At 40.9% G+C, this 72,089-nt stretch overlaps 1 protein-coding gene across 1 annotated transcript; it reads left to right on the forward strand.

Annotated features, from left to right (window-relative positions):
* Window positions 1–27,426: 27,426 nt before the first annotated feature.
* On the forward strand, window positions 27,427–32,884 carry Ppp1r3c (protein phosphatase 1 regulatory subunit 3C). Its single transcript, XM_042689370.1, has 2 exons — window positions 27,427–27,512; window positions 30,426–32,884. Exons 1-2 carry the CDS (start codon window positions 27,499–27,501, stop codon window positions 31,363–31,365), a joined length of 954 nt encoding a protein of 317 aa, XP_042545304.1. The 5' UTR covers window positions 27,427–27,498; the 3' UTR covers window positions 31,366–32,884.
* Window positions 32,885–72,089: the final 39,205 nt, after the last annotated feature.

The following is a 72,089-nucleotide window of genomic DNA, read 5'->3' on the forward strand; positions in this document are numbered from 1 at the left end:
TCTTTCCCTAAATATAGTTGTGGCTGTCACCATCCAACCTGTGGGTGGTGTGCAGTTGCCACCTGAATACCTTACAGGATTCACATGTCTTCCTGCTGCTGTCCCAGCCGGAGATTGGTATGTAAGCATGATATAAAAGTGCTAAGGAAGCTGAGCACAGGCAGAGAGCATCCTGAACTCTGAGGTCACACTGAACTTTGCAGTGACCTTGACTCCTACCTCCCCATCAGAAATCAGATGCTAGATGTCAGAGCCTGTTCTGCATCCTGCCCAATCTTGGCTGCAGTCCAGCACCACCAATTATCTCTTGCCTAGCAGCAGCGAGGTGACAGTCAAAATGAAGAGGTGTGGGGGTGGATGTTCTGTGCTTCTGGGCTTGGATTGTTCTGGAGTATGACTGCAAAATCTTTGCCACCATCAACCTAGAAACAGTGGAAGTGGCACCTTGTGGCTTAGAGGCATGAAGTGCAACAAGAAGAAGGAGTTTATTTTCAGCAAAACATTCCAAATTATGACGATAGTGGTGGGGAGACTTCTTAAAAGCCCTCTGGGCCCCTGGTGCGTGTCATTAGCTGCTAGCAAGCATACCATTACTGTACACTTAGAAGACGTGGGCAACTGGTGACATTGAATGTAGCATGCCTATTGATTATTTCTAGGCCATTTATTTTCCTAGTTTCTCTTCCAGTGGGAAGAGGCTAACCACATCAGTAGTTTGTTTGAATGACCTACATTTCTAATGCATTTTGCCTAGAGCAAACCACCAGGTGTGGAGAAAAAGGTGGACAACGGCATGAATATATGGAACTCCCTGAGATTCTAGCCTGGTGCAGACAGGGCATTTGCTTGACCTTGAACTTCTCTAAGGTCTGCCTGGAAATGGGCAACACTTATTGTGAATAATGAGAAAGACCTAATGAACTAGGTCTTTCTAAATAACCTAGTACTTACCCTCTGTACATCATGAGGAATAATTTTCTAAAGAAGTGGTTTCACTGGGTGTCCGTGGCTCATGCCTGTAATCCTACCTACTCAGGAGGCTGAGATCTGAGGATTGCAATTCAAAGCTAGCCTGGGCACAGTCTGTGAGACTTTTATCTACAGTTAACCATCAGAAAACCAGAAGTGGTGCTGTGGCTCAAGTGGTAGAGCGATTACCTTGAGCTGAATAGCTCAGGGACAGTGCCCAGGCCCAGAGTTCAAGCCCCATAACTGACCCCCTCCCCCCCAAAAAAGTGTTTTCTAAACTATGCTTTTGAAGTTAGAGGAACTTATTGTTATCTCATGCCTCAAACCAGCATGTAACATCAATAACAACCCCAGTTGGGGCAGGAAGCTCTCTATTGTTGATATGTTGGGCTGACATGAGCTCCTTGTCTCCAAATATCTTGGAAGTAAGTTGGCAGATTTCCAGTGTCCTTGATGCTATTAAGTTCACTCTTCAGTTTCATTTCAATTATCTGCCTCTTGTCCAAAGATCAATTTTGTCTCTTCATTTTGCAAGGGGGCTTTGTCTTTGGTGTAATGGGATGTTATCAGTGAGTCTTTGACCTAAAAGTCAAGAGCCAGAGCACTTTATTCTGCTTGGTTTAGGTATTAAGTTGCATAGGTGCATGGGAATCTGGACTCTTCTCATTGGCTAGTCCTTGGCAAAGATGAGTAACTGGTTGAATCAGTTATCATTTAATAATATGAACTACATACCTTTTATATGCTGTCAACATCCATAATGGAACTCATGACTACTGAGAAGATGAAATAAACAAACATACATGGCATGGAGACAATATAAACCCTCTAAGATGACACTCAAAGAACTAGATTTTGGCACCATACTTGGAAGTACTGAGGGATGTGGTCTGTGTATCTTGTCTTTAACATACTTGTCAGATGGGTAGGTTGCAATGTTATCATATTCTTGAAGCATCTAAGTGAACTCCACGGGATAGGATGACTTTCATTCAGCAAACCAGCTAGGATTCCATTTTAGGACCATCGGTAGTAGTATTTCTATGAATGTAATTTTTCATTCTATGAATGAAAAACTGACTAGTGATCTAAGTGATCTGCCTAGGAGTGGTGCTAGTAATAAGAAATGCATTTGCTACCTTAAAGTCTGCACGTCTCTTTCTGTCAAGGATCTCTGATTGCCAAATCGATCTTCACTTCCGTGAAGTGTATCCAGTAGGCTTTTTTAACATTGAAAAAGGACACCTTTATTTAATGCTATAATCATGAAAGGGAAAGCATGCAGGAACTGTTATTCAGCTTGTAAATAACATGATGTCACATTTCCTGCTAGCTTCTTGGCAAACAAAATTTGGCAAGAAAATTAGAGCTTTGGGAAAAAATTACAAATGTAAGGGTCTGGAAGAGTCCTCTTGGCTCATTTCTTTTGAATCTCACCATTGAGCCCACTCCTTGGCTCAGTGGAGTTCCATTGCCAGAAGTAACTAATCTGCCCAAGCTCTACTTGCTGGCTCTAGTGATGACCTGGTTTTCCTGCTGCTCCATCCATCTTCTACTTGCTGACTTGCCCCTTCCCTCTGATTCTTCTTTCTGGGTGGCATGCTTTTCTGACCCAGAGAGCTGTTCTGTCTTCCCTAACGTTAGTGAATATGAGCAGTTTCATATTGTAAGGCCTTTCCCCCATTGCTAATCCCTGAAATTGGTGCTCCCTGCCACAGATATTCAAGCCCAGTTCTACCAAGGCAGCCTTACTTCTGAAATCTGATGCATAATGACAGGTTCAGCCAGAGGCAGTGGGAGAGTATTTGGCTTCATCCTTCATTAAAGGAATACTTGGGAACTTGCAAGGATACCCAGCTGACAATGGGTTAATTTCCAAGCTTGCTGGCCAGTTCTTCTTCAACCCAACAGGAGATCATCCTTCACCCTGAAATGAAGCTCTCTCTTGAGCTCCTTTTTATATTCTGGCTAAGACAACAGAATTGTATTTTCTCACAGTTCTGGAGGCTGGAAGTTCAAGGTACACATGCCATCAGGATTGGTTTCTGATGATTTCCCACCTTCTAGGCTGTTTCTACAGAGCCTCTTCTTTATGCATACTTGGGGAGGGGAACACTTGCATTCTGATGACTTTTACTTAACTTTTGTACTTATTCTTATTTATTTATTTGTGTGCTGATATTGGAGCTTGAACTCAAGGCTTGGGTGTTGTATCCTAGTTTTTTAGCTCAAGGCTGGCACTTTATCCTTTGACCCACAGCTCCACTTCTGGCTTTTTTGCTGGTTAAAGATCAGAGTCTTATGGACTTTTCTACCCAGGCTGGAATTAAACAGTGATCCTCAGATCTCAGCCTCCTGAATAGCTAGGATTAGAGGTGTGAGTCACTGATGCTCGGTTAAATTATTTATTTTCAAATTGAGAAAAAGTGCATGTCATTTATAACATAATTTGAATAATATTTATAAACTATGAAATGGATGCATGGAACTTGTTAATAAGTGTTATCTTATGTGCTTATAGTTTTTTTTTTTTTTTTGTCGGTCGTGGGGCTTGAACTCTGGGCCTGGGCACTGTCCCTCAGCTCTTCAGCTCAAGGCGAGCACTCTACCACTTGAGCTACAGCGCCACTTCCGGTTTTCTGATGGTTTATTGGAGATAGGAGTCTCACGGTCTCTGCTGCCCGGGCTGGCTTTGAACCGTGATCCTCAGATCTCAGCCTCCTGAGTAGCTAGGATTACAGGCGTGAGCCACCAGCGCCCGGCTTTGTGCTTATAGTTTTTGTGGTGAGAATACCAGAAATTTATTCTTGTGTTTTTCAAGAATACAATACCTTGTTATTAACTGTAGTCACCCCTATTGTACAATAGATCTCTGAACTTATTCTGCTTGTCTCATTGCATTTCTGTATTTGTTCATCAATATCTCCCCCATGCTGCCCTTGAGTGTTTGAGCTGCTGACTGAAAGTCATATCTCCCATCCTGGCCTCCTGTCAGCAGGTCTTCTTGTTCTTTGGAGCGAGGATTAGCTGGGGGTAGGGATGTGATATTCGTGGATCTGAAAACTGATTCCTGCCCTTTCTGGCTTTTTCATGGACAGGCATCAACAATGTGAATGGCATCATATAGTTTACAAAACAGCTTCAGATATAATTACTGACAAAGCACTACCACAACTGTGAGAGAGGACAGGGAGTGACTAGTATTATTTGTGTATGAAATAACTGAGATTAGGAAGGTTGTCCTCTTTCCACCGTTGGCTTGATGAAAGGTAAACTTGGACTTATATCCATCTGGGTTTTTATGTCAACTTGACCTTTACCAATGAAGTGTATAAAAATCTTCCACTGATAGAAGCCAAAGATATCTTCATGGCTTTGTTAAATGAAGATGTGACATGGCAAATGCATTTATAGAAATCCTGTTTGTTTGAGTTTATGAGCAAAAAACTGCACCCATTCCTTTTGTCACTTTCTACAAGAAATTGGAAGTGTTTAGCATTTTTGTTTTATAGATAGAAAACTTACACCCAAGTAGGATGTGTCACTTGCTCAAGGTTACATGAGTGTCATAGTGGATTGTGACTTGATTCTTTTCCCGAGAGAACCTCTGTTCAGTATCTGTAGCTTTTTGGCTATAAATAGAAAGATGAACTTAATAGGCAGGGTTTCTCAACCCTTTTCTATTTAGAAATATAGCTAGGGCTGTATTCCAGTGGCTCACGTCTGTAATCCTAACTATTCAGGAGGCTGAGATTGCAGTTTGAACCTAGCCCAGGCAGAAAAGTCCGTGAGAGTCTGATCTCCAATTAATCACCACAAAGCTGGAGGTGGAGCTGTGGCTCAAGTGGTGGAGTGTCAGCCTTGAGTAAAAAAACTAAGGGCCATGCCCAGGCTCTGAGTCCAATGCTGCCAAAATATAAGTAAGAAAACAAATAAACAAAATGTTCCTTTATGCCAGGTGTGGTAACTCAAGCATAATATAGATGCTTGGGAGATGGAGATTGGGGTATTTTATCTGAAGTCTAGCCCAAGTGTTTTTTTAAGTTCAACAGACTCCTTCTCACTCAGTGGTTGGCTGCAGTGGCACATACCTGTTATCTCCAGCAACACAGAGAAGCACAAGGAGGAGGATCACAGCCCAGGCTGACCTGGGCTGTGACTCTTCCTTGAGAATCACCAATGCAAAAAAAGACTGGAGGCATGACTCAAGTGATTGAGCACCTGGCTAGTAAGCTCAGGCTTGAAGTTTATTTCCTAGCACTACTAAAAAAAGTTGGAATACTGGATATAAAAAAGAAATTCTTTTTTTTTTTTTTTTTTTGGTCAGTCGTGGGGCCTGAACTCAGGGCCTGGGCGCTATCCCTCAGCTCTTCAGCTCAAGGCTAGTGCTCTACCACTTGAGCCACAGCACCACTTCCGGCTTTTTTCTTTTTGTTTATATGGTGCTGAGGAATCAAACCCAGGTCCTCATGCATGCAAGGCAAGCACTCTACCACTGAGCCACCTCCCCAGCCCAAAAAAGAAATTCTTAAAAGGCTTGAGATATAAGGTCTGTGGAAGAGCAATTACTTAGCAGGTACAAATCCCCAGTGCTGCAAAAGCAAACAATCAAACAAACAAATAACAGCACAAAAAGTCTTATAAATATTACAAGAAAAAGCCAGGCACTGGTGGCTCATACCTGTAATCCTAGGAGGCTGATATCTGAGGATTGCTTTTCAAAGCCAGCCCGGGCAGGAAAATCCATGAGACTCTTATCTCCAATTAACCACCAAAAAAACCAGAAGTGGCACTGTGGTTCAAGTGGTAGAATACTCACCTTGAGCTGAAATGCTCAGGGACAGCATCCAGGTCCAGAGTTCAAGCCCCATGATCCACACACACACACACACACACACACACACACTCAATTACAAGAAAATCATAACAAAAGCTGAAGCTACTCAAATGCCCATCAACAGGACAATGGAGAATAGCTTATAGTCATCCACATGGTGGACCATTATACAAAAGCATGACTGATGGCTATATATAAGGATGTACATAAATCTTAGCATTAAACTTTATGAAAATATAAGTTCTCAATGGTTATCTGCAGCATTTATATTACAAATACATGCATTTAATTATAATAATTATGCATATTTTAATCAAGTTAAAAAATTATCTTTAGGGAGGTGTACAAAGGGATGTTGATTCTCTTTTTATCAGGTTAGAAACAACTGGAAGCTTTATATCGGGCCATCACATGTAACTATTGAACTATTTATAGGAAAACATGAAATAGAAAGAGAAATTGGAGGTTAAAAATGAATTAGAACGTCTTAAAATGAAAATGTGGTATTAGAAGTGAAAAATTGGATAATTGAGATTAATAGAAGGTTAAACTCTATATAAGAAAAGGTGATGCAGGAGTGAGTGGGTTGGGAGGGATGGGGGAGAATGAGAAGGGGTGGCACTGATCAAGATACATTGCACGTATAAACTGATTTGTTTAACAGTAGCCACTTTGTACAACTACTTAAAGATACTAAAAATACAATTTAAGTAAATTTAAAAAGAACATAAAACAATGCATTGTTGATTTTCTAATATAGGTAGAAGGCAATAGAATAAAGGATGGGAAAGGTAAGTAGAAATATTCAATTGGAGCTTTCGTAACTCCAACATAGTTAATGTTATTTTAAAGTATATTATAATAAGACGAAAATGTGTGTTGTAACCCCTAGACAAACTTTTAAAACACAATAAACATGAAGTATAGATAATAAGCCATTAGTTGTGGTAAAATAAAATCCCTAAAAAGACTTATTTGACCCAAAGGAAGGCAATAAAGATGTGAAAAAGAGTTAAGAAGAGATAGACCATTAAAAATTGCAAACAAATAGCAAGAAGTTAGACAACTCTAGCCACTTTGGTAATTATATTAGACAAAATAATCTCTACATTCTTCAGTTAAAAGGAAGAAGTTGTTAGACATGATTTAAGAAAGCTAAAGCTATGTTTACATTCTGTAAAAGGAATGAGATAGAAAAAGGAATACTATGAGAAAACTGATCATAGAAAAGATTCCATAGGCTGGAGGTCCTAGCATGCACCAGGCCCTCATTTCTATCTTCAAGCCCCAAACAAAGCAAAGCAAAGCAAAAACAAAAATAAAAACAAAAAAGGAAAAAATAAATGATTATAGTAATATCAGACAAAGCAGATTACAGACAAGGACCTGGTATCTGTGAAAACACAGTAAACAGAATATATAATGATGTATAGAAACAAATAGGGCTGCTTGCTTTTGTTCCTGTTGTAAAAATAAGCACACCTCTTATTTCTCAACAGTGTTTGCAATTCTCCCTCTGTTTAAGGCTCAAAGGGTACTGTAGTTTGTATTTGTCCCTTCCATAATTCCAGTATTGAAATTTAAGAGTATGATTGGATTAAGAAGTGAGGCCTTTAAGAGATGATCAGGCCATGTAGGGTCCTCCTTTATGAATGGAAATTCGAGCTAACAGAGCACACATAGTGGACTGTGGTATGAAATAGGCTACAAGCAAATTCTCACATTCCTGGGAGAATAGTCTGTATTTACAGATTCCTAAGATAATTCACAAAAAGGAAAATGTGGAAATTTTGTTAACATGCTTCTTACCAATCAGATATGGCACAGAACCCCCAAAATGGAAACTCAGAATGTAAAATGATATCTATTAGCCTGAGTGTTTTACAAAACAAGGCTCTAAAAACCAGTAGAGACCATTTCTGTTTTTGGAACTGATCCCAAACAAGCCTTTGGCCAGTCTTACTCGCATAACCCCTAGGGTGAGGAAAGAGGCCATTAGAAGGTAATGGTGAGACCTTGATTATCTCACCTGGCCAGCCTTGAATGGGGACATGGAGATACTAGTAGGTGTTGAAGTGAAATACCAGTCTTCCTTTTCCCAAACATCAATGATCTTATTTATTAAATTAATCAATATTTATCCTACTTACCTAGATCTCCCATATATGGTCAAGAAATTATTCTTTATCAAACAGCTCTGCTATTCAATCTGGAATTTGGTTGTCTGGATTTGTTGTGTCTTCTTTTTTTTTTTTTTTGGTCGGTCGTGGGGCTTGAACTCTGGGCCTGGCGCTGTCCCTCAGCTCTTCAGCTCAAGCCAAGCGCTCTACCACTTGAGCTACAGCGCCACTTCCGGTTTTCTGGTGGTTTATTGGAGATAGGAGTCTCACGGTCTCTCCTGCCCGGGCTGGCTTTGAAAAGCAATCCTCAGATATCAGCCTCCTGAGTAGCTAGGATTACAGGCGTGAGCCACCAGCGCCCGGCTGGTTGTGTCTTCTTAATATGTTTACCAAGTCATCACAATATATCTATGGCATGAGGAATAAAGAATATAAACTTTAAGTAGGATTATGGTAATACCTGCTCATAAAGTCATTGTAAAGATTAAATGAGTTAATATATTCATGTTTAATGTTCTCTGCTCATTGCTTTCAAAGATCTGCTGTTGTCCGAAGTAGAAAATTCAAATTCCTTAACACAGCTTCAAAGATCCTTAGTAAATTTATTTCTCTGTACTCTTCTCAGCTCTCATCTTAACTGAATAACTTAATGAAGCATTGTATGATTTTCCACCTTTGTACCTTTATTTCCTCTGGTCTATCTGCCTGAAATAGCCTCTTTTCCCATCTGCCAAGTCCTTTTCCCATTGCCTCAGCCAAAGAGAGCTGTTCATTCTGTTACTTTCAGATCACTCTGTGTTGATTTTTAATAATTTCCCTACTTTCTATTGTTTTTAGCAACTTACATATACATCTCATCCCTGTGAAATTCTAAAGTACAAACCTGAGCATATTTCCCTTAAAACTTCCAACTTAGTCTGGTCTAGAGCAGGAGTTAAATAAATGTGTTATGAATAAATAAATTAAAACCAAGAGCATCACTTGGTGAAGTTTGGGGGTTTATGGGAATCACTTTAGTGCTTGTCTCTATTGTGCATCATTTTCCATTGCATACTGATGATCTACTATGGAGTGTGAAATTGCTCTTTCTAATAAAAGATATTTGTTCAGAATTAGAAGACCTCAAAAGTTCCACCAACTTTAGAGAAAACTGTGAATTGATTGTTTTGGAGAGATGCCAAGATGACAGCTCTGAATCATCTTTGTAGGTATTCAGGGTCAAGAGCCTAGCTAGATGTAGGTAGAACTGAATCACTGAAGATGATAGATTTATTTGCTAGTCTAGAATTAATAGTTGAATGTGCAGAATCGTTGAATCTTTTGTTACTCAACTTTCCATTGTGTATTTATGTGTCTGGACAATAAAAAACAGAATCTTAATACTGGAATGAAACTTCCTTGCTATTGAAGCTGTCTGCTGTTCCCTACCCTCCACATTTTGCCTTTAGCATTTCTGACACTTCTTGTAGGCTTTGCCTGAACAAGTCTAATGAGCAATATTCTCACTGGTTTTCTAGTGCCTTGTCGTCAGTCTTGTTGATAGAAAGGCTTCTCTTGTTTGAATAAATATTTGGGTTCTTATCACTTATTCATCCTGTTCACTTTTAACCTCAGAGAAATTTTCTCTCTCTTTCATATATGAACTCTGCAGATCTTAAACATGAATCTTGTATATTCTTTCAGTAGTTGTAGGCCAACTCTTTCAGTAGTTGTAGGCCAACTCTCTCAGCTTCTTTGATGGTGTATAAGCAGTGTTCTTGTCTTCTTTTAGATTTCCTGTTTGTCAATGATCCTCAAAATATGTAGTGAGTAGAATATGATACTCTTACGCTTAATTGTAAATAATATTGATTGCCATGCATCTTTCTATAGATGCTTTTCCTATATAATTTTATTTAATTCTTACAATAGTCCCATGCAAGTTGTTTTTACTACTTTTATTTTATAGACAAGGAGTTTGTAGTTTAAATAAGCAAACATACAGAGCAGGAAAACAAACAAACAAGACTGGGAAAAATAGCAATAAGCAATATTTGTGGTATTACCATTCCAAATTCAAACTACACTACAGAGCTATAGTGAAAACAAAAGTTTGTTGTGGGCACAAAACAGTCTCAAAGAACAATGGAATAGACTAGAAGACCCAGAAATAAACTCATTTGCCTATAACCACCTAATTTTTGACAAAGAAGTCAAAGAATATTTTGGGGAAAATATAAGGTCTTTTAATTAATGGTGCTGGAAAAACTGGATATCCATATTCAGAAGACTGGAACTGGATCTGTCTTTCACCTTGAACTACTATCAATTCAAAGTGGATCCAAGATCTTAACATAACTGAAACCTTGAAAATACTGCAAGAAAGGGTAAGAAAAACACTAGACTAGGTAGGAACTTCCTGGACAGGACTCCAAGGGTTCAGAAAATGGAAAGAGAATTGATAAATGGGAACCCTAATGCACTGCTTGTGGGAATATAAATTAGAGCAACTATTGTGGAACTCAGTATGGAGATTTCTCAGGTAGTTATCCAAAAGATTGCAAGTCGGGATACAATAATGAATGAATACAAGTTTATTACAGCCTTATTCACAATAACCAAGTTATAGAAATAGCTCAGATGCCCTACTGCCAACAAATTGATCAAGAAAACAAGAAAATATAGTATACACATACAATTGAATTTTATTCATCCGTCAGGAAGAATGATAGTATGTATTTTCATGAAAAAGATCATATTGAATAAAGTATGTCAGTTTCAGAAAGACAAAAGTGACATATTTTCTCACATATGTGGAAGTTAGACCTTCAATAGAAATACATATGAAAATATATACAGGGCCATAAACCTATACATGCAATCAAACTGACTAAAGTATGGTATACATAGGGATGGGTTTCTATGATATAACCTCCTTGAACAATTAACAGTTTAACAAAATGAATATGAGCAGGCTGAAACATGTCTTATTGGAGGGGTGTAAAGATTGGAAGGGTGAGTGAATAGAGAGAGGACTTGTGGGTGAATACAGTTATAATACTCAATATACATACAAAAATGTAAGTAGAAACCTTTGCGAGATGGGTACAGATGGACTAGATGGGAGATGAAGGAATGACACTGATCAAGATACTTTGTACACATAAATGGACATGTTAAATTGAAATCCCTAATACAACTATTTAAAGATAACAAAAAGTGATTATCATCTACTAATTTATTCAATTTCTATTAATTCTCTGACTTTTGAAAGCCCAAATTTGAATCTTACTCCAATAAAATCTTCACTTTTCATGATATCGTAAGATACTTTTTAAAGTACTTTTCCTTGCAGGCAAGATTAATAAACCCATGTTTCTGTCTGATACAGTCTTCAGGAAATATTTGTGAGGACTCTAATGTTAAGAAGGCAGAGGTGATATTTAAATCTATATTGATTTATCTCATTTTAATAAACCAGTATTACTAAAAGAAAAAGAAAAGAACAGAACTGGTTGGGATGAGTTTCTAAAATCTGTAATGCTCCATTACTATGATTGTTTTTTATTACCTAACCACCTCATTGTAAGAAATTGCAATGTATTCCTTTAAACAAGGTCACTGGTTGGAGTTGAATATGATTCAAAAAGTTTAGTAACTGAGAGATAACTGGCTCTGCCCTAGCTGGCGGGCTCAGCAATGTGGTCTGAGCAAATACCAAGTGACACTTTGTCACTCTTCATCACTGGTTGAGTTCCTTGATGGCATGCTACAACATTCTTATATTCATTAACGAACACATTGCAAGTGTTTACATGAATCAAGCAAATGCTAGGTAGTGCAGCCGGAGAATGATAAGCTGATGCTTTGAGGAAATGAATGGTGAGCCAGACCCAGATTGTCCTTCTAGTCTATTACAAAAAAAGACAATACAGAATAACTAGCCACACTATGAAGTACAAGGTGACAATGTGATTGGAAATACACTGCAGTGCCTCTCACTTCACAGAAGGGGGAATGTTTTCAAGAGTATGGGAAAGGCAAGGCTTTGTGGAGGAGATTGCATTAGGGCAAATCTCTTATTTTCTTTGCTTTTGTTTCGTATTCTAGAGATGATATTTAAATGGAGTATTATCTAATAGGGTTGTTATGAGGATCAATTTGAGGAAGTGTAGTCCAATGCTTGTCATTTTAGGAAGTCAGCAGTAGAGTTCATTATTTTTTGAGAAGCATTAGATCAGAATCAATTATAGAGTCCTGAAGTCATGAAGGTCTGGATTTACATCCAGTATGATATAATTATGCACTCTTGATTTTTTTGAAATCTTAGATTTCTCACCTATAAAATAGAGTAAATGAAAATACTACTTAATAGATAGATGGATTACATGAGCTAATTCTGGTGACATAGCGCTTGAAAATCATCACTTCTTAGAAATTGTTAGTTGTGGTTACTTATTTATATTTTGACGTAGGCCTTAGAGGAAAGAATATTTGAGAGAGAGGATGTAAAGTAGAAAGCACATTGGGACCAGTAAAAGGGTCACTTGAACTGGACCATCTAAGCTGTATGAGAGGCCTAGTGCCCAGGGATGGGTGATATTTAAAGCCAGAATGAGGAGTCTCTGGTCTAGTCTTTCTGATCAATGAAAGCACACATTCATGCGTACTGTGTTCAAGGTCTTATTGGCTTTCCTTGTTTCTTGATTTCTCTTAGTTTTATCATGGTCATCCTCTGTCATCTTTGTGACTGCTGTTTCATCCTAACTAGATCCCTGTCTTCCTCTTTCCCCTCTTCCTGCCAGGTCTCTACATAATAGCTGGTAGAGTGCTTAACAACAACAACAAACCAACTTGATTACCTACTTCAACTGTTTAACCTATGGCACTTAGAGTAAAAATCTAAAGTCCTTATAATTTAACACCTGCTTGATGTAGATTCTCATTTGCTGCCTTTAAAAAATATGCCTTTTGGGGCTGGGAAGGTGGCTCAGTGTTAGAGCGCTTGCCTTGCATGCATGAGGCCCTGGGTTCGATTCCTCAGCACTCCATAAGCAAAAAGAAAAAAGCCAAGAGTGGTGCTGTGGCTCAAGTGGTAGAGCGCTAGCCTTGAGCTGAAGAGCTGAGGGACAGCGTCCAGGCCCTGAGTTCAGCCCCCACGACCAGACCAAAAAAAAAATGCCTTTTATTATCTTTAATAATAAAAACATGTTTTTGAACCAGTCAGATCTGGCAGGAAAATAGCAAAATCAATTGAAATGGGTAATTATTACGTTGTGGACTAGATTTGAGACATCAAAAAAGTGAAGGTTCCTGTGATCATAGCTCAAGGAGCTGTTAGCATTTCTAGTTCTGAAGGACAATTGGAAAAGCCACCCAAGAGTCTATGGATTTGTCCATGGGGATCATCAGCTGATGGAAGCCATGGCCACAAGTAGAGCAGTGAAGGCATCATCACCACCTGTCAGGATGGATGCTGGTGAATCAATGCTTTGATTTCCTTTTCCTCTCTCCCTCTTCTAGCCTCTCAGTGTCTATCATTGACCAAACTCAAATAGAAGCCAGAGGGCATGGAAGCCTACTGAGTGACACAAAGTCTAAGACAAAAATGTGGGATGTGCATCTGGAGGGACAATTGAAAATCTCTAATAAGCCCTTGTACAGGTTTTCTAAGTCATCTTGTACTTCAAGTACATTCTGTCTCCCCAGACTAGCCCCATTCACCTAGCTAATGCTAATGCTAATGCTGCTCTCTTTTTTTTCCCCCTCCTACTTTCAGCCTGAATATCATTCATTAAGGGAAGAAGACTTCCTTGATTTCTCATGACTTAGGTCACGTCTCTTCATCAGAAGCTCTCATGACACCCTCTAGTTATCTTTTGATATGCATATGGAAATTGCTTGCTAATTAATTATGTAATTATTTGCTTAGTAATAATCTGTTAGACTATTGTGGGACAATAATAATACAGGCTACTTAAACCAATCTCTTTGAATATGTACAATGTTCTAAGTGGGTGCAATTTGATAGCAGTCCTTAGGAGTTCATAGTGTAATAGAGGAGATGATTATGCAAACAAATAAAATCACCAAGTACTACAAAATCTGTTTTATCTGTCTAAGTAAATTGACCTCTAAAGTACATGGAGAAGAACAGGGCATTCTGTCTCTGTTTCTAGACTTGGGAGAAATTTCACACTGAAGCTAGAACTTGCATGATGGGTAGGGTTTGGCCAGATGAACAACTTCTAAGCAGAGGGAAGGGAAGAGCAAGAACCAATAGGAGACCATAGTACAGCAAGGTACAGACTTAATTGACCTGTATACTTTCCAAATAAGAGGCATCCAGTAGTCAGGAGAAATTTCTAGGAGGTTTTATAGTCAGTCAATGCTGGTACCCTTACATAAGCAATAAAATGAGCGATTAAAAAATATAAAGGAGGCATTGGATGATAGAGGAGGAAAAAGTTATTTGGAAGCCATGAAGAAAAGGAGAAGTTAGGCAATAGTCAGAAGTAATAAAGAACAATCAAAGAATGATAAATACACATATACACACACAGATTCCTGATGAATTGTTGCTTAAAAGAACCCAAGTGTCCATTGGTCCTGGTCCTAGCACTCAGTTTACCTGCCAAGTCCCAGGACAACTTGTTCTTTTTCTGGGGCTCCCAGGTCTGGGGCATAAGTTGGCAGTCAGAGGAAAAGTTATTTCAAAAGCTCTGTAGTACTTTTGAAATAACTTTTCCTCCTGACTGCCAACTTAGTAGTTTACTACCTTTATTTAGGGTGGGTTTTTTTTTGTTAACAAGACTCTCTTGACTGTTTCTGAAAGCATCTTTTGACATTTTTTTGTTGTTCTTATAACCTGTCCATTTGCAGCTTTCACTTCACTTCAAATGTCATCTCAATTTCTCTATTATGTGTGCAGAATTTTTTTCTGGGAAGCCAGTAATTTGTTTTCATGACCATGTATTTAATTTATCCAACATGCTTGAGGGCCAAATATTATGCCAGATGTTAGAGTTATACAGACAATAACACATTGTCCTTGTCTTCAAGGAGTTAACACTCTACCAGAGGGCAAAACATAAAACAGGTTTTTGACAACGTCTATGCTTATGCTAAGTGAAAGAATAAGAAATAGTCCCAGGATCTTATGGAAAACACAAAGGGATCCTCTGAGGTGGGAAGGTGGCAGGTTTCTTGGGGAAATAACATCTAAGAGGAATCTAGAAAAAGGACTAGGTATTAGTCATGAAAGAATGAATGGTTGAGTGCTGAGAGAGCTCTATAGGCTGAGAGACAGTGTCTGTGTACTGGTAGGGCCAGAGAATGACAAATAGAAATGAAGTCGGTTAGACAGGTGGGGATTATGAGTAAATGTCAGCAGTTTGTTTCAGTTGTTCAGTTTGCTTTAGTAGATGAAGATGAGGGATAGCTATTTTAGGATTTTGTGGTCAGGGCCATATGCTTGTTGATTGTGATGAATTTGGATGCCACCATCTAGGGTGGGAAAAGCTGGGTAGACTATCACAACAATTCAAGGAAAAGGTGAGGAGGAGCAAGGTCGAAGATAAGAGTACATACATGAAATACGGAGAAATACACAGAGAAAAACTGTGAAGGTGAAAGCATGTAGGGCATGGAAACTGATTAAATATGGGGGTGAGGAAGAGACAGGAGTCCCAACAGAGCACAGGCTCAGATCAGTGTTGTGTCTGTGAAGGAACCAGCTTATTCCTAAGATAAAATATACACATGGGAATTGGTCTTGGTTTCAAAAGACGACTCTATCACTCAATAGCTATGACCCTTGACTTTACTGAGCCTCAGTTTCCCCATCTATGTATGAAATAATGGATGTGGTTTCATAGGGTTTTAATGAAGAGTGAGATACAGGTTGAAAAGTGTGTAAAAATGAATGGGCAAATCACATGTAAAATGTTATTACTCCAGTGCTGCCCCTGCGATCGATCCTTCCTTCCTTCCTTCTTTCTTTCTTTCCTTCCTTCCTTCCTTCCTTCCTTCTCACTCTTTCTCTTTCCTTCCTTTCTTTCCTTCCTTCCTCCTTTCTTTCTTTCTTTCTTTCTTTCTTTCTTTCTTTCTTCCTTCTTTCTTCCTTTCTTCCTTTCTTTCTTTCTCTCTTCTCTCTTCTCTCTTTCTCTCTTTCTCTCTCTCTTCTTCTCTCTTTCTCTCTCTCTTTCTCTCTCTCTTTCTCTCTCTCTTTCTCTCTCTCTTTCTCTCTCTCTTTCTCTCTCTCTTTCTCTCTCTCTTTCTCTCTCTCTTTCTCTCTCTCTTTCTCTCTCTCTTTCTCTCTCTCTTTCTCTCTCTCTTTCTCTCTCTCTTTCTCTCTCTCTTTCTTTCTTTCTTTCTTTCTTTCTTTCTTTCTTTCTTTCTTTCCTTTTGTCAGTCATGAGGCTTGATCGCAGGGCCTGGGTGCTGTACTTGAGCTATTTTGCTTGAGGCTAGCATTCTATCATTTTGAGCCACAACACCAGTTCTGTTTCTTTTTTTTTTTTTTTTTTTTTGTGGTTAATTGTAGATAAGAGTTTCATGAGGGCTTTTCAGCCCAGCCTGGCTTTGAACTGTGATCCTCAGATCTCAGCCTTCTGAGTAGCTACAATTACAGGCACAAGCCACCAGTACCTGGTGCCTGTGGTCTTTCAATACAATCTTGCATTTCCGTGTTCAGTTTTCAAAATAATAACCTCCTTCAATATCTACCATGTAGGATATTCAGTAAATGAAATCCTAATTTTAAATTGGCGGGGGGAGGGAGGAGGCAGAGGCAAGACAAATCACCTTTTGCCTCATTTTAAGCAATATTTCTTACCATCTTTTTAAACTTAATATCATCTAATTGAAAATAAGGATTATATAGTAATCATATTGTACCAGAAATGATGTTATTATATATAGAAAAGAATTGAGATACATTGTTTGTTCTTAATAATAAGAATTTTCTTCTGTCCTTTTTTTCAGGAAGAAAAACTCCTAATCAGCAAATGCTTGGGCTCTAAACTATAAAATGAAAACTCAATAATGTATTTAGGAAAGCAAGATCTAATGTTATTTTGCTCATCACCATCACTCTGCTCTTTAGATTTGTTTTTTTAGAATTAGGGAGGTAAAGGTATTTGGAAGTACTCTGTCTCTCAAATAATTTCCAATTTTGCTAAGTGACTTCAAAGTTTAACAATTTCTAGCCAGGTGCTGGTAGCTCACGCCTGTAATCCTAGCTACTCAGAAAGCTGAGATCTGAGGGTCATTGTCTGAAACCAGCCTTGGCAGCAAAGTCTGAGTCTCTTATGCCCAATTAACCACCCAAAAATGCTGGACGTGAAGTGGTAGAGTGCTAGCCTCGAACACAAAAGCTCAGAAACAGCACCTAAGCCCTCAGTTCAAGCCTCAGGACTGGCACGCGCACACACACACACACACACACACAACACACTCTGAACAATTTCTCATTTAAAATATTCAGCACTTTGCTAATAGAGAGAAGACAAGGCTTGGAGAAACTTGGCTTTGAGATGTGTTTTTTAAAGTTGTGGTTGACATTCTCGAAGAGTTATGACACCGGACAAAATATTAAAGCCCTGGTACAAATAGTTGACTCAGTGGGATCTGGAATATTGCTCATCCTCCTCTACTTCCCCAGCAGGAACTTTCCACTCCTTATTCCACATGTAGCTGCAGAATAGAAACAGGCCTCTGACATAAAGTCTTGGCCTACACCAGGTCTGCCTTTTCTCTCTGTGGCTAAGGGAGATAACACAACTTAAAAGAAAAGAATGAAGAGCTCTGAATATCTTTTGGAGCAAGTAATTATTAATGGTTTTGTCCAAAGTTACAGTGACCTGATGTGTTTGCATATATGTAGGGCATAGGAGAGGAGAAGGTTAATTTTGTCACTTGTAAAGTAAATGTTGATACTTTATAAATGGGGGATCTGTGTTTAGTTTGTAATTCTTTCTTCCAAAGATGCTTTGACTCTCTCTGCCACATAGCCAAATTTCATAGCTGATTGCAGAAGTCAGATTATGGACCATAAAGCCTACATCTAGACAAGATGAACCTAGTGGTCTGGTTAGATATAGGCAGACAGAGGACATGAAGATTTAGTAAAGAATGGGACTACACTAGAGATGTAGATGCCCATCCAAAAATAGCAATGACAATGTACATAGGACATCTGGCTCATCTAGCATGGACAAATCTAATGAGTCATGAGGTTTTTTCTAGCTTCTTAGAGGAGAGGAACTGCAGATAGAGAAGAAGAGAATTTAAGACCATACATTATGTTTGTTCTCTCTTACTAAGTGAATTTTTCTCATCACTTCCTAAGACTGGAATTAAAATGGAAATTCTCCAAGTTATCAAAAGTATAATAGTAGATTGAACCAGGCCAGCTAATTCTCTTTCAAAATTCTCTTACCATGGTTGGGATACATGTCTGCCAAAATGTCTGCCAAAATACATGGAGGGTGGTGGGACATTTAAGAGTTTAGGTCCAGTAGAAGGCGCTCAGGACCTCCTGAAGGATTTACTGCGGTTCTCTGGAAGTGGGCTAAGAGCAGGTTGTTTTAAAAGAGATCCCTTGACCCTCTCCAGTTTCTTGCTTCCTCTTGTTTGTACTTGCATCATACAACACCCTCCATTGTGTGGCCTCTTACTACATGTTCATGCCATGTTCTTGACAGCCATCAGAATCTTGAGGCAAATGATTCTTGTTTCTTTATGCCTTATCCGGAATCTGCTATTTTATTATATCAACCCAAATGCAATAAGACATCAGTCTTTAGGGGCTTTATTTGAATTTGTTGCCATGTTATCAAAACACTTAGTTCCTCTCCACAAAGGTAAGTGAAAACAATTTACTATGTACATCCTTCAGATTCCCCTGCTTCATGGCTGGCTAGATGCCCGTCTGTTGAGCAAGCCATTCTCCTCTCCCTTTACTAGCAATACCCACCTGTATCCCATATTATATTTTGATAGTAACTAGGTCTATTTATGGACTTTTTGTCTCACAAAGATCCTACACAAATGTTAGCTTATTTTTTAAAACTCTATAATACATTCTAAGTTAGTAGAGCTAATATGGTTATTACCTGCTTATTATTTTTCTACAATATTCTCATTCTGATTTTTCTTTCCCTGTTGATTTTTTTTTCAGGACAAGATATGATAATGTAGTCTGGATTGGCCTCAAATTTACAGTCCTTCTGCCTAAACCTCTTAATTCCTGAGATAATGTATGTACCATCACACCAAGCTTGATTTTCCTTTCATTGAAGTTTCTATAAACATTGATATCTCTTGGCTAGTTCTGTCCCTTTCTCTGCAAAACTCTCTCCTTCTCCTACGTCCCATAGAGTCATATTAAAAGCTTTGAAAATGTCCTTCAATCATGTTTCAATTATTTCTTCTTAATTCTTCCTTTTTCATTTCTTTCTTTCTTTTTTCTTTTTTTTTTTTGGTCAGTTGTTTTACATGAATTAGCTCAAAGATACTGCCCTACCACTTTGAGCCACAGCTCCACTTCCTGTTTTCTGGTGGTAAATTGGAGAAAAGAGTCTCATGGACTCTCCTATCTTGGTTGGCTTCAAACTGTGATTCTCAGATCTCAGTCTCTTGAGTAGGATTATAGGTATAACCAACTGGTACCTAGCTCATGTAATTTTTTTAAATTTTTAAAAATTTTAAATTTTATTGTAAAGGAGATGCAGAGGGGTTACAGTTATGCAAGACAGGTAATGAGTACATTTCCTTTTGAACAGTGTCATCTTCTCCCTCATTCTCTCTATTTTTCCTCTCCCAACTTTCTTCCCCCTAAAGTTGTATAGTTCATTTTCAACATAGTGTTTAGTGGGCTTCACTGCCCACTTAATTTTTAAAATTAGCTTACATGAGTTATACAGGAGGGGATTTTGTTGTTATATTTATACATATTGACACTTTCCAATTTACATGTTTATTTTCTATACTTTTATGATTAAACTGGAGACCCTGCATATCACCTTGACAATAAAGTTAAATTTAAAAAAAATTAAAATAAAATGGAGAAATTGTAGTAACTTGGAAATGTAACCATCAATATGAGAGAAAGATCCCCATGTATTCAGTTATTTCAGTCATTGCTTTTTCATTTTTAATCTTTAATTTTGTTCAAGATAATCCAGGAGATTTAAGAAATTTTAATGTTAGCTGGGTGGCAGTGTGTGCCTGTATCCCAGCTACCTTGGAGGTATCTCTTGAGACCAGGAGTTTGCTATGCTGATTGGGTGTCTTCACAGTGTGTCAGTGAGATAGAATCAGTGACTAGCCATGGCAATCCAGCTTGGGCAACAGGGCCAATGTAATACTATAGATTCTCTCTCCTTTGGTCCTTCCTCCAACCCTTTTTCCCTCACAATCTGGAATCTTTCCCTCTAGCTAAATTGTTCTTCCTGTAGTCAGCCAATATGTCTTGCTTTTCTTTGGCCATTCTGGCCCCCGGAGACCACTAGTTTTGCTAAAGTTGTGAGGCACATATAGCAAATGTATATGAAGTTCCCACAGCTCATTGTCACCAAGCCAGACTGATAGGATATGACTTTTTACCCCTCCATAGTTTTTTCCCAGCTGATCAAGAGGGACCAAATGTGTCTTTTTTTTTTTTGGATCCTTTTTTTTCTTTTCTTCTTCCTTACCTTATTAGATATCTTATATGTTTCAAGTGGTTTCCTTGACTTTCTGTAACTCCTTCTTTTAGCTTTTACATATGTACCTAGATTATTCTCTGCACCTATAGAGATTTTGAGAGATGGAGCATGAGGTAAAAATAAACAAAAAATTGAGGTAGTGAAAATCATACTTGAAAATATCTTCAGTACAAATTGAATGGCTCATGGGATAATCTACCCATCAACACTTTTAATTTCTTCTTCTTCTTTTTTTATCCAAGTCCAGGACTTGAACTTCATATCAGTGGCTGGTGCTCTCCTCCAACCCCTTCATGTCTTCTCTTGCCCACTGGAGTAAAATGATGGGCCACTAGCATCATTTCAATTGTGACTTCCTTTGCTCTCAATGGCTGCGTCATAAGCTCTGTTCTTCTCTAAATGCTGCAAAGATGATTCTGCACCATAACTGAGTTTTACCTATTTTGTTGGCCTTCCTGAATCTCAGTAACTTGTTGAAGCTTTCCTTTTTGAATCTCCTTAGGCCCCCTTTAGAGCTTCTCTTTGGTCTTGTTAGGTACCAGTGTGATACTTGTCCTGTTCAAATCAACTTACATACTCACCCTCTGTATTCCAGAGGGTTTTGAAATGTGGTTCTGTTTCCTACTAGTTGGATTGTCTTTGATAAGTTAGTCCACGGTGTCTATCTTATAATATTTTTATACAGAACACAGGGTTACTACATGTAAAGTGTATAAAACAGTGACTAGGCCAAAGTGAACATTATTGAAATGCTTTAAAAATGCTCTTTCATCAAATATTAGTGTTTCTATCCAATATGTCTAAAGATGCAAGAAAGAAATCATGCAAAAGATAGCTTATTCTTCACCGAGGCATGTGAACTGACACTTTTGAAAAATAGAGATCTATCCTTTTTTTAAATTATAACAAGATGTTTCAATCTCACTGATGTTGACTGTGGGAGATGAAGATCAGTTATGAGGCTCTTCCCAGTTACATCCAATCATGGTGAAAGTACTGACATTTTTATATTAATGACTGTAAAGTTGTACTTCCTTGACTGGGGCATTGAGGAAAGACTACATTGCAGAAAATGAGTTGGTGACCTGGAAAACAGCCACCAGGGTGTTGTTGTTTTAATCAAAAGTTGAAAGAGGCTTGCTTGTGTAAGCCACACAATCAGCAGCTCCTTGTACCCTGCGTATTTCATGAGGCTGGATTTCTGAAAAGAAGATTGTAACATTCTTAAAGTGAAAGGGATATGGTAATGAGTCCTAGTAACCCCTGGAACAATGTTCAAAACACAGCATAGCTCTATAACCTCAAATGGCTGTATGATTAAGATGAAGAAGACAAAATAATGTTTGGATGATGCCAGACCATAATTAGAGAAAGTCCATGAATAGTAATAAAACTCCCCAGAACTCTTAGTCTACCCCATGTTTATTGGCAAAATTCCCAACTTAGAAAACACTGGTTCCATTCCAGTTCTCTCATTCCATAACAGAGGGTAGTAAAATCCAGAGAGGAGACTGCAGAGGGCCTGGATCATCCAGAGGAGAGATTTACTGAGGGTGACTCCTCTTATTGTTTTTCCAGTCTTCCTTTTGGAGTTGAAACAGTGACTTATATGGCATTAATCAACACCAGGGGGCAGGAGAGAAAGCAGAGTGAATATAAACAACTCAGGACAGTGGGAGTAAATGGTATAAGAGGTTATAGAATCAAAATCAAATAATTAATTTTGATCATATGACTCTTCTGTCTTTGTCTGAGGCCTTCCTTCTTTAATAAAGCTTATTTCCACATATTACTAGTGGGGACCCATTACATGTGTATCCATATGCTTATTGTTTTATATTAACTTTACAAATTCCCTAGACTTTCTTTATAATAGCTTTATAATTTTACCTACATAGGTAGGCCATTTGATGATCATTTGTGAAGTTAAGCTCTGAGTGGAAATCAGGTTTTAAGCAAAATTCATTGCCTCCGCTTCATTATGTGCTCAAAATACTCAGGCATTCAAGCTGAAGTTAAGAAGATTGTTGTTTTAATCCAGTGTATTTGTTTGTAGAAAGTGTGACCAAGTGGATTTGAGTGAAAAGGAAATATTAAAATACTGTAAAATACTCTGTATTGGTTCTGTCTTGGAATTATGTTTGTAGTTTCCATAAATAAATTTTTATGGATGTATATTATATAGAAGAAGTAATATGAAGGGTTCTAATACCATTCTTAGTATTGGTATATAGGCTTATACATATCTGAATTTGGATGTTTTTAAACTCTTTAAAAATTATTATTATTATTATTTTTTGTTGGTTATGGGGCTTGAACTCTGGGCCTGAGTGCTGTCCCACAGCTCCACTTTTGGTTTTCTGGTAGCTTATTGGAGATAAGAGTTTCATGGCTTTTCCTGACAAGGCTGGCTTTGAACTGTGATCCTCAGATCTTAGCTTCCCGAGAAGCGAGGATTACAAGTGTGAGCCACCGGTACCCGACTTAAAAATGAAGGTTGGACAAATGGGATTTCATTAAACTGCAGAGTTTCTGCATGGCAAAGGACATAACTAGCAAGATCCATAGCTCACGGATTGGGAGAAGATCTTCATTAGTCATACAACGAACAAGGGCCTCATATCTAAAATATACTTAGAACTCAAAAAGTTAAACTGCCCAGAAACAAATCCTCAAAGAAAAAAACCGTCCCATTCCTAAGTGGGCTATAGACTTAAGGAAAGACTTCTCTGAAGAGGAAATAAGAATGGCCAGTAGACACATGAAGATATGCTCAACTTCTCTAGCCATAAAAGAAATGCAAATGAAAACAACATTGAGATTCTACTTCACCCCAGTTAGAATGACTATAATCAAGAAATCTAATGACATCAGATGCTGGGATTTTCCCCAAAAGGGAACCCTGCTGAATTGTTGGGTGGGAGTGTAAACTTGTTCAACCACTTTGGAAAGCAGTATGGAGGTTCCTCAAAAGACAACGCATAGAGTTCCCCTAGACCCACTTTTGGGCATTTACTCTAACGATCATAAACAAGGCCACACTAAAGCTACCAGCACTCTATGTTTATCACAGCATTATTCACCATAGCTAAGATATCAAACCAATCCAGATGCCCCTCAGTAGATGAATGGATCAAGAAAATGTGATTTTATACACACACACACACACACACACACACACACACACACACAGATGTACAAGACATTATGTTGAAAATGAACTTTAGAACTTGGGGGGTGGAGTTGGGGAGTTGAGGAGGGAAGGGATGGTGGGGAAAAACAAAGGGAGGGAAACAATGCTCGATAGGAAATATACTCATTACCTTATTCATATAACTGTAATCCCTCTGTACAGTATTTTTTTTTTTTTTTTTTAGGTCCGGTTGTGGGGCCTGAACTCTGGGCCTGGGTACTGTCCCTCAGCTCTTCAGCTCAAGGCTAGCACTCTACCACTTGAGCCACAGCGCCACTTCTGGCTTTTTCTTTTTGCTTATGTGGTGCTGAGGAATCGAACCCAGGGCCTCAGGCATGCAAGGCAAGTGCTCTACCACTGAGCCACCTTCCCAGCCCCTGTACAGTATATCTACAATAAAAATATATATTAAAAAGAAAAAAAAGAAAATGAACCTAACAAAAAAATGATTTCTTAAATACAGAAGTCTTTCATGCTCATGGTTAAAAAAAAAAAATTAAAAGCTACAGAGAAGTTAAGCAACAAAAACAGTTTTATTATATACCATCTCTATCCTCCCTCCCACAAACAAATATTAACATTTTGGTATAGAATAGTCTCTTTCTCCTTCCCCTCCCTCTCTCTCTCTCTCTCTCTTTCTCCCTCTCTCTCTCCGCTCTCCTTCTCTTCCTCTCCCTCCCCCCCCCCCCTGCTTTGCATAGGGCTTGAACTCAAGGCCTAGGCACTGTCCCTGAGCCTCTTTGTGCTCAAGGCTAGCACTCTACCACTTGAGCCACAGAGCCACTTCTGACTTTTTCTGAGTCTAGAGACTCAGTAGCTAGGATTACAGGCATGAGGCATGAACCACTGGCACCTGGTTGTATTCTCTTTTTTTATGCACGCACATTTTTCTACCATAGGTGGGATGATAACATTTCCCCTCCTATTTTTCTCTTTTAGCTCAGCTATCATTCTACCAGTTGAGCTATACCTACAGTCCTGTTCTGTTTTTGCTGGTTATTTGGGAGATGGACTCTAGTGAACTTTTTTGCCCTGCTTGGTCTCAAATTGTGCTCCTCAGATTTCACCTTCCTATGTAGCTAGAATTACAGATGTGAGCCACCAGTGCCCTGAACAGCAGTTATTGTTTTATGTTATGTTGTTACTGTAGCTGGTAGTTTATTTTTTAAGATAGTTTGTGGCTATAAGCAGATGAAAGGACTCTAGACAGGCAGAGGTTGTTTGTTTTTGCTTTTGCCTAGCACTCTCCTACTTGAGCCACAGCCCCACTTACAGTTTTTTGGTGATTAATTAGAGATGGTAATCTCCAGGACTTTCCTGCCTGGGCTCAAACTGTGATCCTCAGATCTCAGTCTTCTGAGTGAGCAACTGGTGCCTAGCAGCAGCAGCTGAACTTTAAATTTAGATGCTTCCATTACCAAAGAGTTCAGTGCCAGAAATGCACCTTCCACCTAGGCTGTTGTAACTGTTGAGGAGTACTGAAAGGAAAGCAATATGAGACCATGGTTATTGCTTTGGCATCAGCCAGTTTCTAATCCCAGGTCTACCTGCAACATCTAGAGCAGGTCTCTTGTGTCTCAGTTTCTCTTTCTCTATGATGAGATAAATGATAAAAGATACCAGGAGAGTTATGAGAATAGATCGCATACCTGAAACACTTAGACTACATGTTTGGTGCATGGTAAAGGTCCCATAGCAATAGCTGTTATCAATATGCTCAGGTTATCAATATGCTCAGGTACTGAGTTTCTTGAGGTGAGAGACAGAAGAAACCAGTACTGACCAAGAGAACTAACATGGGCTGAGCACATGGAATTGGATATTGGACTGAGTTTGCTCATTTGCACAAGCAAATGTAATCCTCAGAACAAGTAGATGACCTCCATTTTTCACATCAGGAAATTGAGGAAATAACCTGCTTAGATTCAGGTAGAAAGTGTTAAACCCAAAGACTATGCTCTTTAGCTATTTTTGGCTGAGCTAAAAGGGTACAAAACCTACCAGCAATTTTATGTTTCATTTAAAAAATAAAGCTCAATATTGAAGTCTTTTAGTAATATTCAGCATGAGTTTCTTTCTCTTCACTTAAATAATTTCATTTTAAAAAGTTTCATTTTTTTAAGACACAGGGATTTTTCTACAATTTTATTTGACTGTGGATCTCTAAGTACTACAGGACTAGAAGGTGCATTTCACAAAAATAATTTACACGTGACTTAGAAATTCAAATTTATGGCTGTAACCGAAGCTCTAAAAACATCCCTCAAGCTAAACAAAATAAGGAAACCTCAGTGAAGCTGTGGGATATTTTAATATTTTTATTTCTTCATCACTGCCAGAGGACTTCAGAACCAAACAGACGACCCAGTGAGTAAGAAAGATCATTTCTGATTTTATTTTTCTCTTTCATGGAGAAAATTGAAGAACAAACTGAAATATAAAGTGACATTCATTAAAAAAATTAATTTCACTTATTTATTTTAACAAAGGGTATAGTGTGTAGCCCAGGCTGGTCTTGAACTTATGCCCCTGTCTTCTGAATGCTCTTATAGGCTTGAGTCACAGTGCAGGCTTCAAAGTGTTCCCCCCTCCCCTTCCTTTTTCTTTCCTTTACTGGGGCTTGAATTCAGGACCTGGGCACTGTCCCTTAGCTTTTTCCTCTCTTCGCTGGCACTTTACCACTTGAGCCACAGCTCCATACCAGGCTTTTTGGTGGTTAATTGGCGTAAGACTTTTTTTTTTTTTGCGGGTCCTGGGGCTTGAACTCAAGGTCTGGGCACTGTCCCTGGGCTTCTTTTGCTCAAGGCTAGCACTGCACCATCTGAGCCACAGAGCCACTTCTGGCTGCTTCTTCTTCAGTTTATTGTAGATAAGAATCTCATGGACTTTTTTTTGGCCTGGGTTGGCTTCGAAGTGAGATCCTCAGATCGCAGCCCGAGTAGCTAGGCGTGAGCCCAGTGAGCTGGCTTTGAATCTCAGCCTCCTTAGAGACGGGGTAAGAGGCGCGAGACACAGCGTCGGCTCCGGGGTCGTCGCATTAGCTCCCGCTCGGCTTCCGGGACGTACCTACTCCCGCACCACACCTGTCAGAGGCGTCGGCGAGCTCTGTGGATTCCTTGTAACCAAAGAAGCAGCCAGGCCGTTTCTGATGGTGCAGACCCAAGGGTGCAGGGACCTACCACGCATGAGCAATACAATCACTTGAAACCTTACCCGTGTGCACGGACTCACATAGTTCTAAGCAGCGGAAGCCCCAGGCCCAGAGGAGCTGGCGCCCACTCGGGGCGGGGCGGGGTGGCGTGGGGTGGGAGGGTGGGGGACGGGGAAGCTGGCTGCGGCTGCTCCCGGCTCGCTCAGTCCGTTACGTGCCGGCACGCCGCCTGGCTCCGGGTTCGCGTTACGAGGCTCAGTCCAGCTGGCTTCGGAGTCCCCCGCGTCCCCCTGGGGCTCCCCAGGCAGCTCTCGGCACACCCGTGGTGAACACGTTCGCCGGTGGAGGCTCGCGCTCCAGCTGAGCGCTGATTGGTTGCGCCATCCGGCCCGCGGCCCGGCGATTGGCTGGAGGGATCCGTTCACGTGGTTGGGCGTTGATAAACCCGCTCTGGGGCTGGGCCTCCCGCAGTCTACTGGAGAGGTGGTGGGTCCGGGTGAGGGTGACGCTCTGTCGGTCCGCTGCTGCCTCCCAGCCTCATGAGCTGCACCAGGTAGGTTCAGGGCAACTCTCTCTCCACGAATAGAGGGGAGCTGGCAGCTGCGGAGAAGTCGGGGGGTAGGGGGAGGTTGGCATTTTTGTCACGTCACGTCTGCAAGTGAAGACTCTGGGGGCAGGGTCGGTTGAGGGGCTGCTGAGTCGAATCTGCCACCGCGGAGGCCTTTGAGGATGCACAAATTGTCGGTGTGCATTTTAATTTTTTTCTTGCACCCCCCTTTTGTTTTCTAATCAGCATCCTATATCAGAAATGGTCGTCACATGAGTCAGCTTTAGTTTGGATCCCCTCTTTGGCGCACTGTTCTCTGCACACTGTCCCAAGTACTTGGGGGAAGCTTAATGTTTGACAGCACTCTGGTATTCGTGGTTAGCTTGGGAGACAAAAATTACTAGTGAGATTTGCATTCATTTCTCTCCCACTCTATGGTTTGCAGTAGCAAACTCAGCCTCAGAGTTGGAGCAAAGTATATTTTTAACTCTTGGCCAGGGAAAGAATCCAGTACTAAAATTGTCTTTTCTATAAATGTAAAAAAAAAAGTGCATTTCCATAAAACTAAATGAAGTCACTTCCAGACATAACAAGTGGATAACTTCTCTAAAAATTCTACTTAGTAACTATCATTAGACCCTAAGTATAAGTTTAGTTTTCATTTCATTTGTTTGCCCCAAGGTTGCAGGCTCCAAGAAAAATACTGAAGCTAGTATCCCATGAACTGTTCTTCATTATCCATTTGGTGATAAGGACTACTCACCATGTGCTTTGAGCTGCTGTGGAGAGTGTTGTTATTAAAGCCAGAATGAGAAATGCTTCTTTATCTTTAAGGCTGAGAGGGGGCTTCCTATGTTTAGCAACATATAGGAGGCCCATAAGCCAGAAAACAAAACTAAAACCAAAAACCCTCCTTGATAGTGATTTTTAGTTCAACACAGTTGAACATAGGTGGATTTAGATAGGTTTAAATTTTATATAGCTTGTTCTGTCTTTCTTAAAAATGGTCATTGCCAGTGGGTGCTGGTGGCTCATGTCTGTAATCCTAGCTATTCTAGAGGCAGAGATCTGAGGATGGTGGTTAGAAGCCAGGCCAGACAGGAAACTCCAGAGACTCTTATCTCCAGTATACAACTCAAAAAAGCCGGGCGTGGCGCTGTGGCTGGATTGGTAGAGCGTTAGCCTTGAGCAAAAAGCAGCTTAGGGACAGTACCCAGGCCCAAGTAAAAGTCTGGGGACTGGCAAAAAAAAAAAAAAAAAAAAAAAGTTCATTGCATTTCCTGTAATTGTTACTCATAGATTACTTTTTAGTACATTTCCTATGAAGCTTTAAAACTATTTGTAAGTTCATATGTCTAATATATATTTAATAAACATTTCAGTTCTCTAGGAGTTAGATTTTTAAAAGGTAAATTTTATTGTATATATTTAAAACATACAAATATATATTGTATATATTTAAAACATTCAAATAGTAAAATAGTTATTATAGTGAACAAATGACTGTATCTAGCATCTTATAAAGGCAACCAGTTTTGGATGGTAGTTGGGCTTGAACTCAGGGAATTATACTTGGCCAGGCAGATACTCTATCACTTGAACTATTCCTTCAGCCCCAGTTTTTCCTTCTTTCCTTCCTCCCTCCCTTCCTCCCTTCCTCCCTTCCTCCCTCCCTCCCTCCCTCCCTCCCTTTCTCCCTTCTTTCCCCCTCCCTCCCTTCTTTCCTTCCTTCCTTCCTTCCTTCCTTCTTTCTTACTTTTTATTTTGTTGGTCGTGGGGCCTGAACTCTAGGCCTGGCCACTGTCCCTCAGCTCTTCAGCTCAACGCTAGTGCTCTACCACTTGAGCATAGCGCCACTTCCAGCCTTTTCTGCTTATGTGGTGCTGAGGAATCAAACCCAGGGCCTCATGCATGCAAGGCAAGCACTCTACCACTGAGCCACCTTCCCAGCCCCACATGTATCTTTCTATATGAAATATTGTCTGGAAAGTTTGTGTACACGCTGTTAGATTGTGTTTCCATTGGTTGTTTGAACAATGAGGAAGAACATAATAAATGGAGTACAAGATAATTCTGACCTCTACTCCCTAGTCTTTCACTCCTGGTTGCTGCTTTGGGCTTTCACTTGATCTAGAGAAATGTAATCAGTTCAATAGCAAAAAAGCAGTAAGCAGAGGGCTTGGAACTATGGTATTGGGAGAACCTATCTGGTCACTAAACTCTCTGGGGAAGCTTTAAGAATATATTCACCTCATGGGCATTATCCCCAGAGGTTCTTCTCTAATAGCTTTAGGTCTCAAGTATCAGGTTTAAGAATCTTTGGTTTAGGCCACCTCCATTTACTTTGGAGGTAGAGATAGACGGTTGAAGTTTGAAGTCAGCTGGGGCAAAATGTTAGTGAGACCTAATTTCAACTAATAATCTGAGTGGAGTGGTGTGCATTTGTTAGCCCAGCTCTGCAGGAATCACAGTACAGGCCAGCTCTGGTATATGTGTGAACCTATAAAAAAAAAAACAGAACTTGAACAAAAAAGGGCTGGGGTGTGTGGCTCAAGTGGTAGACTCCAAATGAGAGGTCCTGAGTTTGAATCCCAATTCCTCCCTATCCTCCCCAAAAGAATAGAACAGAGCAAATTGCTCTTAGAATTGTAATAGATATAATGAAATACAACCATCTCAGATGGGGAATCTGAACCCCTTCCAAGTTCAGCAGTTAGGCCACAACCCAGTCGCTAGCCGTGGGCACAGGATGGAATGCAGGTCTGATCCCCTGACACTTTTATGCTACATAGGATAGCACCTCCCTGCTACTTACTGCACTGGCCATAATTCAGTGAGTATAAAAATAGGAATATATATTTGGGACCAGGCTGAGCATTTCAGATCTAGGTCATAATCTCCTTTCTTTTTGCAATCCAGAATGATCCAGGTTTTGGACCCACGTCCTCTGACGAGTTCAGTCATGCCAATGGATATGGCCATGAGGTTTTGCCTGGCTCATTCGCCACCTCTGAAGAGTTTCTTGGGCCCTTACAATGACTTTCAACGAAAAAGTTTTGTGAATAAATTGAAGCCTTTGAAATCATGTCTCAACCTCAAACAGGAAGCCAAATCACAGAAAGAATGGAAACACGCACACAACCAAGCCAAGAAGCGGGTTGTATTTGCCGACTCCAAGGGCCTCTCTCTCACTGCAGTCCATGTTTTCTCTGACCTTCCAGAAGAACCTGCATGGGACCTCCAGTTTGATCTCTTGGACCTTAATGATATCTCCTCTGGTTTAAAACTCCATGAGGAGAAAACCCTGATTTTAGATTTTCCTCAGCCTTCAACTGATTACTTAAGTTTCCGGAATCATTTTCAGAAGAACCTTGTCTGTCTGGAGAACTGCTCTTTGCAAGAACGAACAGTGACTGGGACAATCAAAGTGAAGAACATGAGCTTTGAAAAGAAGGTTCAGGTCCGCATTACGTTTGACTCGTGGAAAAGCTATACGGATGTGGACTGTGTCTACATGAAGAATGTGTACGGCAGCTCAGATAGCGACACCTTCTCCTTTGCCATTGACTTACCCTCTGTCATCCCAATTGAGGAGAAAATTGAGTTCTGCATTTCATATCAAGCTAATGGGCAAGTCTTCTGGGACAACAACCAGGGCCAGAATTACAGAATTGTTCATGTACAGTGGAAACCAGATGGGGTGCAGAAACAGATGGCACCCCAGGACTGTGCATTCAACCAGATGCCCCCCAAGACTGAGCTGGAGTCAACCATCTTTGGCAGTCCGAGGTTGGCCAGTGGACTGTTCCCAGAATGGCAGAGCTGGGGGAGATTGGAGAATTTGGCCTCTTACCGATGAATTAAGCAACCTAGTGACTGATCTTGACCTGTGGTAGTCCCCATGCAATTCTATATCTGTATTGCTCAATATTAGGAAGCCTTTGCTACTTTCTACTGATAAGTTTAGGTTTGAACCTTCAGGGCCTGGCAACAGAAAAATAGGAGCCACTTGAGAAGTTAGTGTTGGTATCCAGACAGATGATTCTACTCATCATTTTGTTCTAGATGATCAAGTAACTGCCTGAGAACTATTACTGTTTAAGTAATCTTTTTTTTTTTCTTTCCAGTGTCCTTTCCGTCTTCCCTCTCGGTTACTAGCTTTCACATTGGGCAAGAAAAAGTTGAAGAAGGACAGTTGATGGTGATGGAAAGCTGTGTTAATGGTGTGAGGAGGAGTGTGTGAAAGGGGTATGCAAATAGCTCTGAGGCTTGAGTCAGAGTAGGAGTGGAGGTCTGAACATTTCATTGTTGGTGAAACTGTAAGGTTATTTTTGTGTTTTGAAGTTGGGTTTACAACTATTTCTCCTGGAGAAATAACTCAGAAGAGAGGGAAGAGGTCTATTCTATGTATTCTTGTGGAGAAAAGCCAAATAAACTTTTAGGATATTGGATGGTGTTTTGGGAAGATGAACTATAATTTTGGAGACTCAAGACCTTAAGTAAAGCCTTTCTGTTTAATCATGGTCTATTTAAAAAAAAAACTCACGATTTGTGGCAAGCTTAACTGAATCTGTCTTTGAAGTCATAATATTATAAATGACTTTGTGATCAAGGCATTGTACTTGGGTTCTTGGTATAGAATGTTATAACCAACTATTCATGCCATTTCCAGTGGCTAACAGCACACAAGAATCCACATATGTCAAAGATGGTTCTTTACAAGTGCCTTGATTAAACCAAAAATAATGTAGTTGTTTAACCCAATATCTTATAATGCATGAGTTTCTGACCTTACACAAAGGTCCACTCACTGGCATTGTTCCTGAAGTACTGTTCTACCTTCAAGATTGTTGTCAGTGTACACAACTCACATCCTTCATATTGAAGGTGAGTCATCTTCCTGTCATGCTTTTTTGATATTATGTTTGAAGTGAGGACTGACATTAAGATTCTCAATACCAGAATCCAGTACCTTGCACATAGAAGGAGCAGTCTATTTTGTTGCCGTTTTTGTGTTGTTTTACTTTCCTTTGAAGTCAAATGCTGCTGCTCTTTTTTTTTTTTATATATTTAAAGAAAGGATGTGAATTCTTTTTTTGGGTGTGAATTCTTTTCATGTATGCATAAATCCATTCAGGAAGATCTTGAGGACTAGAGTCCTGAAATGTTTGATTCAGCCTTGTGCATGTCTATTGAGAAATGTTAAGAGAATGCAGTTAATTTCTACTATGCTGGAAAAGTGGTGTTCGAGTAACTCAGCTATAACTGTATTTGAGCTTTTACTAGTGTCCATGATTTTTCTACTGCAAATATTTCAGTTTCTTTTAACTATCCTTTAGGAGCTTCTCACTTTAGGAATAAATGTGTTTGATAGAAGACCTGAGAATGTGTTCTTCCTCAAACCTACAATTCACCAAATTATCAATTGACATTCAACTATTTGGGAACAACCAAGCAGAGTTAAGTTTGGTGCAGGAAGTACAAAAGTATTCGTGTGGCCACAGTCTCTTGGCAACCAAGTGTCCTTCCACCTGACCCCTGGAATTGAAGCCCAAGGGCAGGGAGTTAATCTGTTGGGACTGTCTTTATCTGTAGTTAAACAGCTCTCTCCTGGGTGAGGGTTATCTTGGAAGTCACCTCAGCTTTAAAATGGGGAGGAGATGGTATGGCTAGGGATGAGGAGGTGGCTGCTCCTACTTCTTGAGCTCCAGCACTTTCCTGAGGAGTGAAGCTTGGAGTTACAGAAGGGCCCCCGGCACGGGCAGTGGTTATCATTTTGGACTAAAGGAGAAGCATCACGTGAAGGACAACAGATTCATGAACCATATATAGTTACTGTTCCAGTTTATACCTGACACAGAAAGGGCTTCTGCACAATATATCTTAAAATGAAGGAGTATAATCAATGATCAATGTTCTGCTAAGGGCCAATTAAGAAGAATAAACTTTTATATCCTAGTATCCACTGCATCAGTGGTTGTAAATTATATTTACAAGGTATAACTGACCACAGATGTATTTTATTTGACACACATTTATTTTTATTAGCTTCCATTTAGTTAAGGGGGGGGGAAGGGGGGGGAGGGGGAATTCCATTGTTACAGTTTTACATGTTACAATCCATTTCACTCCCTCTGTCTCGCTCCCTTCCCTGCCAACACAGGATTTAAAAAAATAACATTGCCAAGATATAACAATTGGCAGATTATATAAGGTGTGGATTTCCTTTTTTTTGGGTCCAGTCGTGGGCCTGAACTCTGGGCCTGGGCGCTGTCCCTCAGCTCTTCAGCTCAAGGCTAGCGCTCTACCACTTGAGCCACAGCGCCACTTCGGGCTTTTTTCTTTTTGCTTATGTGGTGCTGAAGAATCGAACCCAGGGCCTCAGGCATGCAAGGCAAGCGTTCTACCACTGAGCCACCTTCCCAGCCCTGTTCATTTTTTCTTCTAAAAATTATAAGGTCTTTTCTCATAGAAGGCAGCAGCTATGTGGAGTTGACTAGCAACTGTCCCCACGTCCTTTAGCTGAGGCCTCCTGCCTTGTGTTGCCCAAGTCTTTCCTGGACTGTGCTCTCTCACACTGTCAGCTGACTCCATAGGCAGTGCAGTTTATCACCCTTATTTTGTCTCTTCTGGTACTCTATTCATACTGATGCTTGGGTAGAGAATATCTCTTTTCCAGGCAATGGAGAAAGTTCAAGTTGGGGTCTAACAGGAATCTTGAAAACTATGGGATTCAAGTGTCTAACTTTATAAAAGAAGCAGGAGAAGTAACCAGTCTAAGGTCCTGCCTGACTAATGCCAGGCTGAATCGACTGATCAGTAGCTTTTGGCCTAGTTTTCTTCCTGATCTTCACACTTCCTCCTTGAAGTTTCCCATAGAGACTTTAATGGCCTTCTTTAATGGCTCCCTGTCTGAAAAGGGGGCTTATTTCCAGGCTGGTGTAACTCTGGCCAGCTCTTGTGGCTGGCTGTGCCAACTTTGCCTAATGTTTGTGTATCCCTGGATTGCTAGGGTCAAGCAGCAGGGTGCTTCTTGGGTCTTAATGATCAAATGGAATTATTGGCATTTCATATCAGGCTATCTCAATAGGAGCAGCAGCTCTGCCTTTAAAATATAACAAGGGAGTAGGGCTTGATTTGAAGTACATAATATTCTCTGCCAAAAAAAATGTTTCATTTGCTTAAGGAAGAACTCTTCTAAATTTACAACTCTCTGTTTATTTTTATTTATTTGTTTATTTATTATTATCATTTGCCAGTCATGGGACTTGAACCCAGGGCTTCTTTTACTCAAGGCTAGTACTCTACCACTTAAGCCACAGCACCACTTCCAGGTTTTTCGGTTTATGTGGTACTGAGGAATCCAACCCAGGGCTTCCTGCATGCTAGGCAAGTACTCTACCACTAAGCCACATTCCCAGCCCACAACTCTCCTTTTAGACTGGTCTAAATGTGGGAGTGAACCATACATTTTCTGATGGGAGTTCAAAAGTTCTGCTGGTCTTTCAGTCTGCCAAGGGAGAGTGTTTCTTGGTGTTCATATCCAAGTTCTCCATAGAATTTTCCAGTAGCTACTGGGAGCTATAGCTGAATGAATTCTGCTGCTGTTGGGCAGGAATCTCAAACTCAAGAGCATGCAGTTTCCAGATGCCTGGCTTCTTGGCCATTTTCTCTTTTATCATTGTGTGGGTAACACTACTAGATTTGGAACGTCCTTCAAGCTAATGTTCTTGACTTTGGTTCTGTGTCATAATCACCTGGTAAGGTTTAAAAAATATTAAAAGGCAGTGTACTTCCCAAGATTCTAAGGTAATCCCTTGGAGTTTGTAACCTGGGCAATAGACATCAAGTTTGAAAGCTTCTCAGGGTGTTTTGCAAGATATATTAAGGCTGAGGACCACTAGTGTAAGCTGTGTGAAATGTTTTCAACTGTTGCAGTTTCAAAGAAGAGCCATTCCAAACCTGATCCTTTCCACATTTCCATCCTGCCTCAACAATCTGAATGTGGTTTTTGTTTTATTAATCCATTCTGTTCATCTTTAGTGATCTTTTGTCTATAGAGGTGTAAATGTAGGTGGCCCTGACTCAACATGCATAAACAATAAAGAAAATTGATGATGTCACAAGTCCCAAGGAAAAGTGTTTTAAAGTCAGTGGCTTAAGCTGAGGTTTTAAAGTTTATTTTATTTGGTGAAAGTGATAGGAAAGTTTATTAGGGAAAAATATGGATTGTTTCAGAAAGTCTGATAGCCTGCTATCTCAGGATTGGTCAGGTAGGGCCTTAATACAATAAGAGTCCATGGTGTCTCAGGTGGTCTGGACCTTCCTGGATTCCAAGATGTCAGCAAAGTGACTACGGGAGAGAATAACTTAGGAACATTAACTCCTTCCCTAGGCCAACCCTAAAAGAGGTTTATAGAATTACATTTGTCATGGTTTCATTGACTTGGGTAGGTAAGGTAAAGATCTATAGTTTTAGAACTGTTGAACCACTTTAGGCTGGAATGAAGCTTATTATTAATCCTAATGTTAATCATTAGGTGAATGGAATATTCAAAAAGTTATTTCCAAGCCAGGAATTGGACCAATAATCCTAGCTACTCAGGAGGCTGAGATGAAAGGACTGTTTAAAGCCAGGCCAGAGAGGAAAGTCAGTGAAATTCATCTCAATTAACTCCCCCAAAGCCAGAAATGGAGCTGCAGCTCAAGTGGTAGAGTGCTATCCTTGAGGAAAAAACCTCAGGGACAGTGCCAGGCCCTGACTTCAAGCCCCAGGACACGCTCACACATAAACACAGACACAGACACAGACACAGACACACACAGACACACACACAGACACACACACACACACAGACACACACATACACACACACACTTCAACATCCCCCCAAAAGTTATTGCCGTTTTTCATTCTATCATCCTCATTACTTTGGATTGTCTTTGTGCTCTTGTGTTTCCTAATTAAGAGACAGCTGTCATAGTTACCAGCCGTTACATACAAACACAATATACCCACAAGAAGAAGGAGCCCATCTTGTCCTTGTATCTTTTCTTTCCCCAGCAAGACTAGTGTTCTACTACTTGAACAACCACAGCTCCACTTCTGGCTTTTTGATGGTTAATTAGAGGTAAGAGTCTCATGGATTTGCCTGCTCAGGCTGGCTTCAAACAGCAATCCTCAGATCTTAGCCACCTGAGTAGCTAGGATTATAGGAGTGAGCCACTGGCATCCGGTGTGTGTCACCATTGTTTGAAATGTGTTAATAAATCTTAACTGCAAGTTCTTCCACTGCAGAGATTCCCTTTATTCTGCTAAACAGAGTCAGGACAGAGCCAAAGCAGGGTTGCAGTCTTGTTAAAGCTCTGTTCATGTTTGGTTTACTCTGTTCCTAATTTATAGCCTTCTGAGAGTTTGGTGTATACCCAGGGTAAGAACATTGGAAGTTACTGACCTCTAATTCTTGTTTCCTTAGCATACAAGAACTGCCAAAGCTCTGCTATTTTCCATAGTCTTTTTGATGAACCCTGAAATGGAAAATGGGTCCAGTATTAGGTTTGTTAGGTTTTATTAGGTCTTTTATTAGGTTATTTAGGTTTTTCTGCATACTCCCTTCCTAGGATATTGATTGGTATTCTTAAATTTTCAACATTTCAGCTCTATGAGGCCATCTATAGCCCTGTCTGTGCCATTGCCTTCTTTCCAGGCAAAACTCAGTGTTCAAATTCTTGCTATTACCCAGAATGAATCTGACCTGTCCAGATAAAAGATAACTCAGGGCCAGTACAACTTAGCCTTGAGGTCTAGTTTGTGTAGGAGCTCTCCAGGTACTTTGAACAATTTTTTATATTTTTCTAGCATTTTTCTCTTGATCTATGTGTTAACATTGATCTACCTCAAGCTGCTCTATATCCTATGTAGAAGCAGAAGTATTATCTGATATTTGATTTTCTCTGTATAGTAATTACTTATTTTAAGCCCCTCCCCCAAGTTGTCTCAGAAACTCTACAATGATTAAAAATAATTTTGGGGGAAGAATTTGTTAAAGTCTAGACACAAGTGTCCCCCTCCCCAAAGACTTCTTTTGTTGAAAGCTCCCAGCTGGTGACACTATTTTGGGGGGTATTGAAAACTGTAGGAGGTGGAGCTCTGCTGGAGGAAGTCACTGGTGTCATACCTTTGAAAGGCTTATATTGTTTCTAGCTTTTTTTCTGTGTCTCATTTCTTCCTGTCTCCTGTGAGATGAGTATCCTCTGCCATATACTCCCACTGCCATGAGGTTTCAACCTTGTCTCAGACTCCAGATGGCCTGGACTAAAACTCTTGAAACCATGGGCCAAAATAAGTCTTTCTCCCCTTAAACTGATTTTCACAGGTGCTTGTCAGAGTGATGAAAAAAATCTAAGTAACGGAAAATTGATACCAGTGAAGTGGAATTGTTCCTGTAAGTGTATATGATCATATGGTTTGGAGGCCATGACATTTCAGAAGAGAAAAGGGACTCTTCTTGGAATTGGACCATAGACCATTCATGTTACATTCTTGCAAAGAACATGGCTACATTTTGTCCATACCCTGAGACTCTGGAAAGTTGAGTTTAAAGATAATGGGCTAATTACCCTGGTAGAGGATATTTCAAGACAGCCTAACATTCAGTGTCATGTAGATATTGTGTGTTGCTATTTGCTAGATTTGCCTTAAGAATTTGTAGTAAAATTACAGAATGGACAGATTTGAAAAAGTTGGAATTTGGAGAGAAAAATCCCTGTCAAGCTGGGGCTAATGAACACAGTGTCTGATGAGATTAACACCATCAATAAGAAGCAACCAAACAATAGAAAAGATGCTTTTATTATTGCCACTTTAAAATGGTGCCAGAAACTTCCAAGGTAGGCAAGTAAAGCAAGAAATAAAGATGAGCTTAGAAGAAGAGTAAGAGGAAGTGGCACTGTAGCTCAAGTGGTAGAGCACTCGCCTTGAACTGAAGAGCTGAAGGACAGCGCCTAGGCCCAGAGTTCAAGCCCCACGACCGACCAAAAAAAAAAAAAAAAAAAGAACTTCTAGAAGAAGAGTAAGAAAATTTTCATTATTTATAAATGTTATGTTTACCTATGTAGAAAATCCAAAAGAATCTACTACTAAATTATTAGAAGAAATATGAGACTTTATAAGGGTTGTTGGACATAAGGCTATGACAGTCTTTTAAGATGGCTCCCAATGATCCCCACCTTCTTATATTCACATATGGTACCAGTGTTGTTTCCTGTGATCAACTGAATATAATAGAAACTATTAATATATCACTACTAAGATTAGGTTATCAAAGATACTGTACCTTTCACTTTAGTTGTTCTTTCTCTCTCAGTTCAGCCCTAAAGGGGAGGCTCATATATCCAGAAACTGAGGCACTTAGCTGACAGTAGTCACAGGAGGATGCTTGGAAATGCATCCTCCAGCTCCAGATGAGTAACTCCCTGGCTAACATCTTTATTATAACCATTTTAGGAGCAGTCCTGAGCCAAAACCTACCTCCCTAAACATCTCCTGAATTTCTAGCTTAAAAAAAAAACTATGAGAGATGTTCGTGGTTTTAAGACAGTAAGTTACTTAACAACAGATGACTTCAACAAGTCATCCTCTAGTAGTTCAGACAAGTTATATCCAAAGGCCCATGTGTTAAAGGCTTGATCATAGCCTTTTGGTGCTATTAGTGGAACTATTAGTGGCAGTCTGTTAGGTCACTGCGAGAATGCCCTTGAAAGGGGATTGAGACCCCAGCATCCTCCTATCTCTCTCTGTCCTTCACACCCACCATAAAGCAAACAGGCTCCTGATTTCAGGCCCCAAAGCAATGAGGTCAAGTGATAATAAACTAAATCTTCTTGAACCATGACACAAAATAAACCTTTGCACATATTATCTCATGCATTTTGTCACAATGTTGGAAAGCCAGTGCAGAGATAATACAAAGATCATTGCCTAAAAGTGAAAGAAATATCTCTACATAAGTATCAGATGGAGAATACAAGCTTTAAAATCATACTTAAAAATAGCAAACAAGAAAATCCTTTGAAATAGATATAGCAAACGTGTCATAAGATCTTTTTGGAGAAATTATTAAAAATTTATTGAAGCTGCTATTGGTAGCTGATGCCTGTAATCCTAGTTACTCAAGAGGCTGAGTTCTGAGAATCCTGGTCTGAAGCTAGTTAGGCAGATAAATCCCAGAGATTCTTATCTTCAATTAATCAGCAAAAAGGCAGAAGTAGAGGTGTAGCTCAAGTTGATTGATAGAGCATGAGCCTTGAGTGAAAAAGTTAAGGGAAAGTGTGAGGCCCTGAGTTCAAGCTCTAGTACTTAAAAAAAAGGTCATGGAAGGTGTTTGTCAATGTATCCTAAGTCAATGCAAATACTACAAAATTAATAAGAGTTGGGTGAGTGGTGAGGCTTGGTTGGTAGAATGCTAGCCAATGAGTAAAAGCATCAGGTACCAAGTCTGAGTCTCTGCTTTGGACCTAAGGAAAAAAAGATGAGTGAGGGAAAGGGTGGGGAGGGGATAGTTGGATGGGACTATTGAAAGTTGTGACATTGATCAAGATATATTGTATTCATAAACTGCTTTGTTAAATGGCAATTCCTTTGTACAACTATTTAAAGATAATTGAAAAAGGTTTTATATCTTTAAAATGAGATACGAATCTATTTTTAAAATGCCAGAGAAAAACAAGATACTCATAGTTAAAAAAATTGTTTTTGAGGAGCTTCTCAAATTTGCTTTAAAAAGTTTAAGCAAAGATTTATTTTTAGTATAACAGGCTTAAAGTAGGGAGAAGTAAAAAAAAAAAGAGAGAGAGAAGCATTTCCTGTTTCTTTTGCAGGAAGTGGGAGTTAAAGACTCCACAAATGCTTCTAAAATTTGTGTGAAAGAGACATAAGAGTCAAGAATCAAAGAATATGATGGAGGACTGACTTGCTGTAGCAAACAGCAGATTTTCCTATAAAGCGTTGGCCACTAATACATTGGGGGATAAGCTAAGGGAGGGACAATTTCCCGTGGATCACAATAGTCTAAGAAAACATGTATACATGTATAACGACTTGGCTCTTTCCAAGCTGGAAATTATGCTGAATGCAAAGAGAATGGACTTCAGAGTAATTGGTCTGAAGCAAATGGTTAGCCACATGGAAAATTATGAAACTAGGCCCCTGCCACATGCCTTGCAAAAGACTTCCAAGGAATTAAATGATCAAAGATGAGAAAGAAGGGAAAGCGTTTTAAGAATCTTTTGGAGAAAATATATAAGGCTCAGGACCTTGGAGTCCAAAAGGATAGCTGAAATAAAGAAAATATAAATAAAAGGAAACAACTGGTAATTTTAACTACATTAAAGTTTAGATTCTCTTTAAAACCCCAAAACAACATAAAGTGAAACTGGGTATGGTAACCCAAACCCATTCCCAAATACTGGAATCTTATCATGCATAGTACATAAAGAAATCTGTTACTTAGAGAACCTCTCCCCCCCATCCCAGACAATTAGGCAAAAAGAATTGGTTAGAAATTTTACAGAAGAGGAAACCTGAATGGAAAATAAACATATGAAAAAATTCTCAACCCCATAAATAGCATAAAATGTAAATTAAAAGTACAATGAGATCCTACTTTATATCTACCTCAATGGCAAAAATTAAAGCATTTATAAATATCAAGTGTGGTTGAACTTATGGATATTGACCCTTACTTTAGTTTTGTTGTTGTTGTTGTTGTTTTGTTTTTGCCAGTCCTGGGGCTTGAACTCAGGGCCTGAGCACCGTCCCTGAGCTTGTTTTTGTTCAAGGATAGCACTCTACCACTTGAGCCACAGCACCACTTCCAGCTTTTGCTGTTTATGTGGTGCTGAGCTTTGAACCCAGGGCTTTGTGCGAACTAGACAAGCACTCTACCACATTCCCAGCCCCGATATTGACTATTTACTCTGCTGGAACCACTGGGAAATTATTGCAAAGTTGGGATGCATACTAATTCTATTTCTGTGTACATGTTCTACAGAGAGACCCTTGTACATATGTATCAGGAAACAGAGAAGTATGCTCAACTGGACTGTCATTTATAAGAGCAAAAACTAAAAACCAACACCAACATCCATTCTTGGTAGATTGGATAAATAAATTTCATTGCATTATCCTGATAAAATATACAATATTAAGGAAAGAGGAATGGCAGCTACTCCTGTCAATGTGAGTGAATCTCTCAAACATAAATGGAGCATAAAAGTAGCTTGCAGAAAATACATCAACTATAATCCATTTATGTATGGTTCAAAACCACACAAACAATAGGTACATTTTTCATGAATGTCTATCTGTCTGTCTATCTAACATGTAAAAGCCAGGGACTAGTAAGTATAATTTGGCTTAGTGAATTCCAGGGAGAAAGATGGAGGAAATTTGAGAATGATACTAAAAGTATTGTTGATCATTTTTTCTAAGCAGACATGTTTTTTGTGCATATATATTATTTCTCATATACATATTTTATAATAAAATCTAAACTTTTTATTAGAACTTTCTCATTTTTATTCTGTATAAAGCTTTTACTTTCTTTTCTCCATTCTTTTTTTTTATTGAATGGGGGAAGAATGGAGAGTAGGAATGGTCTCTTCTTTCTACAATAACTTGTTTTTGGAGCACCTAGTATTTGGAAGAATTGTTCTGGCAGCCGATAGGGCATAACTGAATTTAAAACACCACATAGTTTTGTGTGTTGTTTTAGCCTGCAAGACTTTGAGACCTAAGAACGTCAGGTCGGAGTAGACTATTCCATTGTGCTGCTACAGACATGAAAATAGAAGCCACATTCTTAGGAGGTCCTTTAAAGGACTAGACCAGCTATTCTCTTGTTTTTAGTGCTTACAGTAGAGTTCCAGGTGACAGAAAGGTCAATCCTAGTTAACATGGTAACCACTCTTTCTACATATTCTGAATGGGCCTGTGTAATAGAAAGTTTCTTGCTGACACTATTGCCTGCAATTAATTGCCATCCACATGCTCTGCCTTCCTGATACCTATCTCCCAGCCTTTATTTATCAAACCCAGATTTCATCAAGTAGGTTACATAGAGGCTCCCTCCTGTCTTGTGAACAGTTTCTACAGTCCTGTTAGATCACGGTCTAATTTTAGTCTAATTGATCTAATTGGAAACAATGATCAGACCACATCAATACCTTAATTTGCCATTATGATGACAAGTGATAAAAATGTCACACATCACAAAAGGAGATGCCATGGAGATAGGCAGCAGGAGCTTCTGGTTAGCTGCTGGAAAAGCTTCCCTAGCCCTTTGCCTCATTTATGCTCTGTCAATAGATTAAGAGTTCATATATTAACAGCCCATGACAACCCTTGGTCCTGAGTGGGAAGAGCTGGTAAGTCATATGCTTAGCCCTGTTTCTTCTTCAGATATTTTATCCTAGCTATTAATAATGCTGACCAGAAACAAAGTGCCTCAAACTGGCTGTAACCAGAGACACATAAAGACTCAAGTGTCCAGTTATGTACACCATTGGGTGATGCAATTTTCAAAACCAATCTTTGTATATCCCAGGCAATAAACTACTTTCAGATGTCTATGTCTGGATTTATGATAGACTCTTCCTTGTGATAGCTGGCCCTGATGACTTAAATCATATAGAATTAGACCTTTACTCTAGCCAAGATCATGATCTTGTTGCTCTCAAGGTCCTAACTGAGCACTTATAAAACAGAAACAGCTTTCCAAAGCAACCACCTTGGTGGCAAATGACAAACAGTTTACATGTGCACTTAGGCAATTTATGTAGATGCTCACTGTCATAAAATTACTTTTAGATCAGAGGGTTAAGTTAGAAATAACTGCTAGTGACGTTGAAATGCCATGTGAGTAGTCACTATGCTGACAGGGCTGCTGTAGGTGGAGGTAGTCACTGGATACACGCTATTTAAGAAATGATTTGGGAGTTAGAGCCTCTAAATTCTCAAAGGGAGGGACTGCTATTTTGTCTTTCTAATTTCTAATTTACTACAAACAGGTCTTTTTTTCTTTTTACTTTATCACATATAATTATGTATTAACAATATGCATCCATTATACCGGTAATATATACATATATATGCACTCACACATATAAATAAAACGCATAGCTAAATGGGCTTAGATAGTGAGATCAAGGGGATGTCAGGGGAAGTAAAGGGGGCTGAGAAAAGATGATTTCATTGTTTTAGCTTGGGACATGGGAAAATGATGGTACCACCAACTGAAGCAGAGAACCGTGAGGTTTGGGAGAAAGACTACATTTTTGTGTATACTAAATGAGAAAGAATAGCACCCAGAGACAATTATTCTATAGATAATTGGAGATTCATATGAATTTAGTGCTAGACATATACTATGGTTTGAATAGGAAAGGACTCATGTGTTGAGGGCTTGGTCCCCAGCTGGCAGTGCTATTTTGGGACTTTCTGGAAACTTTAGTAGATGGGCCCTAGTTGGAAGACATGGGTCACTGGTGGGGGGAGGGGGTCCTTAGAAGGTATCTTGTCACTTGCCCCTCCTGTCTCTTCTCTGTCAGATGTTTTCCTTCTAATTAAATTTCCCTTGTCGTCTCCAAAATGAGATAGGAAAATTACCCTTGTTTTCCCTGTTTACAGGTAAGGTCAAGAGTCCATTCTCAGCAGAAGCATCTATAGAAGACAAACTATCAACTCTCTGAAATCCCTTGAAGTTAAAAGAGATCAAAGCCATTTAGGATGGAAATGAGGACAAGAAGATAAGAAGACAGGAAAATTATCTTATTTAAAAAAATCAAATATTGACTCAGAAGTTAAAACCAGGAAATAAACTGAAAAAGCAGAACTCCTATGTTGTTACAGAATTAGGAAACATTGGAGGGGCCATCTAAATATGCCCTCTCCTTTGAAATATATGTGGGGCTATCTAAATCTGTCATGCCTTGAAATAGTTAAAATAGTTCTTAATGAATGGATGGAGACAAAGAATGAAAGGTATGACTAGTAAAGAGGATCCTAAGCCAACTCTGGAGGCTCATGCCTATAATCCTCACTACTCAGGAGGCTGAGATCTAAGGGCTGTGGTTTGAAGCCAGCTTGGGCAGGAAAGTCTGTGAGACTCCATCTCCAATAAACTACCAAAGGAGAGAAAAAGCAGGAAATGGATCTGTGGCTCAAATGCTAGCCTTGAGCAAAAGAAGCTCAGGGACTACACCCAGGCCTGAGGTCAAGCCTCAGGACTAGCACACACAAAAAAGAGGGTCTTAGAGGTTACCTTTGGTTTGGGTGGACATCATTTCTCTTACCCACCCAGAAGGGATTAAGGATTCCTACTTGATGAACTGAACAAAGAGAGCCCGGTGCTGGTGGCTCACTTCTGTAATCCTAGCTACTCTGGAGGCTGGGATCTGAGGATTGCAGTTCAAAGCCAGCCTGGGCAGGAAAGTCCATGAGATTCTTATCTTCAATTAATCACCAGAAAAATGGAAGTGGCTCTGTGGCTCAAAGTGATAGAGCACTAGCCTTGAGCTGAAGAGCTCAGGGACAGCGCCCACGCCCAGAATTCAAGCTCCATGATGGACAAAAAGAAAGAAAGAAAATAGCCAACAAGCATATGAAAAAAATGTTTAATATCACTAATCATTAGGGAAATGCAAATTAAAAGCCAGGTTTGGTGGTACACAACTGTTATTCCAGTTAGTTGGGAAGTAGGTATAAAAGAGTCAGAGTTCAAGGCTTGTCCAAGCAAGAGTACCAGAACCTATCTAAAAAACAAACTAAAAGCAAAAGGATCGGAGACATGGCTCAAGTGGTAGAATGCCTGCCTATCTAGCATGAGATCCTAAGTTCAATGTCCAGTACTGCCGAAATAAATAAAGACAACCACAGTATGATCACTTATGCTTGTTATTAAAACAGAGAAAAGAAAACATGCTGGCAAGAAAGTAGAGAAAAAGAAACACACATTGTTAATGGTAATATAAGTACAACCATTGTGCATAACAGTGGAGAAGTTTTTTTTTAAAATAAAAAGCAGTCCCTTTTATGGGCTTGCTTTAAATGAATTAAAATCAGTTTATTGAAGAGATGGCTCAACTCCTATTACAGCACTATTCATGATAAACAAGATATGGAAACAAGCTAAGTGCTCATCAATGGATGAATGGATAAAAATGTCATATACATACACAAATATTAATCAACCATAAAAAGGAAGACACTTTTGTCATCTGTAACAACATAGATAAGCCTGAAGGACATTATACTAAGTGAAATAAACTAGGTACAGAAAGACAAAAACATCATGATCTCATCATACGTGGAATCCAAGACCCAGAAGCAGAAAGAATGTTGAATACCAGAGGCTGAGGAGAGGGAAGGAAATAGGGACTGTGGAGATGTTGAGCAAGGTGTAGAATTTCAGTTGTACAATCTGAACAAATTCTGGTGATCTTTTCCATAGTATAGTGATTATAATTAATAACAATGCATATTTCAAAATTACTAAGAGAAATTACAAATATTCTCATCACCATATGAAGCATGGGTATGTTAATAAGCATGATTTGATCTTATATATGTATATACATATAGTTATTTACCTATTAAATTTTTTAAATTAAAAAAAGATACACATGGCCCAAATCACACGTAATAATTTTTGAGTAGCACATCTGTTGTTTATAATTTTAAGGTTAAGAACTTTGAGTGTGGGTCCCAAGGGTTTGGGACTAAGGAGAAGGGGCTTACAGAACTTTTAAAGTGTGCGAATAAGAATCAGAAGAAGATCAGAGATGAGAGTGAAGCAAGGGTAAGTGTGAGAATTTAAACACTTAGAGCCAAAACACTGCAGGAGTTATTAGGGGGTGTCTGGCTAATTGACTCAGGGTCTTGGGCAGTAGAGAGACAGAAGGTTTAAGTAAAGAATGTCTTTCTGTGTAGGAGTAAATGTAAATGAGAGGGAGAGAGAGAAGATGGAGAGAGAAAGGGAGAGGGAGACAGAGAGAGAGAGAGAGATGCAGGTTCAACTTTTTTTTTCTTTTCTGAGTTTCCCTTTAGAATATACTCCTTTCCTCTTCCACTCTATTGTCTTCCATCTGTTTCAGTGCCACCTCTTTCTCTGGCCAACTCTGTTTGGACACCTTGTCTGACCTTGAGCTATTCCTCAGCCCTTCCAGGTACTGCCACAGCCAGGCAGAGCCAAATGCTGGCAGAGGCCTTGCTGAACATAATTCACTGTGAAAGCAGGGCTTGTTCTCTTCAGGGGGTGAAGCAGGCTAAAGTGAAGAGAGGAGAGCGTTCCCCAGCCCAGCTCCACTCTCTCACAAGGTCCCCAAAGAGAGCTACCCTTTTCCTTCTGGGATGACCTACGTCCTTAATGAAATGTGAAAAACAAGACTGTCAAGACTCATTTCCTTTCCAAGTAAAAGATGAACTCACTGAAGTGCATTTGAAACACTGCCTGATGGGATGAGCTGGGGCGAGGGAGGAGAGGGGAGTGACTTGCCTTTTTGTTGCTAGGCATCTGGGAACTTGCCTCTTGTGCTTTCTCCCCTGAGACTTGGAGGGCAATGTGTCACTCTGGGAGGGGCCCTGAGGTTCCTGCAGATAGAAAGCTTGACATTCTTAGGCCCTTCATGTGCAATGTGTGTTCTTGATTTGCTCATTCCATGATGTATATGTGTTTGTGCACACACACACACACACACACACACACACACACACACACACACACACATATAAACAAATCAGTTGTGTTCATTGAGCATGAATGTTTTAGAAGGATGGAAATTGGGCAGGAGCTCAAAGAAATTTCAGATAAGAACATGTTCTCAGTCTGGGAATGTCACTTAGTGGGAGGTAGAGTGCTTGCCTAGCATGCAGGAAGCCCTGGGTTTGATTCCTCAGCACCACATAAACCGAAAAAGCTGGAAGTTGTGCTGTGGCTCCAATGGTAGAATGCTATCCTTCAGCAAAATGAATATCTGGGACAGTGCCCAGGTCCTAAGTTCCAGTTCCAGGACTGGTTAAAAATGAAAAAAAGGACCTTGTTCTCTCTACTCCAAGGGTTAGTTAGGCCCAGAACAGTAGAAACTAAAAGTCCTGTTTAAAACACTGGAAGCTGTAAAGAGTTGAATGAATGGAGACATCTTTAAGGAGCAGGGTGGCTGGGGATGATTTCTTAAGTGGAGGCATGAAGCATCCTGGAGTTTGGACAGATGGAGAGGAGAAGAGATGGTGTTTCAGAAGATCATGAAAGCATGAGAAAGTCAAGAAGTGGCTATGACAAAGGTATGGTGGGAACTCACAGAGCTCACCGTGTTTGACTGTAGGGTTAGGACCACAGTGAGATTTAGGCACAACCAGATGACAGAGGCTGGCATGTTTGTCATTCCAGCTATGTGGGACTCAGAGATGAAAAGATTGGTGTTCTAGAGTAGACCAAGCAAAAGATAGATTCTATCTCAAAAACCAAGCTGATGGTGGTGCTTCAAGCCTGTAATTCCAACTAGATGGGAGGTGAAGGTAGAAGGATTGTGGTCTGCGGATAGCTCAGGGCAAAGTGAGATCCTATCTGAAAAATCAATGAAAGCAAAAAGGACTAGAGAGGTGGCTCAAAGAGTGCTATCCAGGATCTGGAGTTCAAGCCTAAGAACCACTGAAAACCCTAAAAACAAACAACACCAAGCAAACCTACTTTTTGTCTTTTGTTTTCTAACTAGTAGAGAGACAGAATGATGTGTGTGTTTACCTGGAAATTATTGCAATACAAGGAGAGGGTTAGAAAGTTTGACCAGGATGGCTCAGGAAAACAGAGACCAGAAACTGGTCAGTGCTGGAGTCATTGCAGTAAAGCAGGTAAGACTTCGTCTGAGAGAGAGCAATGGACATGATTGAGTATGAGCAGAACAAAGCAGCTCTATTCCCCTCCCCACCCCCTCTCCCCCTACCCAACACTGAGCTATTAGCACATAGCAAGAAGAGATTCTCCACGGGACTAGTGTGGCCTTAGTCGCCCAGTTAACTATGGGTAGCTTGCTGCTTATGTGAATGGCCCATAGGACAGTGCTGGGTGTGATATGTTTGCCACCTTCTAGGCAACTCAAGGGTGTAGCATTATTTATCGTTGTTGCTTCTTTTTGTTTTTTAGGTGCCCATGTTGGCCAAGAATTGAAGGTCAGTAAACATGCTTTCATTTGGTTCAGTGAGTGAGTGTTCGATTCTTTCTAATTCACAGAAATTTAATGCTAACTTTTCCATTAGCTCGCACCCCTGTGTTTACGAACCTTTTAAAAAGAACTTGCAACTGAACAACAATGATTTTTGCACAGTCAAAATGATAAGTGAAGAACTTGCATTGCCATTTATCTACTATACATAGACATCTTCCTTAAGGACTTCCTGACTCAGATCCCAGTTGGTATTACTTAACACACAATATGAATCAAATTACTTTTTTGTGTCCTAGCTCATGTAATGGTGGGTTAGTAGGCATCAACCGAGTCAGGCATGTAAGTTTGGTATGGTGTTTGTGGTCACACTGGCTAGTGTGAAATAGAGGGTCATAATCAGATAGAAAGGGACAGATGAAGCTGCTTTAGAAAACTCAAGCACAGACACCCAGTGCTATTGGCTGTCCAACACCCCCACCCCCCAAAAAAGAAACAAAACAAAACAAAAAAACTACAAGCCAGGTGCTGGTGGCTCATTCCTGTAATCCTAGATACTCAGGAGACTGAGATCTGAGGATCCCAGTTCAAAGGCAACCTAGTCAGACAAATCTGAGACTCTTACCTCTAATTAACCATTAAAAAGCCAGAAGTGGAGCAGTGGCTCAAGTTGTAGAGAACTGGCCTTGAGTGGAAAAATCTAAGCAAGAACAAGAGGACCTGAGTTCAAGCCCCAATATCAGCTCAACAAAACAAAGTACAAGAACATTTCTGCATGACATAGTCACTACATTTTACCGTGATAACCTTCAATTATGATACAAAACTTAAGTTAGTCTTCTGGTAGTTTGTTTAAGGAGACTAAGAAGGACCTAATACTTTTCAGAGTGATGTATATTTTTGTAAGAGATAATAAGCCCAGCTGTCTAAGAGCCCACAGATAATGTCATCTAGTAAAGGGGACCAGGTGCATATAATAGAAGGGATGACCTATTTGAAGAATAGAAATTCAATTTTAAAAATACTATCAGTACCAGTCAATGCACACATGCCAACTGGCTGTAGCCAGGAGGCCAAACCTGTTAGAGCCTGGTCTAAGTGGTTATGTTTAAGTTTCAGTGCTGGAAGGCTTTTGAAAAGTCCCGAATGAGGAAGAGATTGCTTCGTACATCCAGATTACTTGACCTTCTATCATAAATACTTGGCAGGACCTGCTTACCTAGGAAATGTCAGCCTTTCTGTTGTCTTTAGTGCATGAAAGCCAGAAAGGTTGAGTCAAGGTATAAACCAATCATTTCACCTTGGGGGGGTGGGGTGGTCTCAGACTTACCAGGCATACTGACAATCAACACTGAAGAGTTTTTCTGTACTTTCTTATAATTTCTGCCTTCTGAACACACCATCAAGCAGAACATAAACATACCAACGGGCAACTATAAACATGATCATTCCTTTGTGCAAGAAATCCTGCTTTCTGAAGTCAATTACTTTGGACTTCAAGTCAACCCACAGATTGCACTGGATAACCCTGCTCCAAAGTGCATTTGCTTTGGGCAATCCAGAATTTCAGGAGAATCGAGTCTCTCTGAGCAAATCCTTTGCTGTATTTGGGGAATCAAAGAAACCTCTGTCAATAGTGCTCACAGCTATATTTATGGTTTATTTCCACTGTCACTAGTCCCAAACTGTGTTTCTTACTGACTTTTGAGTGAGTTTGTTTTCACAAATCAATACGTGTGTGTGATGAGTTCTGATAAAACTTTCCTACAAGAAAGAACAAGGTTTTGAGGTCTCACTTGCCTTTAGAAATTTTTGGCTCTCAGTCGCAGTTGGAGACATATTTATTATATTTGGAAGTGAGAGATCAACTGAGACTTGGTAAACAAGCAAATGAACATGAAACTGGACCCTCAGTAGAAAAATTGCAGCTCTGATAGATGGCAACCTGATTTTGGAAAAGAAATGTCTTTATTTAAACAACCACCGTAGCCAAGTGGCCTGGGTTGAAGGCTTTATAAAGGGTCCCTTAACAGATCATAGCAGGCAGAGCTCTGCTTTGCATAGACCCTTTTATTGACCACTAAATTAATCCTTTATCAAAAGAGCACCAGCCTCTGAAAGAAGGTTTTCATGTTGCATACACAATTTACTTGCAAAAACTAGTTGATTTTATTACATAATTCTGCAAAATTTTCCCCATTAGATCAACATCACTGGTGTTTGAACTAACCTCCTAGAGCTTTAAACATAGGAGGTTCAACTTGATTTATTCCTTTTTGATCTGTGTTTTTGAAGAAGCCACAGGGTTTCTGGAATGTCTCCACACTTTTAATCTAACTACATGATTTATTTTGTACTTCTCACAGCCATCAGAACTATAAACAGCTGTTTGTCTGTGTTCATTGTGGCTTCAAATTAGGAATGAGTCCCAATGGATAAACTGAAGATATGCAGGTTTGGCAGCATTCTTGTTCATCCCTAACAAAGGGAGGGTGGTTTTCTCCTTTAGGTCAGCGTTTACTCTCTGACTTTTGTATGATTGCTGCAGAGGGGACTTGCTGTGCTTTCTGAAAGCTGACTGTGTACCTAGGAATGGGCTAAACCCCAGAGATTCATGAAGTACTTAGAAACAAGCACAGTCCCTGCCTTCATGAAATTCACAGTCCAGTGGGAGAGTCAGGTGCTAACCAGACACTCATAATAACTGATTAATTTCAAGATGCCATAAGTGTGAAGGGAAAGTCATTGGTCTTAGGAGTCTGGAGGAGAAACCAGGTGTAGCTTTTTAAATTCTTTTTGGGGGTTGGGGGTTCTTGGCATGATGAGCTCTGGAAGATGATATGCAGCAGGAGAAACCACGTGGAAGGGATGAAGGTGTAGGGGCAAGGTTGTCTTGGGCAGAGAGAGAACAGCATCCATGCTGGAGTATTAGAAAATTCCAACTTGGGGCTGGGAAGGTGGCTCAGTGGTAGAGCGCTTGCCTTGTATGCATGAGTCCCTGGGTTCGATTCCTCAGCACCACATAAGCAGAAAAACTAGAAAATTCCAACTTGGAAAACTCCATCTTGATTATGGGAGCAGCCTTCTTAGCAGTGGAAAGTGCCACAGCTCATAATTTCTACCAAATTCCTGCCTACTATCCAAAGACCATTTCAAAAGTTGCCTCCTTTATGACGCTGCCTTTAAACCCGATAGTCACCATCACTCTCTCCCATGCGAAAACCTGTCTTAATTTAAGTAATAAAACATTCTGAAGATTCTGTACTTTGAATCTGAGGAGTATATGTCTATGGAACCAGATGCCTGAGTATGAATTCTAACTCAACTCTTTATTTGCTGTGTGATCTGGGAAAGATTGTCCCATACCTCTCTTTCTGTTTTGCCTTTGGTGAAGTGAATGTACAAATAGTATCTTTCTCATAGGTTTGATATCATGCCTAGTTCCATGCCTAGCATATAGTGAAACCTCATTAATGTAACCTGTTCTTTTTAATTCTAAACGTATTTGTTTCCTTAGTGGTTTTGCCCAAGTGCTCAGAGATGGCTGGAGTCCAATCAGGAACTCTACCTATATCTATAATATTTGGTTCAGTGCTCAACTGGAAAATCAGACTGTTTTTGATCACAGTGCCTCTCAAATTGTATGAATATTTGGAGATCTTAGGAACCTAGCTAAATGTACATTTTGATTCAGTTGAAACTTCTGTATTTCTTTCCTTTTTAGGTGTTGTTTTTGTTTTTGGTGCCCGTCCTGGGCTCAGTGCTCAGGCACTGTCCCTAAGCTTTAGTGCTCAAGTCTACCACTCTACTACTTGAGCCACTACTTTTAATTTTTAGTTCTACCAAACAACAGGTTTCCTTATGACATCTTTGTACATATATACAATGTATCTCAATCATTTTGAACTCCCTCTTGCTAGTCCCACCTCCTTTAATAGCAAATCATCCCCTTTGCACTGAACTGCATTTATCTAAGAAGTTCCAAGGTGATATTCACACAGCTAGTTTGTATACTGAAGAATAAGGCTTTATACAAGCCTTAGGGAACTGTCTGTGACCAAGAGAGGAGTGGGGAAGGAGAGGAAGGAGAGGGACAGAGAGAGACACCTCCCTTTATAACATCTGACTGGGCACTGCACATCATGGTTCTTTTCTGTCTTCATCTGGCCCAGTATCCCAGTTGCAGTAGTTTCTCAATTGTTTGTGTAGTGACTGTCATCATGTTTATGGCAGTGATTCTGTTTTGGGGGTTGCTATCAGGATTCTCCAGAAAGAATGGGAGCGACTTAACTTAAGGGACTAACAGGAAGATTGGGAAGATTGACATGTGGGAACTTAGATAAGAATTACTTTCGAAGTTTCTAGTCTAAACTTGTTAAGCGTACCATCAGGCTGAAAGCTCAGGCAGAATTTCTTAATGTAGAATTCCTTTCCTAGGAACTCTTTTAAGTGTTTACTTTTAAGCTTTTCTACTGATTGGGCCAGGCCCATCTACATTATAGAGGACTGCTTTACCTACAGTCAAGTACTAGTCAGTGTTAGCTACATATACAAAGTCTCATTATAGCAACATCTACACTAGGGTTTGGCCAAACAGTCCAACATCTTAGCCCAGCCAAATCTGACTCCAACTTGAGAGAAAAAGACCATGGTCTGTTCCATTTCCAGATCATGCCATCAAACCTTTCATTTCTACCATGTCAGAGAATGACAAATCCTTGTAAAGCCAATTCCTTTTAGGGATCATGATCTGCATGGATTTGGACCTCCTTTGGGAGATTAAAAGGTGCTATCAATATTTGAGAATTGCCTGTGATGGTGGTTTGTGCTCTGTTAAACTCAACTTGAGCCCAATCAATTAACTTTTTGGCTAAAGTATCTTAGTGGAAAACCAAGTTAGTCCAACTCAAATAGCTGCCCACCTTGGAATGCCAAGCTCAGCATTGAGAATTCAGACCAATTTACATGGGGCCACACCACCAGATTATAAGCAACAGGAGGTCCCTTCGTGGAGGTCTTGGCCAGCTGCTAAGACCCCTGCTGTTGTCTTGACAAAGTCTGGCCACAGGTGAGGAGAAGTGCTTCATAGTCCTGGGGGAAATGCCCAGTCAGCAAACATTGAATTATAGGATGGGGTTGAAGCACATTCAGACTTCACATTTACCCGTGGTCAGCTTTCTCAAAGCACTCTTCAGAATGCAATTTCATTTTTGTTCAATGTAGTCTGGTGGAATAGGCTAGATGGAGATTGCTAACCTCTCCCCCACCCCACCCCCAATTTGATGGAATGGTACCATTTCCTGGTACAATTGTTTCAGGCTGGACAACAAACAGGAAAGCATACAATCATGGAACTGATGGGCTTCCTCTCCATCATTTACTAGCTAAGGGACCTTAGACAGTTAATTTCAACTCCATTTCCATATCAGCCATAATCACCTTGGATGTTTGAAGTGAGGGTCACCTGCCACACAGCTCAGTGTCATCTAGTAGGTGCTGAAAAGAAATGACATAAACCTTTCTATCATTATTGTAGTAGACAAGCTTACATGTCTACAGTACCCTTCTGTGGTGACTGACTCCCCACAACTCTTAATGAGGTGCTATCTTAGGGGCTTGTGTGTGTACCATGTGACCCACCTCTCTGTCACAGATAACTGAGTGAAGGGAAGTTGCCTCACTGAAGATAGACTTGGATTCCTCTCCTGGGAATTTGAAATTGGGATATTGAGAGATTGAGCCATTGAGCAGAGAGGAACTGAGCTGAAAGCATGCATGGTCCAGTGCTCGGAGGCCACTCTCATGACTTCTGGACCCACTGAGGTAGTAACCTTGGAAGCCCTTGGGTGGAAAGAGCCACATGAGCAGGGGCAGAGGGAGGAGAAATGATAGGTTGAGTTGTGCCTTGGAAACAGAAATTCCTGTTTGTGTCCTAACCTCAGAACATGACCTCATATAAAAGTAGGGCCCTGCAGGGGTAATTAGCCAAGCCTAGGTTACATGGAGTAGTGGCTAGCCCCTAATTCAATATTTCTGATGGCCTTATATTTGCCCTGCAAATTCCTGATTTCAGATTTGTAGTCTCCAGAACTGTGTGACAATGGATTTCTAATCTTTTAAACCATTGAGTTTGTGGGACTTTGTTATAGCAGCCCTAGGAAACTACATACTTCATTCCTTTGAGTTATTCTTGCAGCCCTCTTGGGTGTAAAGCAAAGATTCCATGAATCCTGGGTGTAGTCCCTGGGAGTGTCCCCTAGCTGAGCTGGGCAATTGGGGAGGACAAGTTAACAAGCCAGAAACCTTTATTCCCTTGAGGAATGTAACAGGGCCCTATGAAGGCAGCAATAAACTGAAAGGTTAGTGTAGAAAAGGCTTTTTCCCTCATTTTTTCCCCCATTACCTCCTTGAATCTCACTTTTTTTTTTGAGGCCTAGCATCTATTAATGGCCACAAGGTTTTGGAATTTGCATTTTGTAGGTAGAAGAGCTCTTATGTCTGGGTCCAGGTAAATTAATAGCACAATGGTTAGGAGCAGGGCTCTGGAGTCATATTGCTGATGTTTGGGTTCTACTAGTCATGGGTCAGTTGCCTGGTCCACAGGTTCTTATACCGTAAGGGGATGGCAGAAAATGACACAGCATGGCAGACAAGGGATACTCTGCCATCTTCTCCATGACATATCTATGACACAGGCTTGTTCTCCCTGCCATATTTCTCTTCCAATAAGCTGTCCTATCACTTTTACTTAAAAAATTATCAGCAGGATTTGTTATAAGGTAGATTGGCTTGCCCCAGAATTTCTAATCTAGTAGGTCTTGGGATGGGTTGTGAAATGTTACATTTCTAACAAGATCTCAAATGATTCTGATTTTGTCCCTGGGCCTAAACCATTGAGAACTGCCCATCTCGCTCAGCCTCATTAAAATGGGATTTCTGATATTTCTCACTCACAAGAGTTGTGAGGTTTTAATAAGGTGCTTAGGGTGCTCTGTTTGGAGCTCAGTATATTTTGGTGATTGTTATTGACATGAGTGGAAGCAGTCTTCTATGCTTGACTTGTTAGATCTCCAAGATGTTTTTGAGTCAGGGGAAGGAAGCTCTGGATGGGATCTCTGGATGTGGAGGAGAGAAACAATATCTCCTCTTGGGGCTTTCAGAGGAGAAAAGTTTCCTCCTGAAACAGAGGGACACTTATTTCTCTGCTGAGATTGTGTCTCCCATCTAAGCCAATGCATGGGTTTTAGGTGAGGCCTGTGTAGGGCTGGGGCAAGAAGAACAGAAGAGAGGTTGCATGTCACCTTGAGGCTCCTCGAACTAAAAGCCCTGACTGTGGTGCTCAGGAGTTGGTGGGCATTCTCACTGCCTGAGCCTATAGCTGGGAGTCTCTACTGCCCCATGCCAGACACTGCCCATCTGCTCAGGAAGCCTTCTGTGGCCTGAGCCCTTTCCCACACTCTCAGCTAAATGCAGTGGTTGTCTTGGCGTTGAGGTGTCAAGTGCAAAGGCCTTTCAGAAGCCACTGTCTATATGTTTGCTCTGCACTGATTCCAGCCTGTGTTGAGCACAGACATAGAGACTGTTAACAGTTTGGCCCTCCTAACCCAATATAACATCCTGGCACCAAGTCTCTTCATTAGCTTGGTCTTTGGGATTCCAGCTTTGGAAGCAAGACAGTTCATGTCAATAAGTAGTTCTTTGTCTCTGGGATTCTGGCCCCGTCAAATGACTGGGGCTCTGCTTGGAGCTGCTGTCTTGTTGCTAAGATTCTTGGAACTCCTCCAAAGTTCACATTTCCTAGGATGGTAGAGAATGGCTAATGACTACACAATTCTGAAAATGTATATGCTGATTTCATTCTGATATTTCAGAATAACCTTATTTACCAAGAGAATGATATTTCTGCTTTTGACTTATGTGTAGCTAAACTTTGAGGACAAAGCAAAATCTTTTTTCTTGGTGAAAGCTTACCTTCTCCAGTCAGTGAGCTCTTTTTGGAGTACCTGTGAGTGCAAAGTAGCACTTCTAGGGGCAATGATATAAACTTAACAAGATTCTTCCACTGTGATTGGCTGGGGGCAGAAGGGTAAGGTGATCAGGACATAAGGATACTGTTTTCCGTTTCCATCTTTCAAAGATTTTCTTTGTCCCTAATATAAATCTTTCCCCTTTACATATTTGTGTCTCTTTATTGTAGGGCCACTTGAGCATTATGGAAAATATTTCAAGAGAGTTTCCAGTAGTGCCAAGTTGCAGTCAGATTGTCTCTGGGTTGCTCGCCCTTCCTCTCTCCCTCAAATCCTAGTTTAGCTCCATCTGCAGACTTGCCATATAAGTTAATGGGAAAACTCATTCGTTTTCTTGTCTTCTTATATGTGAGCTTTTCTTATCCAGTACTTCCACCCAAGTCCAGGAATTAGTTGTGTGTTTACTCAATCTCACTAGGATACGTAATTCCTATGGGTAGAAACTTTTTCTCAGACCAGTCTGCCCTGGCAATAAAACTGCAAAGGTCAAATAAAATGAAACCAAGAGACAAGTACTAAATTACTCACTAAATCCAAATGTATTAGACATTAAAAATACACATTGAAGCTAGGTGCCAGTAGCTCAAACCTATAATCCTAGATACTCAGGAGGCTGAGATCTGAGGATTCCAGTTTGAAGCCTGTCGGGCAGATACATCCTTGACTCTTTCAAGACAATTTAAAAAATATATTTTTTTCCCTTAAGTAGTTGTACAAATGAGTGGCCATTCAACAGAGAAGTTTATGAATACTGCGTCTCTTGATCAATGTCCCCACCCTCCCCTTCCCACCCCTTCCCTCACTTTTGTTAGTTTAGGCTAACTATTGAATTGTTTTTGCCATTTAACAAAGCAATTTATGTGTACAACATGTCTTGACCTGAGTCATCCCTTCAACTTCTTCACCCCGCTTCAACTTACACCTTCCCTTATTTTCCTCAGTTCTGTAGCATACACAAAACCATTTTGTGCCTGCATTCTACTCGTTTCTCCTGTGGACTCTTATCTCCAAAATTAACCAGCAAAAAGCTGAAAGTGGAGCTGTGGCTCCAGTGGTAGAGCACCAGCATTGAATAAAAAAAGCCAAGTGAGAGCAAAAGGCTCTGAGTTCAGGCCTCAGTACACACACACACACACACACACACACACACACACACACACACACGCACACACACAGAGTCTCTCTTTCTCTCTTTTTCTCTCTCTCTTTCTCTCTCGCACACATACAAACAACAATGAAAGAAAAGAAAAACACTTACCTAATTAATGCAATAGTCACAGTTAATGGCATGGATGTCTCTCTAAGAGACATCTCTGGAGACTCAGTTATCTCTGTGATAGCACATCTTCCTTCTCACATTCACATTCAGGGTGCGTGTTTATGCAGTACCTGGTAGAGTCAAAGGTATCATTTTCTTTCCCTCTCCCCCTCCACTTTCCCAACTGCATAGAATTTGACTGGAGTATGGAAGAATTTCTCTGTACTGTAAATACCTGCTTGGCCCATGCCAAGCCCTGGGTAGATAGAACCTGCCTTGCTATGTCAGTTGCTTCTTAGTCTCTTTGACCTTTATATTAGAACTCTCCTATGGGCTTCCATCTTTCATGATCCATGTTGGTTCTTGCAGGGCTTTTGTTGTTGTTGGCTTATTTTATCTTCTATTCCTGAGATAGCTAATATAGCTGTCACTCCATCTAGACTGAGTGAGGTATCAGTTGTAGCTGTGGGTGATTTGACTTTGGCTTAGACCTCCTGAGGGACCATGCTGTTTTGGGGCTGGTGATGACAAGTAGAAGGGTTTTCTTGGAATGCATGGGGAGATCTGTCCCAAGCCCATTCTTGTCATCCATTATTTCCACAAGTTTCTAACTTCAGATGAGCCTTTCTCTGTGAGCAATTTCTGAGGTCCTTTCCTGAAGTTACAAGTCATAAACAGGACAGTTTATGCTCATTGCTTCTTTGAAGCTGGGAGTAATGGGGGGATGGGAAGGCTTTGAACCTTGGTGGAATACTGTCTTTGCCTCTAAATCATCTCTAAAACACAAATATTTCAGCCTTTCTCTGGAGACTCTCACTGTAAAATAGAATTGAATTATAAGGAATTGGGTTGTGCACATATGCCTAGCAAACAAGGCCATTCTAATTACCTCATTTAATGGGGGTAGGGGTATTGTGCAGACAGCTGTCTTTATTTTTTATTTTTTTGTTGGTTGTAGGGCTTGAACTCAGGGCCTGGGTGCTGACCCTGAGTTCTTTTGCTCAAGGCTAGTGCTCTAACATTTGAACTATAGCACCACTTTCCATTTTCTAGAGATCAATTGGAGATAATTGGAGTCTTACAGCTTGCCCAGGCTGGCTTTGAACTGTGATCCTCAGATCTCAGCCTCCTGAGTAGCTGGGATTACAAGTGTGAGCCCCCAGCACCTGGCTGGACAGCTGTCTTATCTGGCACATTGGAAGTCATTTCTCATCCTTGTCTGGGCAATTCTGCTTTGTTTTTGGCGGAGTGAAACACAGTGATGGAGATGACCTGGTTCAGATCCCCACTCCTATACTCAGTGGCACTAGTGTGGGGTAAGCCTTTGTTCTCACAGCTGTAGACTTCCCTTTTGTGAGATGAAGATAATAATACTTATTGCTTATGGTCTAGATTAGAGTAAGAGGCAAGTTGGTCAGCCTTGTGCCTGACTCAAAACTCATCACTGGATATAGGTACACCCTTCTCCTTGGTAAGTTCTCTGTGGGCAGGGACACAACCAAGGGACCTGTGGCCCAGTGGCTGGTGGGAAGAGGGGCCTCAGTAGCTAGTGAAGGAGCAAACAAATACTTCTTTTCCTGGTTCTCAGGAGACCCTGTCTGAAGGCTGTTAACATTAAGGTCTCACAGCAATTTACAAGATAAACAACTCCAGAATTGGAGCATTAAATAGAGCAAATTTCAAATGGGTCATGATGGAAAAAACAAAATGCTCAACTGTGTTATATAAGGCAGGCTCACAGGACTTGGTTCACATAAGCAGAAAATAAGCTCTGGAATTGGACTAGGGATTTTAAACCAAAGGCAAATACATATTACACATAGTTTACCGTTTTTAAAAATTAAAACCTAAACATTGTGCTTATAACTTGCCTGTAAAAGTTACTCTGGGACTTTAATTCTGAAGCTTGAGGGCTGGGTTAGATCCATGGGGTCTCTCAGGTTTTTGATAAAATATTTAGATCTTTTCCTAAATACAAAGAGAAGCCATCCGCATGTAAGTTAGAGTTGGCTGGGCTCTGATTTGTTTTGTAAAGCCTGGACTACTTCTCACTTTCCCCTGAAGCCCTGTGGCCGTTCTTCATCCTGCCTTTAGTGCTTTGTCTCAGCTTCTCCTTCCTTCCCATCTCCTCCCACACTCAAGTCACTCCAGCCCACAGCAATTGCTTCTTCCTCTCTGCTATAGCATTTGCTGGAATCTTTTCAATACTCTGCCCCATGACATCGCACACTATTATTATCTTTTGCATGTTAGCTAATGAATTAATTCAACAGGCATGTACTGAACAGCTGCGTGGTGTCAGGCACTGTGCTAAGCAAGGCCTAGGAATGGAAATAATTAGGACAGTTCTCTGATTCTGGTCGGAGCCTGGAGCTGGGGGTGGAGAGTGGGGTGGGGGGGGTACTGCTACATCAACCAATCTTAGGAGTCAGTGTGGGATGCCTAGTGATGTGATAAACAAGACAAGGTTTGTATGGGATCTGAGATAGTGGATCTCCAGCCAATAGGGGATGAGGGCAAGTAGAGAGGGCTAAGGCTGACTTTTGGAAAAAAAAAGTTGGATTGCTTCTAAAAGGCTGACTAGGAGAAGAGATGAGGGGAGGGGGCACCAAGGGGTCAGAAGGAGTAGAAGACTGGGGCAGAAACTGAATGGTGAGAAAAGGTAAGTGTCCACTTGACACAGCATTTACTAGAAGGCCGAGACAAGTGGGCGATAAGGCTCAGAAGACAGGTAGGAACAAAACACAATACAAAACCACAAATACGCCACAACAGAATGCCTCTGTCCTACTGAAGGTTCTAGATTAGAGTTGGGAAAAAGACCCGGGATGATTCATAGAAGGCCAGAAGTGGTATTTATTGGCCTCATCATCACACCACCAAATTCAGGACAGTACACTGAATGAAGCCCATAGGGTCTCTGTTCTGGAGGAATGTGTGGCAGCCTAGCTCCTGGTGATGTCACAATGTGACATGGCCTAGGAACTGTGAGCGCCCCCTAGGAGAGGCTCTGGAGGTGATGCCCACTGGCAATTTCTCTGAATAGTTGGGTTTCCTAGGGTTGAAGGGATATGGAACAAGAAAACCATTGGGCAGGGAGAAGTCTTGGTGCCTCACCTTTCCCCTCACCCTTTACCTTCCAGGCCCAAAAAACCAGGCCACAGACCCAGGCTGGAGTAAAAGGATGGGAAGTAGGTAGGAGAGAGACCTGCAGAGAAATCCTGGGGGTTCTGTGCCTTCAAGGCTGTCTCCTGGAACATGGGCCTGTTTTACAAACACAGAAGTCCAGGCCACATATGTGGGGTTTAGCTTTGGCTCAGCCAAGCCAGATCACTAAGCAAATAGTAAGGGATTTTCTCCCCCAACCACCTCCTTTCCGTTTTTTTTTTTTTTTTTGGTAAGCTAAATCCTCTCTGGGTGCATAAATTATAGAATTCCAGTGAACTGTGCTTTGGCTTTTTTCCTAAGAAAGAAAAACATCTCAGATTTTCCACACACCCTCCCCCATCCTGCTGGCCTAAAGCCAAGTCTTTCCAGCCAGGCTGAGGATGGGGTTCCTGCTGCTTAGAAGAGCTGCATTGCAGGAGGAGCTGTGTACCAGCCGGGGAGGGCAGTACCGATAGGACAGGAATTTTAGGGAGCTCCCCACAGGAGTGGGAAGGTGGGAAATAGGTTTGGGGCAGGGCAGGAAACTGCAGACAGTGCAGCTAGGAACTGTGCTGTTGACAGAGCCCATTCTTGGTCATGTGAGTCTCCCACCAACTATCAGAGTGGGAGCAGAAACACGATTACTATTCCTGTGTGTGTGTGTGTGTGTGTGTGTGTGCGCGCATGCATGCATGCACACACATGTGTGTATTGTGGCTTGAACTCAGGACCTGGTGCTGAGTTTTTTCACTCTACCACTTGAGTCATAGCTCCACTTCTGCCTTTTTGCTGGTGGAGATAAGAGTCTCACAGTCTTTCCTGCCTGGACTAGCTTTGAACCCTGATCCTCTGATCTCAGCCTTCTGAGTAACTAGGATTATAGGCATAAGTCACTGATGCCTGGCTACTATACTCATTTGAGTGCTAGAGAATGGGATAACCAACTAGCTTATCCCAAGTTAGGATCCCATCTCTGCCACTGAGTGACTTTGGGCAAAGTTGTAAAACTTCTTGCAGCTCAGCTGTCTCTCAGGGATGATAGTGGTGCTTTCCCCAGGGGGTTGTGCTGGGAGCCCTGCTGTTGCTGGGCTCCGAAGGTGTCTGCATTTCTGTGATAATGACTGGTGAGGTTGTCTGATGCCCAGGCACTGTTGGATCTGCAATCCAATCCCTGAGTATTGATTACCAGTATACCCCTTTATGTGGCCTCAGTCACCCACCCAGGCAGCCCACTCTGAAAAGATGCTGCCAGGTTTAGGAGGCTGCCTGTGTGCTCCACTTCAGAGAGCTGGGCTGACAGCTCAGTAGCCAATATGTCCAGTCAAGTAGTCCATAAGTCCAGGCTGCTGGCCTTGCCCTGCGGGAGCCAGCAGCACAAGAAACTGCACAGAGGGTGAAACTTAAGCTTTGAACATGAGCCCTAGTTCTCAATCCGCCTGTTTCCTCTTATAGTCAAGGGCGTGCATCCAAATCCACCATCATTTATCATTGTCATGGCTGCTCTGAAAGGTCAGCGTGCATTCCTCTCTCCGCATCCAGACACTTGGCTCTGAGCACTCATTAGTCTGAGAGGCACGGAACTTAGCATGCACGCAGTAGGCACTTACGAATGTTTTGTGGAGGAGTCAGGTCATGCCTCTTCTCTGGGCTTGGAACATCTTCTTTGTTATCACAGCTTATATACAGGGAGAATTTGCTCATGTAGGCCAGCCGAGTAGTGTTGGTGTTACAGATTTGCTGTGGTCAAAATTCTACCACTTTTCTTTTTTTTTTTTTTAGTACTGGGTTTGAACCTAGGGCCTTGTACACACTAGGAAAGTACTAGACTACCTGAGTCATATCCCCAGCCCTCTGATTTTGAGATAGGGTCTCATAAACTTTGTCCTGGTTAGCTAGCCTCAAACTTTTGATCCCCTTGCTTCTGCTTCCTGAGTTGTTGGGATTATAGACATGTACCATGAGTCCTGGCCAAATTCTACAACTTTTATATCTATTCTTTCTGATTTCTTCCTCTAGGTGCCCATGACTGGCTCTTTCTCCCCACTTGATTCTCAGGCTAAAGGGGCCTTCTTTGACTATCCCAATAAAAATGGCACCTTTTTCCCCATCCAAGGAACTATCTCCTTATCATCATTTTTATCATAATTAAACTTATTTCTTTGTCTCTTGTCTTCATGATGACAATATAAACTTTACAAGAGCAAGACTTTGTCTCTGTGTCCCAGTACCTATACACACAGAATGGGAGCTCATGTATTTGTTTATGCATGAATGAAGCAACAACCTAAGATCATGGAGTCCTAAACAATCACCAACAAAAATAATACCATAGTATTCAAAGTCTTCTTTTTGTAGGAGAGAAAAGTGAGCCTCAAAGTGCTTAGAAGTCCAAGGCCTATTTGCTTGGAGCAGAGCCCACTGCCACAAGCTCTTTTTCTTGTAGGTTTTTTTTCCCCCTCAGTTTGGAAGAGCCTCTGGAACCAACATATAGTAATGGTCTGCTCTCCTATTTTTGAAGAAGGCTATTTTGTGTCTCTGAAGAGTTACAGCACTTACAGCACTAAAAATATCTGGCATGCACTCTAATGAGCTATAGGACAGTTTGCTCATTTGGGCTGAAAATGGAACACACACAGATGCACGTATAAGCACCCTGAAAATAAATTCGAATGGGCTGACATATTCAAAAGGGATGCTCAGATAAGGTGATGTCATCCCACTGGTGGTTAATTAGCCAGGGAAACGCCACAAGTGGGTTATTGCTGTGGATGTTGGGAGAGGCATTGACACTCTAGGTTCTGATGGAAGCATATTAGCTCATGAGGATTGAGGTGGAGAGGGCCTGGATGGTCTCCTCTAAGAGGAGCATAAAGAGGCCAGCCTACTACCTGCTCAGTGAGGGGGAAGGGAGGTTCTGTTGTCAACCCTTAAGATGGATTGTTCTGGCTAAGTACTGAATTGCTTCCGTGTTTCACTGACGCCCACTGGTTTTCTCATATTTATCTCACAGAAAATGATAGAGGATGAATCATACCAAAGTGAAACAGTGTGCTACCTCTAGTACCAGGTTATGCAGGCCAGTAAGGAGCTAAAAATAATAATGATAACTTGTTATTTTACTTATTTCATGCTTAGGAAATTTTTGTTTGTTTAATTAAGACAATTCACTTATTTATGTCCCAGGAAATATACTAACAATGAAGATGCATTACCTCATTCAGTTGTATGGGGTTGCAACTATTTTTCTGTGTTGCTTAACAGGTAAGAACCACTCTGTCCTGTGAGGGAAGGATCTATTTTTTCTCCAATTTTTACAAATAAAGTAGAATTTGGAAAGTGGCTTGCTAAGTTATCTGGCCAGAATGGGATTCAGCCAGAATTCCAGATGTGGCCCATGGTCTGACTCCAGAGCCCAGGTACAAACATGTTTCCTGTGGCCGGGTAGAAGAGGGATGGGGGGGGGGGAAGTTTGGGTGACTGTCAGTCTCTCATGTTAGAAAGGGAGTAGAGAGTCTTTTTCTTTGTAATTGACTATCAAAAAGCATTTTCCCCCCAGAGAATTCACCAGGGGCACTGTCATGAATGAAAGGAAGTGGTTTTATGAGCAGACACCTGGGGCAGAACAAATTGTCATAAGCATGGTGATCCCATGAAGTGAAGCCCTAGGCAGTCTCTGCGCACTCAGCACGCTGCCATGCCCCTGAAGACAAGGATTGTATAATGTTTGTCTTTGGATAAAAGAAAAAGTATGGGGCAGCACAGTTCAGTGACGCATTTAATTGCAAGATCCTTCCTTCTGTGCTCTACTTTCTTTAGAGCCCATCCCAGTGCTTGGCACATAGTAGGCCCTAGACACAGACAAGTTGGTGGTCACAACTTTTGACAGGAAGCTTTATTTACTGAATGAAAGTATATATACATGGACTTTCTATCCTAAACATTTCTAAACAACCTAACTCCTGCTTCTTACACTAAAAAAAAAAAAAAATACAGAGTTTGAAGTGGAGGTATGGCTCACATGGTAGAGCACCAGCCTTGAGTGGAAAAAGCCAGGTGGCAGTGTGGGGTCTCAAGTTCAAGCCCCAATACCGGCACACACACACACACACACACACACACACACACACACACACACACACACACACATGCACACACACACACGCAAGCATGCATGTACACACACGCATGCATGCGCACACACACATGAGTGTTGCCCCAGTACCGGCACACACACACACACACACACACACATACACACACGCACACACACGCACGCACGTACACACACGCATGCATGCACACACACATGAGTGTTTTCCATCCCCCATTTAACAAAATGACCTCTTTAAGAGAAAAGAGAGAAAAGGCAATAGGAATCCACAGGTAAGGACCTAATAGCCTTACTACCTCCATGAATCCATTTTAGATCTTCTTAGGCAATAGTAATAGTTATTGGTAATATATTAATAACAGATCATATATTGTTATTATTTTGGTTTTTGGAAACAGGGCTTCACTTTCTAGTCCAGGCTGTCCTGGGACCCACTACATAGCTTAGTCTGGCCTCGAATCCACAATCTTCCTGTGTCTGCAATTCTAAAAGCAGAAAGAATGGAGGAATGTTACTCTTCCTTTATTCAAAGGCTGAAATAGGATTTTATTGTTCTTGGAACTGCCCTTCCTCCTCGCTTTCCCCTCTTTTCTTTCTTCCTTATGGAGGGGCTCAAAATAGATTTTAGAGCCTTCTATATTTTAGATATAGTTTCCTGACATAACTACCCCACTAACAGCTTCTTTCTATAGATAAAGGGAACATATGTCCTCCTTTGCATTGCAGTGTCGAGGGCAGGTCTCATCCTCCACAGAAGGCCCTGCAGAACCAGTCAGGAGCAATGGAATGGACAGAGTAATTTAATATGAGAGCAGTGAGAAGCAGTGACAGTGGTCACAGACAGGAGAGCACAGCTCCCTTGAAAGGAGACATCACTATTCAGTTCTGCAAATAGGAGCACAAGATGCATTATTCAATAGAAACTGCAATGTGTGTGTGTGTGTGTGTGTGTGTGTGTGTGTACTGAGTACTAGGGTTTAACCTCAGGGCCTCAGGTTCTCAGTTGGCTTTTTCACTTAAGGGTGACAATCTACCACTAGAGCCACAGCTCCACTTCTGGCTTTTTGTTGATTAATTGGAGATAAGAGTCTCTCAGGTTTGTCTGCCTGGGCTGGCTTCGAACTGTGATCCTCAGATCATAGTCTCCTGAGTTACAGTTCTATTTATTCTTGAGCAAATCTCAGCAATCAGCTGTCATTGATTCTGTCCAGCCACTGCAATGCCCCTGTGCTCACTAACCTTCCCATCATCCCCTAACTCAGTACCCTCTCACCTTTTCCCCAATTGAGTCTCTACTTAAAATTTTTCTCAGGTTTCCTCCAGCCCTAGGATGGCTCACAGTTGCATTACAGGGAACAATGAGAATGGATTGATAGAGTCTTCCAGGGTGGTTTCTCGGTGATGATATGGGTGTGGGGGGCTCCAGTAGAAAAGAGCAGAGGGATTGGTTAATGAGTAATTAATTAGTTAATGGGTTTACTTGATTCCTGGTATCTTTTCTTTCTGGGGTGATTTAGAAAAAAAGCTCTCTCCATATGCTTACCCTATCGAGTTTGGCATGCATAGAGAACACCCTGTTCCTACAAGTTAGGTGAGCCTCTAGTCACCCTGAAGCCATCTGGGGAAGGAGAAAGTAGTTGAATGACTTCTCACATATCAGGAATTTAAGACTATCTATCACCTGGGCAGGTCCATCTGATCCTGTCTTGCAGCAGAAAGATAACTCTTATCGCTGCTCTATAAGCTGAGCTGGTAAAAATAGACTGTGACCAGTGCCCTGGGGCTCCTGAGGCAGTTACCCAGTGAGCTTCTCTGATAGCTCTCTTACAGGCTATACACTAAATATATCTTCCCTGTGGTGACAAGGACAGTGTCAGGGCGCACATGCCTACCACCTGATCCTTCTCAGTCACAAGGGGAGAAACCCTGAGCACTCTGCCCTCTGAGCCTATTCCTGAAGCCGACTCAGGCTCAGGCTGAGAATAGATTTCCTGGATCCTGGCCAACTGTCCTACTTGTGGTCTCCAGATGGGACACTGTGTATCACGTATCATCTCTCACAAGCATGTAGACTGCAGAAGAGGGGGAAGGACCCTTGGGATGGCCTGAGAGAACTCCTTGGGTTCTTTCTACCTATATTGGGTACTGTGGGAAAAGGAGGAAGCCCTGGGTGGGAGAGGCTGCAGGGGGGAGGGGCTGGGAGTATCCCTTCTGCAAATGCCTGAGTCCGTGGCTGAGGACCTGTGTTTTGTCAGATGTGCTCATTCTTTCCCCAACACTTCATTTCTTGAAGAGTGGACATGTGCTAGACAAAATGTTTAATTATGTGAATATTACATTAATAGATTTTTATTATAATTATTTGCAACAGTGCAAAAGTGGGGAAAAAAAAGAAAACTCCCTTTCCTTTTATTTCTTTCCCATTCTATCTCCTCAAAGACAAATAACTTTGGTCAACAGCTTAATATGTGTCTTATATATTTTTTTCTGTGTATATACCATACAAACAAACACATTGCTTCTATATCTATCATATCTATATAAATGGAAAGGAAGTCTGTGAGACTTTTATCTCCAATTAACTACCAAAAGACTGGAAATGGAGCTGTAGCTCAAAGTGGCAGAGTGCTGGCCTTGAGCTCAGAGACTGTGCTCTGGCCTAGAGTTCAAGCCCCAGGACCAAAAAAAAAAAAAAAAGGGAGAGAAAAGAAGGAAAGAAAGAGAAAGATATTAGTCCTTGTTTTATAGGGTTTTGAGAAAATTAGAGGAGACTCAGAGAATGGCTGACAAGCAAGAATAAGGGGTTATAATGTGCAAATGAGGTTATGTTACATAGGACCATATTAGGTACCCATTGTGAACAAACAACATCAAAACTTAGTGGTTTAAGTCAGCAAATGTTTATGATCTTCCAGTTTCTGTGCATTGGGAATTTCAGAACAGCTTAGCAGGGGGGTTCTAAGTCAGGCAATCTTAACGCAGATGAATACTGGCAGGGCCTGTAGTCCTTTGACGGCTCCTCTGGGGGATGTATGGACTCCTCTTACAAGATGGCTCACTGCCTATGTGTTGGCAGGAGGCTTCACGTTCTTATCCTGTGAATATTATCCTTGGTTGTTTAACTAGGTTGTGGCAGCTAACTCTCTCCCCACCCTTCAGAGTGAGAAACACAGGAGAAAGTGAATAGGGAGGAAGCCACAATATACTTTATGGCTTTGACCTTGAAGCTGCATACCACTACTTCTCCATTCTGTCCATCACGAGGGATGGAGGAGTAGGGGGGAGGAACCGAAGAGCGTGGCATCGCAGAATTTATGGACGTGGCTTACAGGCTCTGCAGGCATTATCTTGGACACACTTGGTGTCATGTTCTGTGTGTTTGCTAGCACTTTCCTTTTTCCATTTAACAAAACACTTCGAGATCTTCCTATGTCCACACACACAGAGCTGCATCACATTCTCTAAGTGCCATGTGATGTTTCTTTGTAAAAATACCCCATCATTTCATTAGCCGCCTATGTTTGGTGGGCATTTAGGCTTTTGTCTTTTTCTTTTTTAAAAAAGATTTAATCTTATTATAAGGGTAATGTACCAGAGAGTTTTGGTTTGCATTTTCTTTTTCTTTTCTTTCCTGCCAGTCCTGGGGCTTGAACTCAGGACCTGGGCATTGTGCCTGAGCCTCTTTGCGCTTAAGACTCATGCTACTTTTTTCTGTCTGTGCAGAGAGCAAAGTAGGGGAAGGGGGACACTTTCTACAGATCCACAGTCCAAAGAAAAACTTCGAAATCCATATTTCCAGGGAATTAGCACAATGTCAGTGTGCAAAAGGACCTCTATATTTTGTGTAGTCTGACAATTATACACAGCTCTCCCAGAAGTATGCTAATGCGCAATGTGGTCCGCACTCATTCCAGAGCAGCTGTTGTTGCCTCTGGCCCTGGGTTTATGCTCCCATTCCCCAATGAGGGAAATGCAATCCCACGCACCCCTCAGCACCATGTGTACCTCAGATGCCCAAGTACTGACATCATTAGATGTAAACTTCAATGAGGTCTTATGCTGTTTGGAATCTTACTCATTGTGACAGTTTTTAGTTAGTTACTTTCCATACCATTTCTCTCCACATACCCCAAGCTTTGCTTTCTTCCTTTTCCTCCTTCTTTTCCTCCTCCTCCTCCTGGGCGCTCGAATGCAAACCCCATGCTTGTACTTGCATGGCAGATGCTTAACCATTTAAACCACACTTCCAGCTGAAGCTCTTTTGATTACTTCATGGTCAGAAAATGACAGAAAGGAAGAAGGAGGAGTCCGGACCCCCAAATTCTCTTCCAGAGCATGACCTCAATAAGCTAAAGATCTCCCACGAGGTTCCCACTTCCAAAAAGTTTCAGCATATCTTAGTAAAGCCACATTGCTGTGCAAACTTTTACTATGTGAACTTTGGGGGACCCATAAGTTCCAAAGACTAAGCAGGAGTTGGCTGGAGGGAAATTTGGAAAGCCTTTGCCTTTTAAATAAAATAATCAGATATGGCTGTTTTTATTCTATCCTCCTGTTAGTTCCTTAAATGCAATTATAACATAGCTTTGTAGGTAGAATACCATTTTTAAAAAATATATTTTTTTATTGTCAAGATACTGTACAGAAGGGTTAGAGTTACACGAGCAAGGTAATGAATCCGTTTCCTATCGAGCATTGTTACACCCTTCTTTATATTTCCCCTACCATCCCTTTCCTCCCCACCTCCCCAACTCCTCCCCCTGGCATGCAAAGTTGTAAAGTTCACTTTCAACATACTATCTTGTACATGTACATAGAATACCTTTAGAGATGTGATAAGAAGAATTGAGAAGCTACCATGTTGAAGATCTGAGCTGCTTTTTTTTTTTTGCCAGTCCTGGGGCTTGAACTCAGGGCTTGGGCACTGTCCCTGAGCTTCTTTTGCTCAAGGCTAGCACTTTACCACTTGAGCCACAGCACCACTTCTGGCTTTTTCTGTTTATGTGGTACTGAAGAATCGAATCCAGGGCCTCATGCATGCAAGGCAAGCACTCTACCACTGAGCCACCTTCCCAGCCTTGTGAAGTACTTAATTTTTTTTTTTTCTGAAAGGCACTGCTTGCTGGCTTTTCTCAGAGCCTTCTGGATGCATTTCCTGCTTCTCTCTCTAAACTCTGTGAGTTCAGGAACTCTGCCTAATATTCTTCCGACTGAATCTTATGTGCTAAGAACTTTCCCTGAACATAGAAGGTACCTGGTGAATGAAAACACTAAATTAGTGGATATTCATTCAGTGCTCACTGTTCGGGCACTGAGAACTTTCCTGGAAGAGCATTAGCTTGTTGGAGATTCTGCTCCTGACCCCCAGATAATCCCATACTTCTGGTTCAGCAGAAGTGGGGGCTCCCTGGATATGTAAATAGCCTTTTTATACCTAGGTCATGGCAGCAATGTCTTCAGTATGTCCTGCTTTTTATCTCACCTCGTCATATTTTCAACAATGGGTAACATAAACATTTAATCACTCAAAAAGTCAAGAAACAAAATGTCTCTTTACCCTCTCCTAACTAAACACTTTTGGGCAGGGTCAGGGTTGTCTGGTCTTATATCACATCGTGTTTGCAGGGCCAGACAGGGAAAGTCTTCCACTTGGTGACAGTCAGCTCAGGGAATCTTGGCTGATATAATATCCAGGCGGAAGAACAATATCTCAGTGAAGTGCCTCTCTGGTGAAGTGGGGAGAAAATATTTTAAGAGTTTCATTCACTGCTGAGGTAAGAAGACCTTGAGAATTTTGTTTTTATTTTTTTTTTTTAAAGGAAGCAGCATCTTGACTTTGTCGAATGTCATTGGAATCTTGTAGACAATTCTAGGAACTTTATACCAGGTATGGATGAAAAATAAGACTTTTTATTTTTATTATTGGGCTATTGAAAACTTGTTTTTTGTTTTTTTTTTCCCCCCTAGAGTTTCCAGACCTCGTTGGAGTCCTGTTTCCAGTGTTTTCTAACTTTGTGGCTCTACGTTGGTTACTCTCTCTGAGGCTGGTTTCCTCTTTGGCAATACTATTTACTCTGCAGCATTGACATGAAGAGTGAAATAAATTTATACAGGTAAAAGCCAGGCATATATATTGCTGCTACTGGTGCTGGCCTGAACGCTGCTACCCAACAAGACTACCACCATATAATGCCACACTGTGTGTGATTTACAATGGAAAGCTGAAGCAGGATTCCCGTCACTGCTCTCTTCTGCTCCCGAGGTGGGTATCTGAATCGAGGAAGACAAACTTTCCCCTTGCTGAACTAGACTCAGAGCAGCACATTCCTCTTCATTGTTGAAAACAGCCCACCTTCCTTTGGGTTTTGGAAAGAACATCTGGCAGGAAAATTGTTCTCACTGCTTTAGGCCAAAGGAGACCGGAGAAATACTGTCTGCACTCCTTCCCCCGTGCCTGCCTGGTTCTGTAATTGTGTTTTGATTTCAGGCCCTTGCAGGAGACATGCCATATATCTATGCAGCGGTTGTATTTGCATTTGAGTTCTGTCCTACAGGAAGAATTTATGATTTCCTCCCCAATTCTCTCTCTCATCTGAGTCTCGGAATGAAGGTTATTTCTATTACCCCCCTGTGGAGGCTGTGGAAAATCATTCACTATCTGCTCAAATGGGAGCTGCAGCAAAACAGTACATATCTAATGTGGCCCCCTGCCCCCAGCATCCCAGCAGTGTAGTGTCCATTGGTGACTACAGTGATGATAAAGCAGTGCTTCTAATGGTAAGAAATTCTGCTAGACCATTTTTCTAAAGAAAGAAAAGAAAAAA

The sequence above is a fragment of the Dipodomys spectabilis genome, unplaced genomic scaffold (genome assembly GCF_019054845.1).
Source record: "Dipodomys spectabilis isolate Male_0828 unplaced genomic scaffold, ASM1905484v1 ptg000125l, whole genome shotgun sequence".
Lineage (NCBI taxonomy): Eukaryota > Metazoa > Chordata > Mammalia > Rodentia > Heteromyidae > Dipodomys > Dipodomys spectabilis.